Raw genomic sequence first — 72,089 nt, 5'->3', positions numbered from 1 at the left:
TAAATTAACATCAATATGAACTCTACTTGCGATTTTACAACAGCTGGAGTCAGTTGAGAACACATGCTTTATTGAGATTGCATACCACAGAGAAACGTGAAATTGTTAAGCTGATCTAAGGAAGTTGCATCATTGTAGAAAGTCAGGACAGTGAAGTAGATTCAGGAAAGGAGCTTAACCCTCCTGTTATGTTGCAGGTCAAATTGACCCTTTCAAAATTCAATTTTAGGCAATATATGCCTTCCCAACCAGCTAAATACAGCATAATTTGGTCTTTTAAAGGAACAGCTAGCTGTTAGCAATCTGACTAGGCGTGCTCGCTTGAGTGCCGTTGTGATGTGCAACAGAGAAGCTTGACAACCACTGGACTCTGGACTGTGACAGACATTGAATACCAATGCAGGTACGAAATGAAGGATCTGCCATTGAGCTCCTATCAGTGTGAGGTGTACTCTGCATCAATACACTTCATGCTATGGGGATGTGGAGGCCTTTTTTGAAACAGGTCAGTGGTAGCACTCAAAAGTAAATGAAAACAGAGTTGACTCATATTGATCAGTGACTTTCTCGTTTGTTCCATGGTGGGGCTTCCATGTAGAACTGTAGACCGACAAAGCCCTACCTTGCATGTGATATATTTTAAGCCTTGTATACTGAGGAAATAGATACAGAGTGATCACCCAAAAGCCCTGTGCTAACCAGATATAAGAGGGTCCCATGCTGGACCATAACACATTCTGTGAATTGTTTTTTTGTGAGACTATATGATTTGATCTTTTGCAAGTGCAGTATGAGTTTAAGCTAACACGTTCTTACTACATAAACAAACATTCCCTGGCCTGCACCAGCTTGATATGAGGTAACATAACAGAGATGTCTTCCCAAATCTTCAACAGCTATGATACTAAAACAGAAAAGTGCATGTATATAATTCACTGTGGGCAGCCAGTGGATTTTGGACCCTAGCTGTGTGTTTTCCAAATTTGAGATGTGACCCAAAGAGATTAATTAAACTCAATACATCTGAGTAATCTTCAGCAGATTTTGCTCTTGGTTTTCTGAGATCATCAGAGCCCTGCGTCCACTGACTCACAGTCTCCTGCCCCTGTGATAAAGAGCACACTTCCCTCCAATCTGTTCTCAAAGAATGACCTTTGAAAAAACAAGACGAAAAACTCCCCATGGCCAGAGCCTGTTTAGACCTCACTAATGCCTGAGATAGAAGCGTCAACTGTGACAAACAAACAGCAGATTCAGAACATCATTAAAAGGTCTCACAAAATGTTAATACAAGAATTTCATGCTTTAAATTGTTTGGGTTTGTTTTTTGCTTTGTTAAAACCATAGATTACTTTGGCCCTAAGCTACAATTGGTTTTGCAAAGATAAGAAACCTCAAAGGAACAATGAACAAAAAGTGAGATGGATGCAGCTTTTTGGGGATGAAACAAAAAGAATAAGTGGAAGAAAAAGAAAATCACTGGACATGAATAAATATTAACAGCTTCACGCTGATTAAATAAACATTAAATACACATAAAACATTCATCAACAAGTGAACTGTGGAGATTTTAAGCAGCTGAATGATTTTTTAGCTGCCCTCTGCCTGCTGTTTGAATAAAAAAACAGAGGATCATCAATCCTACTGACACACACACGCACACACACTATACACTTACACGAGGTCCCAGGATGGTAAAGTCATTGAAATTGTAAGGGCTTCTCTCAGTCTAAATCCATGTTGCTATGACAACCGCCAAGGAGAGTATTTGTAAAGCACTCTACTTTGATAGTGGTTATGTAACTAACATCAGTCCCTCAGCCTGACACTCTGACCAGCTTTCATTTGCCTCCATGGCTGATATAAAGCCATGAAAAGTAAAGGTCGGACACAGATCTGATCAACTTTTAGCTTCTAAAATTGGTGGGAGACAATTTGTGTCTGCTTATATTCATATTCATTCAATTAGTCACTGATTTAATCACTTCATCCTAATAGCAATACATGGTCTACGTTGTACTCTGTTAAATCATTGCACAGACCCAATCTCTATTCTGAAGGCATGTTGCGAAAGCCAGTCAGCGATCACATTTCCCATATTTCTTTTAAAAATGCATCCTGAAGTTGTTACACCTGCAAACTTGAAGCCCTTTATAGAAAGAAAATTACAAGAACATGTGTTTCTTTGCAAGCTCACATCACTGTTGTAAGCCATAATGCAGCTTCTGTAGCACTCAGTAACTGAGACTCACCAGACACGGATGAACAGGCACAACTCCATGGGGATGTAATGAACCAAGTAATGACAACTTTTATTTTGCAGACATATCTGCAGGGAAGGATATTTCATAGCTTTTGAACTGAAGATATGGTCACTTCTGAGGTTGTTAATTGAATTTTAGACAATGCAGTGTACATAAAAGTGTAAGTTGTTGCTAGCTACAATGCAAATGGAATACCCTTAAGCAGGGCCGGCCCGTGGCATAGGCAGTATAGGCAATTGCTAGGGGCGCTGCTAAATTAGTGAGGAAAAAAATTTGAAGATAATAGGAAAAACAATATTGTTTTATCTAATTTAATTTGGGATTAAATTGCAGAATGATGCCAGTAAGCATTTAAAAGCTTGTGATTCACTTTTGGTTTTGAAAAATAATGGTATGCCATTCAGTTTTTGAAGTCTGTAAGTGTTCATGATTTACTTGTTTTTGTTTTGTTGTTGTTGTTTTCCTTACACTTTGGAAGCTGTTAGCTTAATTATATAGAAAATGTAGGCTAGGCTTAAATAAGCATTTTTCTTCTACCTTCAGTCATCACTTAATACATTACTGTTGCTTTGTTGAAACTATCTACACTGTGGAAATTATTGTGAATACATTGTACTACTATTACATTATGCATTTTGAAATTGTATTATTATTTTCCTGCTAAATATCAGTGTTATTACCATTCTATTAATGCTCTTTTGGAGGTCATTTTTATTTCAAAACAAAGGAAACCTTGAAGCTGTATGTCAGTTGTCTTTCAGTGTATATCTGATATGATTGTTGGAGTTGGTTACAATACAAGGGGCACCAGTTAAAATCTTGCCTAGGGCTCCAAGTCGGTTAGGGCCGGCTCTGCCCTTAAGGATGGCCATGATTCCCCGGGGCACGTATGATCATCAGATAATAGCTGATGAGTTCAGAGAGTGACATAAATCCAATAGAAGTCCACCATGAGTAAGAATTTTGCTATATTTGGCAGCAGTGGCAAGATTTTTTTTTTTTTTTTTACAAGGCAGAAACCTTCAACAAAACCAGAATCAGTGTACAGCCATCTGCCAAGATTGGATTGGCTGAGACAGTGGGATGAAAGGAGGAGCAGAAAGCAATATGGAGACAAACAACATCAATTGATAATGCAGACCAATAGCTAAAATGCAAATAACAGTAAAAATATGTGAATATTAGCCATAGTGTAATGATAATACTTAAAATATCACTTATGATAATAACTCTAACAGTGAGGTCTGCAACTCTAATATTATCTAGCATTATCATGATAATTAATATGCTGGAATCAAGCTATTCTAAGATTAAAATGAACAACTATAATAATCAAAATCTAAGTGAAACTGATATTGATAGCTATGGCTTTTGGAGTTAAGCAGGTCCACAGCAGAAGGTACAAGGATTCTGAAAAACCTAAAATGGAGCTGAAAAACTCCAGGGGAGATATGTGATTAGTAACATGCATTAATACGGGGTGAATCCATTCAGAAGAGAGAGAGAGGGGAGGAGAGACATGAGCTCAGTGTGTCAGGTCCTCAGGCAGTCTTGGCTTCTAGTAGCATATCCAGGAGCTGGTTAAAGCCTGACCCAGCCTTTAATTACTTGACTCTCACACCATTGCTAAAGATCTGGCTCTAATCACAGACTCCAGAGGACGACTGTGATCGTATCAATCTGCAGAAAGAAGTTTGGTTATCTTAATTTGGATGAGTTATGGTGACAAAGCCAGGCAGGAGAGGTTAAAGACACACACACAGATCTATAACAGGTAAGTCTACAGTGTTGAAAGCACTGCACAAGATTTGGTGATGTTTAAGGACTGATCAGTCGGAATCAGAAATACTTTATTCAAGGTCAAATTGAGTTCATTCAGCTGCTCTCAAAACTATTACACACAATATAGATGTATGAATATAGTAATATTAATGGAAGTGGGAATGAGATAAGGAAAATAAGAAATACAAATTAGGAAAAAAGTGCAGAGTATTTTGAAAAATATAATTTCCAAAGCATAGAGTGTTTGGCAATGAGTCATGTATGAAAAAGTGCACAGAGCTGAAAAAAATAAAAATGATGTACAAAATCAGAATGCAGTATTCAGCAGTAGAGATATTATGTAGAGTACTGATTGAACAGTCAGGTTCAAAAAGACAGTGTTAGCCAGTCCAGTGCCAGTATTGCACACTTTGGTTAAGAAACATCTGTTGATCAGTTTAGAATCAGATTGCAGGGTTCATCATACATATGATTTAATGGAGGGGTTTAAAGGTTGAAATACGTCGAGCACCAAACAGAGTGTGTGACTCTCAGAAGGAGGAGTTGTACACTTTGACCGCCACAGGCAAGAATGACTTCCTGTGGAGTTCGGTGGTGCCTTTTTGAAGAAAGAGTGAACAAGAAAAGGTCACAGACCGACAGTGATAAAGCAGAAGAACTCAACTAGGTGCACGGCTGATTCATGTTGTTCTGTTCAACTTGTTTTACTTCGCCATGAGTGGAAGTGTTCAGTTTAATGTGAATAACAGCGACTAAGTTAGTTCGTTTTCAGAGGGCTGCAAAGTTCACAGTTACAAGAAACGCAGCTCAGCCTGTGAATTGATAAACAATTTTCGGAGAAGTATGATCATTTGTAAGTCAATAAAATCATTATAATCAATAATCTACTTTTCATTAAGGTCCCACTCTCCCTAACAGGCATACATGTGTGGACTAAGACTGATCCAATACGTGACATCTATGTCCCAAATCAGAGAGAGGTAAAAATGCAAAACTTAAAACAAGAAAAACTCTTAAATCAAAGCACTTAAAATGATCTTTGATATAGGATGTAATGAGTTCCTATCATACACTCGGTGCTCACCACGTCTCCACTGTCTGTATTACAGCATCAGTATTCATGCGACTCCTGCAAGTGTTATTATGTGAAATCACACCTCACTGACGTTCACAGCTCTTGTTCAGTATGAATGAGTCTACTGTTCGACTGTTTGTCTGAAGCTGCTGGTAGCAATAACACTGATCACTGATCCCCAGGTACCAATAGACTGTTCATTGGCCAGGCAACACACACACACACACACTCGTTATATAAGCTCATACACACACAAACACACAGGTAAGACGTATTCCGTCACATCCTCTGAAAACTCAACATTATAATCAAGAAACAGAGACGTATAGAAAAACAGCCTCAATCCACTGAATCCACCCTCCTTACCTACACACAAAACCACTCACACAAATACAAACACACACCGTCCACAGGTAGTGCTATAAACATCCCCCTCTGGCCTTTGTGTGACCACCTACAGAATAATAATTGCTGACACACGGAAACACTTTGAGACAAAGAGAGCATGTCTCCCCCGCTGCACACACACACAAACAGGTATTAAGACAGGGTAAACACACACAAATGTACATATGCAAACACTTTTGTCTACAAAGAGAGTCGTACTTATCTTTGTACATTCCCCAAACATAAAATATACACATGCCAGCATGCACACAAACATAACTGTAGTGCTTAATCCATGGTGCTTGCTTTCTTCTGGTGTGGCCCAGCTTAGCCTGCTTTGGTTTGGATGTATTTTTTTTGGCTACAAGCAACAAGTACATGCAACCTAGAGAGGAAAATCTTTCCCTTTTAAACCTGATCTGTTAAATAAAGTAGCATGAAAACTGATTTATGAGGTGTTATCAACCGACAGGGCATATTTTTTAATCATACCTTCCTTTAAAGATATTTATTTAACATTTTAACGTTATTAAGGAAAATTAGATTTAATTTCCCCTTTCTCATCCCCTTTGGAGAGTATTTGGACACACCCTGTGCCATGTGTTGTTGAATAAAATCTCAGTACAGATTTGTGTGTAAGTTGGACGTTGCGTCGCTCTGGAGTGACGCCTCAGCTGCTGGGACAGACGGAGCCAAATATCCGGTTCACATTAACAAGCGGGGCCGCTCCAACTCACATACATGCACCAGTGCGTCCACAAAACTGATACTTTATCCAGATTTAATTAATTTCTCTCTTTCTGCTCTCTCTATCTCTCTCCGTTGCTTTTTTCAATTTCATGAGAAAGGTTAAAGGTTCCATGCAGATTAAGTGATGTGGAAATGATTAAAGAAAAAACACTGCATGAGGGACTACTGTCTAACCCAATATCTGATCAAATGCACACTTCCTCGTCACACTTAATTCGGGGCCAGAGCAAACCGGCCAATTTATTTTCAATTATCAGATATTCTCTAGACAAAATATTGCTGAATTATGAAACCATTTAGAATTTGGAAAATTAAATCAGTTTCTCTGAGCCTCTCTTGACCTCGGCCAAGCTGTGCACATCAAAACAAATAGCTAGGAGTTCACACGCATGCACACCAACACTACTCTACAGGGAACCGATCGAGGTAGACAGTAGTCAGATTGACTGACAAAAGGTCAAAGAGTCAGACAGGATGAAGACAGACTGACAGAAAGACAGTCAGACAGATAGTCTTCACATGCAAATAAAGGCTTTCTAAAGGAATCACCTTTCACTCCTCACACCTGAACTTTGACCTGTAGCAGCCGTACACTGACATGAAGGAAGTCTGTCGCTCCTCAGAAAGAGTCCCACCCAAAAATAGTTCATACTTCCCGAGCAGAGCAGACCCCTAGAGAAAGTTTTAAATGTATTTAGGTATGGACATGAACCCTGACTTTCAAATAAAGAAAAAGTGATCAAATGAAACACAAAAAATATTAAAGAAGGGTCCTAAACATGATACTGCCACCCTGCTGGCCCATATTGTTTAATGGGAATAAAGCATGATACTCCCGAAGCTACCAGGAACAAACAATATTTATAGAACTATCTGTACATCTTGTGAAAATGAAATTGGGTTAATTCTACTGACGACTTGTTGTGGTGACTGACTGTTGAAAACAGTTGCTGTGTTTGAGAAGCATGGGAAACAAGGATGGTTCAAATTTTAGGGCAAAGGTCATATGACCAGCAGAGGCAGTTGAAAGCACTGACAGTTGCTAGCCTTGCTAGCTTGTGTACTTTTAAAGCAAAAAATGGCCAGATCCAGGACACTGATATGGAATAGTTACTATTAACAATCAGTAATACAAAAGTATTGAACAGGATTTGATCACCCTTCCCCTTCCAATCATAAAAAGAGCTAATGGTAGCCATGGAACATGCACAAAAGTTCCAAAATGCTTGCTGTGTTTGGATTGTCCATTCTGGGCTTCTGTGGGAACAAGTCATCACCACAGGACAGCTGAAGGGAACGTCAGGTCGAGATTCCTACTCTGAATTTGCAAACCTCCCTTACATAAGCACTGACTTTTTCTCTGCCTCCTAGGAGACCACTGTCCACAAAGTACCAAAAAGGTCAATAAACTAACTTTGGCCCAAACCATGATCTTAACTTGACCATATGACATTTGTGTCTTAACTTTATCCACCTCCAACTATTTTACAATGTCAAACCTGTTAGGTGAAGTAAAAGCTCTTTGGGCCTCATTCACCGACAACTATTTAAGATTGTTCTTAAATTTGTTCTTAGGAAGATTTCCAAGAGAAGTGTAAGGCAGGTTCATGCATCTGCTTTTAAACCGCAGATTTGTCTGCACCCATGTTATTAAATTGATTAATGTTATGTCCTTGTGAATCTGAAGGTTGCGTCAGTTTTTCTTATCAACCATAAACAAATGCCCCCCCCAATGCCATTATAAAGACACGAGATTGTGGCGTTTTGTGCACACACAGAAATCACACAGGTTTGAACAGAAAAGCTGAAAGACAGTGCGTATATACAAAACCGATTGAGCACCGAACTTCACACAAAAATTACTTTATTTGTTCTATAAAGGAGGTAGCGCTGCTGGAAGTAAAATACAAAAGTGCTGATTTAATATAATTAGTATTTGAAGGTATGAAATAAATACAACAAACCGATACATCAAATGATATCTCATTCAGAGAAGGCTGCCATGAGAAACGCCACACAGTAATCAGAAAAGGAATCACAGATGAAGCGAAATTAAAAAAAGTTTGATCTCAAATCAAACGGACGGAGGAGAGACACTGACCTTATCTCTGCTGTTTTGGTATCATTAATCCAGTTTGACAGTTCATTTATTGTAAATGCTGCTGCTGTAAAAGGAGTGAACATGTCACAGATGAGTCATTAAATAGCTGTTTGTAAAGGTTATTATAACTGTGAGTAGGTGTTTTCTTTTCAACACATATTATTACTATTTGAACTGTTGCTTATATATTGCTGTCTCATGTAAGCTTTTATATATTAGTTTAGTATTAAATATTTCATGCTTATAAGACCAAACCCATTCAATAAAGTTGGTTCTGATTTTTTTTTAATCATATGAAGGTGCTCAATGAAGAAAAACACATCCTCCAATCATTTTGCACAGCAGCATTCAGATGTGAATAATACTGAGTTTGAGAGTTGAAAGATTCTGTCCTTGGCAAAAAACAAGTTCTGTGAATGTCTGAATATTCTACAAAACTGTGTAGGTGGGTTTTATGAACACATTTCCTCTTAAGAAGGGTTAGTGAATGAGGCCCATTGTCACCATTGTCATCAACAAATGTCCAGCAGGGAATAATCATGTAAGCAATAACAGTATCCTAGCTGACCCACTTTGGTTATGTAACCTCTTGCTACATGCTTCTCATGTGCCTGTGCTCTGTATATGTGATTCTAGGATGGCTATTCCATCTGAGTAGAAGGTTTCCTTCATTCCTGATGGGTTAGATGTTGAAGGAAGCCATCTGGAGAAAAGCTAAGGTACACTGAAGGAGGCCAAGGTTACAGTCACAGTGATTCAGTTGATAAGAATTTGAAACGTAACCATTAGAGTACAAGCTGGCCTTTGAGCTACAGAAGAATTATCAAATTGTGATGAAGAATCACAATTTTTTCTGATTAAATTTGACATAACTTTGTAATAACTTTGACTTGATTTGCAAATTTGTTATCATGCACAATCCCCAAAGGCCTTCCCTGTTATATTGATCCTCTTTATAATTCAATACTGTTATTCTGGTGACAGTTTATGGAGGTGGGGAAGAAACCTGTCTGTAGAAATACAAACTATGATTCAGAGTGTTATCATTTTTATCTATTTTAACGTATATGTTTTTCTTTAAATGCAATTTGTCTCTCTTGAAGCTAAAATATTGCAACTTTATTTCTCCTGACAGAGCACATTGCATCTTGGGTTTAAAATTCTGCAATGCTAAAGATGAATCTCAGATGAGAAATGGTTATTCCAAGCAGGCCATTGATTCCAGTAAGAGACAAACCTTTCCCTGCTGAGAGAGTTGTTTGTCTAAGCGTTTCTGCAGCCAGCAGATATCAAACCACCCTGACTGCAGTTTTACATACAAAAAAGAGTCAACTGTTTTTTTATGAGTGGTAAAACAGTTACATGAGGCCTGTTTGGCTGCAGAAAGAGCTACATTCCCAGACTCATCGCTATTCTGATGCTGCAACGATAGCATGCACACACAGCAAAACATATTTAAAAGCTATTCTTTAAATTGGTTAAGGTGACTCTTTCCTGCAAACAAAACTGCATACACACATATATAGTTCTGTTTCACAAAACCACATGCATGCAGCAACACACAAGCTGCACAGTGCACACACACAGAAGCATGGTTAGGAGTTTATGGAGCACAAAGGTAGTAGTTTGTACTTTGAGAGGTACTTTGAGAGTCACTAATGTCAGAGCTAAAACTAAAACACAGCCTCCGGAAAAAAACGCCCCCAGAATGCCCGTGACACACCCACATACACACACACCTACACACTCATGAAGGCTACCAGAGTCACACTTTTACACACTTTCTTGCTCACACACCTGTTTGACGCCCATGGCCTCCACTCTGCCGGCCTCGACACACCTGCAGTGGGACTCCGTCAAGGTTGGCAACGTGTGTGTGTGAGAGAGAGACACAAAGAGATACAGAGTGCCAAAAATAACACACACTTAGAGCAAAAATGAGATGAAACAAGATGTGGTTTAAAGTGGATTTGACTTTGTGAGGTTATTTTAAAGAATTGGGGAATTTTTGGATTTGTTGCTAGAAAGACAGCAGATATACAGTATGGATCTTTGGCTAATTCTCACTCAAATCATCCTACAATATCTACAGAAGAAGCTGTTAACTCTATTTGATACTTCAAGACAGTCAGAAAGGCAAAGAGAGACAGAGAGGAGAAACAGACCGACATTCCTAACTCCCAATCCTGGACGAGGACAGATGCACATTCAACGCTGAAAATATTGGTTCAGTGAAACCCATCCAGTTTAAGAGTGAAGGGGCGAGGTCAAGCAATAAAGAAAGCAAGACAGAGAGAATGGAGAAGAGAGAGCAAAACAGTCACAGGGAGCGAGGAAGGCTGGGGGATTGGATTGGTGAGATGAAAAATTGCCATTCTCCCAGCGTGCTGCTGTGTCAGACGTAACAGGAGGAGGTGCAGGAGGGGGGAGGAGGAGACTGTGGGGACTAGAACATCAAAGAAGAGGGAAAATATGAGTTTGACCCCTGCAGGAGAGGACAACAGGGTTTGACCCCTGACATCTGTAAAGATACAGTTACTCCAAAACACACACACACACACTCACTCACTTGCACAGAGAGAGCAAACACTGAGAAAGTCATTTACCAGCATTTTGAAGTTTAAGGCTCTTCTCTTTTTGTTCTCTTTGACTTTTTGTAAATGTTGATCTCTTCCTGGTCCTATTCAAACAGTAAGATTCCTCTCCTGTGAATAAAATGTAAAGCTGCTTTATTTTTTAAATCTCAAAATACACACATTTTAAGTCCCACAAAAGATAAGGGTTAGTGTGTTATGTATAATTTTTGAGCTAAGAAGTTTAGAGGTACACAAGAAAACGCTTAAAACATAAATATGAGATCCCACATCTTAGCTCCACCCGAGACAACTGTCACCTTCTACTTAATTAAAAAAGTGCGGATTCACTCTGTTTGTTCACATGATTAGTATTCTAGTGCTGAGGATTTGCACTGGTTGGAAGTCATATCAGCATAAACATCAAAATCGAGGATCAGAATATTAAATTGCTTCTAACAGAGTCGAGAAAGCTGTACTCAACGACAGTGGCTGAATCTGCTGGAAATCATTTTTCTCATTTCCTGCAGCCTCCAAGAAGAAAATGTTAAACTCTGAGTTGAACAGTTTACCGACATGGTGTTTTTACAATTTCTGGATAATGAAGTTCAACAGATAAACCGTGCTGCTTTTTTGGAGCTGCCAAAAATGAAAAATAGCTTGTCCAAACACCGGCTGTGTCTTATTAGTCTAAGTGAGTTATGAGTCAATATTTAACGAGCTTAACTTTAATTGAAAACATCATGAGGTCAGGAAAACAAAGAATTTAAGTTTTAGGATGCTGAGAATGGCGATGTGAACGGAATACATCAAATACATATGCATATATCTCTTTAATATTAGGATTCTGTGAAATGTGAAATTAAATGTATCTGTTTTATGCACCATCGTATACACATTTCTTCAAAAAATCATCATGACATACCTTAGTGTCTTTGATATTTTGTGATTTACACAAGTGATGACCTTTCGGTGTTGAAAAATTAGGCTAATGCGAAGTGCAAAAAAACTGCAATTCCTTGATTGTCCAATTGAAAAATGCCAAGGAAACCACACTAAAGCCCATATTAAAATCCAATCTTTTACAGCAGATGAACAAACATGCTCATAACCTGGTCCAATACAAAGGTCTCTGGACAAACTGTCTTTATTTGAGACAACTGCACGGGGTCTCAATTTTTTATAACTCATCTCTTTCGATCATATTAAGTTTGCGACTTATGCATAATTGGCTATAAGTAGGGCCATAGCTGGTTTGACCGACAGGTGGAAGCATTAGCTGTTTGCTAGGTGCCAAAGCCATGTCCTCAAATCCACCTCTTTGCTGGTGTCTGCAAGGTTGGAGCCTTAGACTGGCCTCACACCACCCCAAATGATCAGGGTGCCGTGGCCTGATTCAGGGTTTGTCACACCAATAATTTGCCCAAATAATCAAGTGTGTGGTGTCAATAGGATTATTTTACTGGTCCCGACCGAGCCTCAGAATTCCTAGACATGGGATCATGAATATCAAATACTGATATTCTCGATCCCATGTTGGACTGCCTCCAAACGAAAGCCCACAATAACCAATAATACCTCTTTTCGACCGAGGCAGTTTCAGGGCCTGTCTAGAACCGCGAACCGCTTGCGCCAGGGGCGGGATTGCCGTGATCGAAAACACAAACATAACGTTTTTCCGCCATTGTCCTGCAGCATAAAAAAAAAAGATGAATGGATTCCAAGGCAAAGCAGTGGTCTGTCGAGGAGCTGCTGTTGCCTGCCATCGTTGTTGTTGTGAGGGAAAGTTTGCGCTAACGCTGCTGGGAAAAGCGGTCACGTAAATCTGACGTCATGAGGTGCCTCTTCCACGGGCTTGAGCGCGTGAAAAAACAAACAGGTGCTCGCGCTGGTTCGTGAGTTCAACCAGCTCCGAACCAGCCCGGATGTTGTGCAATGTGCAGCTTACAAACATGGCAGCAAACCTAAACACAACTGTGCCTCTAGCCAAGTGGAATTTTTCACCTGCAACCTTTTTCTCATTTTATGTTTTTGCTACAGAACAGAGCGCACGTTATGCTGATAATTGTCTATCATCCTCCATGTTGGGCGGCAGTAGCTCAGTCCATAGGGACTTGGGGCTTGGGAACCGAAGGGTCGCTGGTTCGAGTCCCAGTATGGATGAAATTTTGCAAGTGGACTGGTGGCTGGAGAGGTGCTGGTTCACTTGCCTGGGCACTGCCGATGTGCCCTTGAGCAAGGCACCAAACCCCCAACTGCTCGGGGTGCGCTGGTTGATGGCAGTATCCTCACTCTGACATCTCTCCCTAAGCATGTTCACTGCATGAGTGTGCATTGTATGTATATACCAAATCTGTATGTGTAGCATGTCCAAAAATAGCATGAGTGAAAAAATTGAATTCCCCCCCTTGGGATTGATAAAGTACCTTTCTTTCTTTCTTTCTTTCATGTTTGTTGGTCTTCTGAAGTCACGTTTGATTGCACAAGTTTCTGTGAGATCTCATGTCTGTGGAATCTCCACTGTGAAATCGTATCCACAAACACCAAGTGTGTGGTCTCGTGGTCTTATGGAATATTCTAGTTTGTGTGTTCAAGACATTGTAATGTTAAAACTTGGTTGGAACAGTTCTTGTGTTTTTGGTCGCCCAAAATTTTAAAATCAGTGAAGATCTAGAGGTCGTCTAGTATGTAGCTAGCCTCAGTCTCTTTTATATGAGCCTGTTATCAGACAGCTCATGATCAGGTTTACTCGGGGCCTCTAGTTAAAGCAGCTGTACTCGACTCAACTTGGTAAGTTTTCCTGAGAAAACTTTTTACCACAACAAGGTCAAATAGGGATCCTGTCCACCAACTATCAGCTTATCTAAGAACACATCCACACTGCAGAGAATATTGAGAGAATTTGCACACAGTTTTCAGCACGCACACACATCCTGGTAGTTATCTATCCCTCCCAGCTGTGAGCAAACTAACCAGAGTTACATCACAGCACCGAGAGACACCTGGGTGTACTTTACATAACACACACATACACACACACACACACACGCACACACACACTGAAACAGAGAATCACACAAGAAAGCATGCACTGACAAAGTGCACACAGCTTCATGCACTTACCATACACAATAATGTAGGTGCCTTTGTGCAGGTCTGGAGCAGGAGAGATAAAATTAGGACTACGTGGGTCTCAGTGGACTGTGTCTTAGCATCTGTCGAATGAATCAGCACTCAGACGGTACAGTACCTGGCTAGCTGTTTAAGTGATTCTGTTTGTCTCATCTGTCTGTACATGACCAGACTGGACAAGCAGAGCCATCCATCTAAAAGTCTCCTGTCACAGAAACCACTGAGGGTGAGAGCTGCGGCACATTTTGGGTAAATAATGAGCAAATGCTGTTCTGCGACAAAATCGGTTGCAGTAAGTGAGGGGTAACACTTCTGAATTGCAAATTGTTGGAATGTTGTGCTAACAGGGTTGGCAAGTAGAAGCATTTTTTTTCGAGAACACATCTGAAGGCAGATAAAACAAGACTGGGGCATCGCTTTACATTAGTAAGTTGCCCCAACACCAACTTAAGTCCATAGTTTTGTACATCTAATTTAAGTCTGATGTCATCTACATGAAAATTAAAGCACACTTTGAAATGAGTTGAACATTGATTAACTAAAGGTGTAATTTTCCCAGTAACAAAATCTTTAAATATAAAGTTTTAAATAGAGACCAGTGTAAAGTGTCTTGTTATAATTTTGCTAATGTCTGAGTTTGAGCTAACTCTGGTTTTCAGCAAAGACATAGAGCTCTGTTTGTCAAAAAAAATGTTTCTGTTTTTGTTTCTGAAGAGAGAAAAGTGGGGAAGAAGCAGTAGAAGAATAATAGTTTGTTAGGAACTGTAAGGAAATGGGAACCACTTGCTGAGTGAGAAAGGCAAATCAATTCTGTCATACGCTGGATTGGTACTGCGAGACATTCAGAGTTGAGTCAGAAAGTCAGCTATCCTAACTTTGGTGGTCGGGTATGAATCCCCACAGCTGATTTTTAGGGACTTCACTTCGAGCCTCAGCCTGGTTGTACCTCACAAGATCAGCTAACATCTATTTTGGTCTGCTGCCAACTGAAGTGAGATGCTTGTGTGTGAATAAGTGGTTGCACCAGAGCTGAAGTTTCCACCAGTCTTGGCTGGAAAAGACAGCAGTGAGTGTGTTTTACACTCCTTGTATAGTGGCACAAGAAAATCTCTCAGAAAGCCAGTAGCAAATACCCTCGCAAGGGCAAGTGCCAAAGATAATGTCAAGGCTTTCTTTGACAGACCGGAGAGGGTGTTGGGTTGACATTCAGTGGGATCAGGGGACGTCTGGAATATGGATTAAAAAAAAAACTGGTGTGACAACTGTTAAAAACAGGCCTATTAGTGTCCTGGCCCAGGTTTAAACAGGTATGACATCTGGCAGAAGGGGTACCCAAGTAAAGCTAGCATATATAGGCTTGGTAACAAGGACTGTTACAGCCCCTACTTCTTACTCCCTTGAGGAAACTAATCACTTCCTCAAGGCAAAGCCAACTCAGAGGCCAGTGAAGAGCCTTATAAACTGAATCTGATTCTGTGACAGGAATTGATCCAGGCTAGTTTACAGGTGACAAGGGTTCTATCACAAAAAAGTTGACAGTCACACAGCTTGAATGATTTTCTTTTGGACTGAGGGGAACTGAGGTGTCAGGAGACATGACATGACATGACATGACGTAAAAGAATGCCACAATAGTCTATATGCAATCTTTGCAGGATATCCAAGACTACGGGCGGAGCCAAAGCATGTCACCATAATTACATTTTTTCCCTTATTATCTGTTCTATGTTTAATTTGACGCAATAGTAACAATCAATGAGTGGAGAGGAACATGCCGGCGAACAAAAAAGAGTGCGAAGCAGCCTCACTAATTATATGAATCATGCAAGTTGTTCACCAGTTGGAGATAGAAATGTCAAATCACTTTGCCTTTTCACACAACAGGAATTTTTCTGACTTTCACTTGCTGTTATCAAACTTTAGTTCATGCCGACCTCTTGCAGAAAACTCCCTACAGGATTGTTAGGAAAATGTCCAGATGAAGTTGAGTGACAATTTGGAAAATCTTAGGAAATATTCAGGAGTTTAGTGAATGTGTGAACCCCTTACAACCCAGACCATCTTTTTGATGACTGAGCCCTCCCGGATCCTAGCACCAACCTAGTAGTTCCATGCTGCAGAACTGTAATAGTCAAGTGCATTAGCACCACCACTTCAGGCACTCCTAAAGCAAGTTCCATCCAACAATCAACTCTAGAAAACATGAGGCCATACATAGAAGTTTGTCCAAACCTAAACCCAGACTGCTAGGATAAAAAATTGTCAAAATGGTAAAAACAAAACTAAAATGTGGGGCGCCAAATCCTAAGAAAAAGCAGGAAGGTAAAAAAAAAAAAAAGAGTTAATAGTCAAAATGTTGATACAAATGCTCTGAAACAAAAGAAATCCTTTGCCCGTGAGCTATTTGAGGCTTCTGAATTATTTATATGTAGACAGGATATTCAGATCAGTGCAGCTTCGACCAAGAATGCAGAATTTGTAGAATCTGTAATGATATTTCAAAGCATTGCATGATATCAGTTCAGACTATTATGCCTTTTCAGGGTTCTTTCGGGGTGTTGGGAGGGCTTTTTGCCTTTTTATTAGATAGGACAGCTATAGAGATAGGAAATGCACATGGCGAGAGAGTGAGTTCAAGTGCAGCAAATCATGTCGGGACCAGGAATCAATCCTATGACCAGTGCTCACGCTTTAGGAATGTATTTTTTCCTTACTAATTCACCCCTTTGGGATTATGGAGATATGGATATAATTAAGGGGCATTTCATATCAGTGTAGAGGGACAAGGCTACAGAGCATATGTAGCCTTGTGTGCAGAATTTTAAGTTGAATCAAAAGATAACACAACTATTCCTGTTATATTGATTTGATTGTTGGTGGTGCACAATCACATCAAAAATGTGTTGTGTGTGTTTTAACGAGAATAAGTCCTACAATAAACAAAATGCAAAGCAAACAGTATACAATATGTTACTTTTTTTTATAATTAAAAGACCCACATAGCATAGCAAAACCATGACCAGAACACCAATAGGTGGGTTAGAGGGTTCAAAAGGCCTCTCAGGAGGAAAAAACAAAGCTAGAATCAAATCCCACGGCTGAGGTAGCAATACCTTTGAAATTAAAATAAGATGAGAAAAACCTTGGACAATCACAATGAGATGTTTTCTGCATGAATATAGTACACCCAGTTATCCCGCTCATTTAAATGTAGCCAACATGCTGAAAAAATATTAAATGAGAGCCAGAGGGAATACAGAGATCCACTGCAATATTAAAATGAACATAAGCAGCCCGACTGACTTACAGCACAGTTTGTTTCAGTGATACACAGGAGGTTGCTTTGTTAAACCACTCAGGCTAGTTTTCACGCTATTTGAAGAGAGAGAATGGCTTTAGCTGCTGCTTTATGAGGTAGTGTGTATCATGTTGCTAATTTATGATCGCGATATGGGTGTTATCATTATCATTCATATTATTCTTATCATTCATATTATTCTTATTCTTATTCTTATTCTTATTCTTATTCTTCTTATTATTATTATTATTATTACTATTATTATTATTATTAGAGCAACAGCAGAGTGAGTTGTGAGATAGTATCATCTCTATAAGTGAAGAGACACACTTCAGTTTTCTCTTCTCAAAGGATCAACCAAAGTGGCTGCAGGGTGTGAGACTGTCAAATTTTATCTTCACAGACCCACAAACAGTTCACACCCTGGTACAGTGTGTGTGTGTGTGTGTGTGTGTGTGTGTGTGTGTGTGTGTGTGTGTGTGTGTGTGTGTGTGTGTGTGTGTGTGTGTGTGTGTGTGTGTGTGTGTGTGTTGGTCAAAAGAGTTTAAGCAGTGAGGAAAGTCAATGCTGAAAAGCCAAACTTCCTTCCTGTCTGAGCGATATCACAGGCCAACGATAACACACACACACATACACACACATACAGGGACACACATGCACACAGACACAAACTCTCTGGTTACATTTGCCTATCTCACTCTACTCCCTACTTTGGAAAAGAAGGATGGTTGAAGTCATTTTGCTTCTTAGCAGAGGGACACATTTGGAGCAAAATTCTCCTGAAGCTCCATCACAGCTTGCTTAGAAAAATATGTAAATTATTAGAAGTTTTCTTTTTCATTCTTGTATTTTATTGTATTTATACAAGCACGGAGGAACTCGTGTCTCCAAACAAGCTGCTATTTAAGGCAACATTCACATGCATGAAAAACTTAACTTCCCTATTTACTATGCGCCGGTGCCTCTGTGATCCCTAAATTATCATGCTCTGAAATAAAAACTGCACATTAGGGTTATCCAAAAGTGAAACTTTGCCCTAAGATCTCTCCTTTAGGCATTATTTTCTGCTCTTAATTTATCAGGAACAATGCTGACCTCAGCTGGACCGACTGTGCTACTGCTGTTGTTTACGCTTCTTCATGGAAAGCATCAGTGAGGACTGAATTATGTAGCAATTCTCCCACAGAGAGGAGTGTGACGGAGCATACGATCGCACAGACAGAGAGGCAGAGGGAAGAGAGGTAGACAGGCGAGACAGTAGAAAGATAAACAGGTAGATTGAGTGATCCACAATGAGGTGGTGAGAGTGAGACAGATGGACAACACACAGAAAGCAAAGTGAGACAGACAAGCAATGAACAGACTAAAGCATCCCACGCTTAATTAATTAGAGAGCGAAACCACTGCAGGGCTCTAGGCTGCTTTAAAGACAGTTAAGCATGTAACATCCCCACAACAACACACCCACGCACTCAAAAACCCAGACACGTGCAACAGCAGGCATTTCCACACACGACAAAAGGAACCTTGTATCACCTCTTTGTCTCAGATCCTTAGATGGGGAAAGGGAGGGATGAAAAGAGCAAGGAGGGAAGTAAATGAGTAGGGCAAAAACAGGAGGGGAGAGACTGCAGTGAGGGAAAGAGGAGGAGGAGGAGGAGGGAACAGAGAAAGAGAGAGGAATATTGGGAAAAGAAAGGGACGCACGTAGCAGAGATGGAGCGACAGTCAGACAAGAAGAGATGAGGCCAGATGAGGTGGAGATAGATGTTACGAGAGGAGGAGAGAAATGGAGTGTGAGATGAAGAAAAGTAAAGGACGCAATGGAAGGAGAGAGTGGAGGAGGGGGAGGAAGAGGGCAAATTAGATGGCAGAAGAAAGCCAAAAAAGAATAGTGAAGTGCAGTGGAGAGAAGAGGAAGGACAGGAGGGAAGAGGAGTGGAAGGAGAGAGGCACAGGCAGATGAGAAAAGAGGAAAAGAGGGACTGGAGACGCTGTGACCTCACATGCTCGCCCGCAATGACGCTTTGAAGATCATCTCAAGGTTGTTAGATAAGAGGAAAGCCATTCAGACAGAAGAGAGGAGAGAAGAGGAGGGGTGATGAAAGGAATTGTGAGAAAGATTGTGATAGAGAGAGGACCAACAGGAGGAAAGCAAGGAGTGAGAGGGAGAAAGACAAGGGGAGGAGGGGGAGATAAGAGGAGGATAGTGTAATAGTGAGAGAGGAAGAGAGTGATGAAGGCCATGGAGAAAATGATTCAGTGACTCAAGTTGCTGAGAGGCATGCAGCAGTGTGTGTGTGTGTGTGTGTTTGTTTTTGTGTGTGGACAAATGCATCGAGTGGTTACAAGGCAGGCATGCAGGAGTATGTACACAGTGTGAATGTATTGGAATGCAAGAGTGTATGTTAAAGAATATGTGTTGTGAGCGTGTGTGTGTGTGCGTGTGTGTTTGCATCTTGGCAGGAGTGATTAAGTACAATGAGCCTGCCAGCCAATAAACAACCAGGCAGGCTGTGTTCCATTCCTTAATGAGTTCCCCTTATCTGTCACCCTCCTCTCCTCCTTCCATGCATCCTTTATTTGCTCTCCTTTACATTATCTCACTCACTCCCCCTCTCCATGTCACATTATCATTCATCAGGCATCCACCAATCCTACTCCTCTTTCAATATTTCCTTGCTCAAGTACTTTTTTTTAGCTTTATCTTCCCCCCGCCCACCCCACTCATTCAGCAGGAGGAGTTGACATTGTCACAGTTGTTCAGCAACAGGACGCAACCGAGCAGAGATAATTTGCTTGAATCGGGAGCCAGAAGTGTCTTGTTCATGAGACCGAAGTTGGCTTTTTTGATTACACTCTGTACAAGAACAATTACTCTGTAGATAATTTGTTATTTTAAGAAACAATTGCAAGCATGTATAGTGGCTTTGGGGAAAGCAGTGCTTGTCATTATAGATCTGATAGATCTGATAGATAGATATAGATTCTTCACTGCAAACAATGACTCCAACTCTTGAGCAGCCACTCAGACCCCTAAAAGGGTGACAGGTACATCTTATGTTACCCCACACACTTCATAGTGTCACATTTTTATTTTATCCAAAACGTTGTTGTTTTATCTATACCTGTGAGGCCAAGTCCATTCCCATGTGTGTCAACCGTGGAAGATTAATAATATTAGCATGCTTACCTACAAACAGCCTTTTCTTTCTACTGACGCTGAACTTACTGTTAGAGACTTACTTATAGTAGCAATCTGACAAGCTAAACAGCCATCTATATCACCATCTGCTTTAGCTGTAATTCTAGTTTAAGGCTTGTTAATGTTAGCTTGCTAACACACAAGAGTTAGCCATTTCCATCTCCTACAGCTGTTGTTTCTGTTCTGGTCTAACTTGCTAACACACTGAACGGCAAGACTGGTTTCTGTGGACTTAATGTTTAGCACTATAGGTGCATTTCGACCAAGAGTCTTTCCGGAGTCTTTTAGCCCCCAGAACTACTTTCCCCCGAACTAAAAGGTTCCTGTGCCCTCATTGTTGTCTGTGTTTCGACCGTGGGCTGAAGTCCTGGGTAGATTGTGAAAATCAGGCCAGTGACGTATGGAGGGGAAAAAATTATATGAAATAATTTTTTGAAATCTTAATAAAAAACTAAACTAGTATGCATTCCCAGGAACTCCCTCTGTGTTTCAACAACTGTGTAAGTCCCAGGACCTTTGAAAAGTACTACCCCCCAAGCAGGGGCTTTTCAGGGGGGAGATTATCTACCACTGAACTAAATTTAGACCCTGGTTCCTCTGGTCGACACACATGTAGTTCAGGGTAAAGTCCCTAGTTCTTATTTAATGTTTGCATCCCAACATGCAAAGAGTCAGCCGTCTCTGTTTCTTTAAGCTTTAGTTTCTGCGCTGGCCTAATTTGCTTGAACATGCTGACACGCTACACAGGAAACAATTACAATATGCTTTTGCTGGACTGATAACACACTAAATAGTGAACATGGCAAATGCAGTATATGATAAACATTAACATGCCAGCATTGTAGTATGCTTATGTTAGCATTTAGATAAAAAAGAATCACATTCTTTAAAAACAGCCTTGCAGAACATCTAACATGGCCGTTGACTCTTTGACTTGTTTAAAACCAGCTATTGTTAAACCGAGCGTGTAAATATCCAATTCAGATATTGACAATTTTCCTCTCTCTAGTTTCAAGATACATTTGTCTCAACTTACTGTAGTGAAGCAGACATGCAAGTTGTAACGGAGTAAGGGCCGTATTATATAATTCCAATTTTTGAGATTTCAAGTCTTGAAAAAAGTCATAAATTTAGAATAACAGAATAAAGTTGCCTCCTGAACTAGGAACATGGAGCATCTTGAGAAGTTATAGTCCAAAATAAGTTTATAAAAAAATGTAATACTGTATTTCTTTGCCCATCAGCACCACATTGTCATAAGAATCAGGATTCTGAATCAGTTTTGTAAGAAACTGAGTGTGCTATGAAGAAAGACAGGCTAATTGGCAGCCTGTGCATGCTTCTGCAACTGATGTTTTTCCTAAGCCTGAAGCCTAACATCACAGGATGATTCACATTCCTCATTTAGGTGCAGGTAGCTGGCTGCTCTTCTGATTTACCCCTATGCTTTTGTATATAGCCTCTATAAAGATTAACTAAAGCCTGTAATCTTGACTTCTTTCTCACAACATTACAAGTTTAAAATCATACATTTACATCTTTAATCATCTCATTTACATTTTTTCACTAAATTTACGACTTTGTTTTTATAAATTTACAACTTTATTCACATAAATTCACATCTTTAATCTCAAAATGTCAATTTTTTTCATTACTTGATATTGCCCTAATTCTCTGTCACATGTAACAATACAATCTTTGTCAGAACATTTTTTTGCATGGACTTCCTGATCATGATCACAGCATCTCACCTAGACTAATAACTCTTAACTCCTCAGGATCAGCATTAGGATAAAAACCTAATGTAACACTTTGGATACAAGCACTTTATATCTGGACAGGTATTAAATTAGCTAATGCTCCTCTCAAGCAATAAATGCTTGTGATTTAGCAGTCTTCACACGCAGAGGGGATATTACCTTGAAACAGCCTCCAGGTGCTTCACTTTCACTTTTTAAATATTAGTGAGGTTTCTATGAAAATGTTCCACTCCCCACCATCTGGACACATCTTAGTACACACAGCATTTAGGGGTTGCACTTAGCAGACAGACTTCTCCACCTCTATAATTTATCCTTAGGAAATAACACTAATCAAATTGCCACCATTTGAGAAAAGCTGTTCAAAAAGATGTCGAACTAAACCGTTTGAAAGTGTGTTTCTGTTTCCAAGTGCCTTTGATTAAGTAAAAAGTAATCTGCCATGTAGCCAGCACTTCTAAAAATGTTGAATCAAAGAGGCGATGGTAAAGTCATTTATCAGCTCTGAGAAACTACACTGCTGCCTTTCTGCACCAGTTGATGGCTCACAAAAAACACCTGGTCATTGTGACTTGAACTCATGCTTTCTAATGTGTTGTCGGACATAAATCAAATTAACTGCAGTTATATCTAGTTAATGGGATTAGAGTGGGGACACAATGTAGGAGACATCAATCTGTCCTGGAACTCAGCCATGAATTTGGTTCATTCACATCTCACAGGGTCTCCTTGGCCAGCTGGCAGGGGCTGCATGGTCCATGTTGATTTACAGTAATGTTTCCTGATTTTGCTGCAGTAGCTTCAGTAATTATACAACATATGCACAAGAGAGGAGGGATAACGTCAACCTATATAGACTGCTTTTCCCATTGTTTTGGGAAACTTAGAATGATTGTGTCTTACTAAGAGTTGATGATAACATTAAGGCAACTTTCATGTCTATACACCACAAATGTATCTGCCAAGTAGCATAGCTTAAAAAACAGCTAGCTCAGCTCTTTTAAAAGAAAATAAGTAGCCTTACAGCCCCTTGAAAGATTTAGAACATGTTTTATCAAAAAATACAAGACAGAGCCAGGCAACCTATGTATCCCGTGCAATATGTTTACTAAGCTAAGCTAACAGCCACCTGGATACAGCTTCAACACATCAGTATAGAAGTATTCTCCCATCTTTCAAACCACAAGAACTTCACCCTATAACCAAAAACTGATTTGCGATCTAAACAAATGAAGGAATAAAATTCATGAATACTTTGTCTGCTTGTCTGCACCAAAACTAACGATGCAGTGAACAAAGTTTTCTACACCCCCTTTAAATTTCAAACAATACTATATATATTCAAAATTAAGACATACAAGACATTTAAATTGCTCGTAAATTGTAAAATACTGATATTTTTATTTTTCAAAAATGCAGCAGAAATGTTTTATGCTTGACACAATCCAGCCATCCGCTGAGTCAATAAACCCATATGAAAAGAAATATTCAATCAAACATCCATTAAATGTTATTTTTATATCATTTTGTAAAAGTTCTTTGCTTGCCATCCACAAATTTTTCAGCTTTCATTTTTCACATATCCTGTAGACAATTAAAATAAAATCTCTCATGAAGAAGTTACTTAGGATGAGAGGAGGTTAAATAGGCCTCACTGTGACAAAGCTGCATGTAGTTGCACAGATAAGGCTGGGGGTAGGGTAGGGGTTGGGAAAGGGGGGGGTTGTTAGGATACAGAAGGGTAAACCAGGGAGGTTAAAATTAAAGGGGTAACGGCCTTTGGTTGTTATGTTGTTTTGTTGGCATAAAGTTTGTCTTTATAGTAACAACCGCATGAACAGAATTTGAGTATTTCTCATTTTTAGTGGCAGCTATTACAACACCACATCTCCATCATGTGAATTGGGTAAAATTGACTTTATGAATGTTGGAAATCCTTCAATGATGACATAGCTGTAACAACCACCCATGTGTCCTTTCTCCCAAGTTAGCTAAAGAAAACAGTACAACTTTCGTCTGAAAGAGGTCAATCATTTTTTACACAAGATGTTTGATGGAGTTTCAATAATTAATTTGTGAAGCTTTAACGGGGTAATTACAAAAAATATTGTTCCATTAAGAGCATATTAGTTCAAAAAGCAATATGTCTGAAGGTGTGTTGGCCAACAAAGCAAAGCATACAAAGCCAAGATGATCACTCCTTCTTGGGCTATAACCCAAAACTCATTAATCAAATTTGGCCCAAAGTAATTGACAAATTCTTGATTGGTAGAGCACCGAATTGAGGGCTTTCGAAAAAAAATTGTTCATTTCTGTGTGTGTGTGGGGGGTGGGTTGTTTGCTTTACAGTCTCCAGGACAGAGAACTTACATTTTCATTATATATATATTATATAAATTTATTTTGACGCCTTTTCAAGGTTTGAAGTTTCATTCAGCATTAGGTAGTTCAAGCTTAAATAATGGAGCCTGTGTACGGTGTGAAACTTAAAGGTCACACAAATACAAAAAGGCAATCTTGACCTTTTTTTTGTAGCACATTGTGACTAAAGAGCGCCTAAATGTTCTCTCTGTGGTGACATTAATTACACTATCTCTTCAAGAGATTTAGGGTAAGGCCTTCAAGAAAAATGTAAGAGACAAGAAGAAAAGGTGAACAGGAACGGTTTAGGGTTAAAGGGTTAAGGGTCATGGTTTTTTGGCTGGTGCTCAATCATCAAACCATTATTGCATTATCTACACAGTACTAGCTCATCATCCCCCATGGTCAAACAAATAGACAGGGTGGTGTGAAAATGTCTTATACTTTAACTACTAAACAAGTATCTAGATGTTTACATAGTTAAGAATTATTGAAATGACTGTGCATAGCAAATATAGCCTTTAAATAAAGGTACTGTGTACATACTACAGTGGGTGAGATAGAAAGACAACCAGCCTTGCTTCAGGACATCTATACAATTATATAGTAAATATCTGAAATGAAAGCAATAATGTGGTTAAATAAGTCATGTTTTAATGCAAGAGCAGGTAAATGCTATAAATCATAATATATCATCTGTATCTTTCCATTCTATTTACAAGAGTTGAACACATAGCTGGTTAGAGTGATTCTTCAGTAAGTCTGATGACACCTCAGAGGCCCTTTCTTCTTCTGAAGCTAATTCCCGACTCTTGGCACACTTTGCTTTCCTGTGTTTGCCATATCACTCAATCTCACTCCGTCTCTCTAGCTCTCACAGCTGATTAATCCCCCCTCAATATAATCCTAATCTCTTTCCCACCATCTGACAAACTTTTTCTTCAGCTTCTGTTGTTTTTTTAATCTCTCTCTCTTCCTGTCTGTTTATTTTTACACCCTCCTCCCACTTTAAATTTGTTATTTTCACCTCAGCTTAGTTTGATCCTTGGCAGATAGGGCCTTTGATCTTTTAATGGAAAAAAATGCTACATTCACATTTCACAGGTTGTTCAAGTTGACATCGGCAGTCTGTGTGTGGTACTTCTTAGCTCAGTTCTGCATCTGCGTCTGCTCTGCTCTGTCCCAGCACTGCTTTAGCTCTGCAGCACAGGTACAGTAGGAGATGTAAACTGATCCATAACTGACCCTTTGCGGCACAGAACTCCTCCTCTTCTTCCTCAGGTGTAGAAAAAGCAGAAGATTTAATATCCAAAGCAGGAATCGAGACACTTGATGGATGTCTCGACTCGTCTTGTTCCAGGTTAAGAGCAAATGATGCATAGAACTGCATCTCCCAGGATCCCGCTTGTCTTCAGTTCCCCCCGACATGCAACACACAGCTGTCTGTCTCTTCATCCTGTTACTGAAAACGTCTCTCTCTCACTCCATCTGTAACAATCCTGCAGGGTAATTAGTAGAGGTATTTAAGTCCTTTGTTTTATGTGTGTGCGTGTGTGAGTGTGTGTATGTACGTGTGTATGTATGTGTGTATGTAAGTGTTTTAATTATGTCTCTGTATCTTGCTGCGGTTATACACGCGTGGTGGAGTGTGTGTGCGTTGAGATGTGTGTGTGTGGCAAGTGTGTATTACTATATGGGCTATGATGTGTGTATCCCTGGTGCGGATGCCCCATCCTCATCCCGACCACTGATCCAGGCGTCATGGGAGTCATGGGCGTCGCTGGGGTAACAGGATGCGACCCAGGGGTCACAGGCAGTGACCCGGGGGTAAGAGAGGTCATGAGGGGAACATCGTCGGGTGAGCGGCGCAAGGTGAGCGTGTAATCAGGCGGGCAGGTTAGGCGCACGGTGTCCAGTGTGCTGTAGATGTCCTGGGTGTCCAAACCGTCCAGAGCGTCCAGTGTGTCTAGGGTGTGATGGTGATGAGCGTTGTTCCTCTCATCTGCTGAGGCAGCGTCACATTCCAGCTGCTTCACCTAAAGGTTGGATGAGTAGATGGGAAGAAAAACGAAGTAGATTTGGACTTGTAAAGTAATTTCTGAGAAGTTATATGAAATAATACAATCACATTACACTATGAATTTCATCTTAAAAGTGCTTTCAGTGGTCAGTAGGCTAGAAAAGTGCTTTACGCAGTAAGAATAGTTCATAAACCATTGACTGGAAAACTGCCAGTATAAACTCTGACAGTGTGTTTGCATCATTGGAATTTGCTATTGAAGCAAACCCAGCTGCAAACATACATTTGAGAGCCTACATTTCACCTAAAGAAAAACCTTCATTACATATAGTCAGGAAAACTATCTGTAATGAACCACTACTTATTCTCCAATGTTGCTTGTGGTAATGACTTTCTTGAAAAAAAATAAAATAAAATTGACTACGACACACTGCCCCCATTTGAACACACGACCTTTTGCAATATTGACAATTACGGTTCCTTTGTTCATTTCAGTGTTGATTTATGAAAAACAACTCATGTATTACATATCTGCTTGCTGCTTCCATAAAGATTCTTTACTATAGGCTACTTATCCTCACCGTCAGGCACTGATGGAGAGTAACAAAGTACATTTACTTGAGTACTTTACTTAAGTATCTTTTTTTGAGTATATGTACTTTACTTGAGTATTATTTTTGGGGGATACTTACTACTTCTACTCCACTACATTCAGAAGACAATTATTGTACTTTTTACTCCAATACATTTCTATCAGTGCTCTAGTTACTCACTACTTTATCTTTAAAGTCAGTTCATGAATTTCCTTCTCTTTTCTGAAATCTGATCCCTAAGACAGTAAAATGTGTTTGTGTAGTTCTGTTTGTATCTGTGGTTTAGTCGTACCTGTATATCGTGCGTCTCCACGGTTTAACGTGGAGCAAACACAGAGCGTTCATTTAGAGGTGGTAATGATGGCTATAATTCTCCACCTGAGCACCCATGGTCATATCTTCAGCTCGTGTTAGAGGTTTTTGAAATGAAGAATGATACGTATCGTTTGAAATGTTCTCCCTGTTTCCCACTCTGCAAAAACATACAAACATTCACTGTCCAACCTGAGAAAGTGTGTTGAGCTACGTAACATTTGTTTCATTCCAGATGAACATTTCAAACTAAGTTGTCTGTGCTTGGAGTAACTTAGTTGCTGTTTTTATTCCATGATATAGTTTTAGAGATTTCAAGTAATGGTTTTTAGATAAGCATATTGTAACAGAATGAACTCCTATGTATTCTTGACTGCACCTATGTATTGTGAAAATATAATGTTTTGAGATTTTTTAAGAAGTACTTTGAATACTTAAGTATTTTTAAAAGCAAGTACTTCAGTACTTTAACTCAAGTAATAATTTGACAGAGCAACTTTCACTTGTATTGGAGTAATATTAGACCTGGGGTATCTATACTTTGACTTAAGTAATGAAACTGTGTACTTAGTCCACCACTGCCGTCAGGTAGAAACCCTGTATCTCTACAATCAGTACTTTCCAGAAGTACAAGTAAACCTAATTTTCATCACATAACAAAACCCAGTATGAGCTTCAACCAAAAGCTTTTTCCAATCAATCCATCCATTATATATTATAAAGCCTCCTACCAAACATAATGGAAGATCAATACCATTGATTAATGGAGAAAAAAAAGAAGAAATATGGAGATACAAGGGTTCTGCCGGACCGCAACATTATTTTATATTCAGCCAAGTGTTCAAAAATGAAGAAAACTTAACAATTCATTTCAAACGATGTGGTTTAGGGGAAAATTCTCTTTAAAACCTGCAATGAATACTGACCAGCAATAAAGTTTGATATGATATGTGACATATGAGGGTTTATTATGGTCAGTTTTGTGTTCTAGACGGCAACTTGAAGTCAAGTCAGTCTTCTAACAAAATGCAGAGTATAAAGCATATTCATCCCTACTAAGTTTTGCTTGTCACTTCAGATCTACCATTGGAGCAGGAAAAGCACATAGCACCACATGAGAAGATGTGACATTTAAAATAAATAAAACACAATTACAAAAGCAGCTGCACTGTTGAGCTACATTACGGTAGTTCAGTTTCCAATTAAGAGGATTTGTCAGCTACAAAAGAGATGTGACATTTAGCACTCACTGTGGGAGATTTCAGAGCAACTAAAAGAGCTCAAAAGAGGCCAAATAGTCAGAGGATGAATTGAAGGCAATTGGAAGCAATTCAGGCAATTGGACACGGCTCGCACTGCACATGCATCACAACACACTTGCAGACACACGCACACACACACACACACACACACACACACACACACACACACACACACACACACACACACACACACACACACACACACATTCTGACTCTGATAATGTCTGCTGATGACAGACTGTGTTTCATAGAAAGGTTCTGGCAGCTTCTACACAGTTCATTCAGAATTGTTACCACATGCTCACTGGTTGGGTGTTTTTAAACATATTAGGATGTTGGCAACTCTCAATAATTATCCTGATAGTTTATCACTGTGGCTTCAGACGCACACACATGCATAATTAAGATACCAAAACACACCTGTAATGACATTAGTCCCTCTCCCTGCAGGTGGGCAGCAACATCCGCAGCTGTAATGTCTCGCCTCGGGGGAGGAAGTGGGCGTGGCCGACGGTGCTCCAGACGCCTTTTGTCCTTCTTGTACAACAGAGCCGCAAAAGCAAGGATGTTAAGAAACAGCAGTGATGCTCCCACAGCAATCGTTACAGAGAGTTCAGTGGAGTAGTCCTCATTCGGTACACGGACCCCCTCTTCCCCTCCACCTTGGCCTAAAGCAGACTCCGGTGGCTGTGGAGTACCTCCTTGCGAACCTGGATGGCGTGTGCTGCTGGGCGGCCAACCTTTAGCTAGACGCTTGGTGTACGAGTAAGGAGTGTCATCCTGCGGAGAGGGACTATGCGTGAAGGAGGACACTGATTGGAGGAGCTCGTTGACATGATGCAGATGAGGGACCAGCTGGAGCCAGAAGGAGATCTTGGTGGCACGGTAGTGGTCTCTGACGCGCGGCTTCAGGCCGATGTGGAGGTACAGCTGCTCTTTGGGGGTGTACTTAGACCAGGCTACTTCTTCAAAACGATTGGGCTTGGTGTGGATGAACTTGGTATCTTGAGGAACAGGCTGGTTTGGGTCACTGTAAAGAGTGAAACACAGCAAGTTATTTATTCACATTGAAGTGGGTTGTGTGTGGTTTTGGTGGTTATGTAAGATTTGAGATTTTTTATAATTTATAGGATGCTAAAAGGAGGGATTAATTATTTGTGTTAGGCAAGGCATTCCTTTTTATCCCCCCAGAACCTGTTGTTCTACAAAGAGCTATAATCATATGAAAAATGAAAGAAAGGGGAAACGAACATAAACATGTATTTTAAAAAGAAAATGTTGAAGTAAATCAAAGCATCTCAGAACATCTTGATACTTCATGGTCTTTTATGTTTCACATACTTGTGAGCACCTAAAACGCTTCAATTGTGCCTAGATCAAACAATAAATAAATACATTTTTAGTTGTTTAGCACCAAATCACATTAAAAGAAGTCTTATCACACCTGTCATTTTTATTATGGCTGTGAGTACAATTATTGCCTGACTGTGTTAAATACTTGATTTTGATTGGTCAAAACTTTATAACATCAGTAATTAATTCCCAACAGCAAACACAACACCTGCAACAATCTCATCACACATGTCATATAAAATCAGTCCACAGAAGGGAGTTCAGGACATTTCGTTGCTGCCTGTTGACTCTGTGACAAGAATGTAGGCAGAGAGAGAGAGAGAGAGAGAGAGAGAGAGAGAGAGAGAGAGAGAGAGAGAGAGAGAGAGATTTTGGAAATAATGATTGTTATATTTGAAGTAATATTTGAAGTAATCTGTGGATCTTTATGGATATAATCTTTTACTTGACTTGGATCATAGAGACCCTTTCAGATGCAGCAGGAGGAGGGGCAACCATGTGACTTTCAACAGGTTTTATCGGTATCGTTAATGTTCACTTCCGCTCATTTTTAAATAGTTTTTCCTAGCAGCCTGTACTGCTTTTGAAAATCTTGAAGCATTGACTTGGACACTGGACTGGTTTCTCCACCATGGAAAACAGCAACATTCCCTTAACCCGTTACTGTGTAGCAGCACCCGTAAGGTGTTTATGCCTGTTACTTTCAATATTGTATTTGGCAACTTAAAGGCTTCACCAACTCCAGGCTGTTGGCTGGCACCAGCATGAGCTGCTCCACTACTCTAAATAGATTTTACAAAAAGCTTTATCTACAGTTGCTGGTTCTCCTTTTGCATTTGGCTCGAAGTTGAAATGTTCCCAAAAGGGGGAAGCTACATGCGGCTCAAGTACCACCACAGTTTCCATTGTTTCTGTCTGAACATGAGGTGGGGTGAAGTGAGGATGTGTGTGGTTGTGATGATGGCCTGCCATACACTGCTGTTGGCTTGTTAATATTGCAGTAAGCCATTTTTACACTGACTGGGATGGTCTTATGTGGGCCAATAATTTGTATTGATAGAAATTTGATGAACTTGACAAATGGAGGATCACAGGGGTGATTTTAGGATCGGATGTTTAGGGGTGCTGAGCCAGGCAAGATAAATTTAATTGTATTTTACATTTTAATGCCATTTCATTCCCACTTTTGTGAAAGGAAAGTATAACACTTTTGGGGAAAGTCTGTGACTAAACCATCAAATTTGATGAAAGTTATTTAAATGCTGAGCCACAGCAAAATAGAAATGGATTGGAATCAGAAAAGAAACATATGGTAACCCTAATCACTGGGGAAAGACATGCATTTTGATACAGCAGCTCCTCAACATACACATAAACAGTATGTATGTTTCTGGAGTAAACCAGCCCCCTGTAGTGAGTACCAAAAATGACAAAAAAAATTGACATTGGAGTAATTTTTGGGACTTTCATTTGAAATGCAATGCACGACATGTAAAACACGGTGGAGCTGCTGTATTTTTGTTGTTATAATATTACGTTTCAACCCAGTACTGTGGCTTTGAAACTTTTCTAGCTTGTTAAAAAGAACATTCAGTAAAAATAAATAAATAATTAAATCTCTCAAATTTTAGGGGTCCTGGGATTCAATTTAGATGTGCTTCAGCAACCCCAAAAATGGGCTAGAAACGCCTATGGAGGATCATACTCATTAACCATCACAGGAGCTTCTTGTCCAGAGGCCACCATTATTTTATCAACAGGAGAGGTGAGCAAGGAAGTGTTTCAGTCCAGACTGACTGTTAGATAGCTAAATATGCACATTTCTACACATCGAATCTTTAAAATGTCATGTAAGTAGCTAATTAAAAAAACAGATCATGGAAGTTTAAGGACAAAAAGACAGTTTTATGAGAACTGCTGCTGTGCTCGTTCGTCAAACACCTCTGATGACAAAAGCTTATTACAGCCCACCGGCACAGACTTTTCCATCACAGTGGAAACATTTGTACAGCAGAGAAAGGTCACAGGGCCTTTCATTCAATCCATTATTTGTTGAGGAACTCAACACTTGCCCTAGCAATATGTTTCCCAAAATGGACCTTGTTCAGTTAGCCTGCCTTGATCCACCCATAACTACTGCGGCTAACAGACTCTTTTTAAATGTCAATCTGATAAAATATCATTAGCCCGAATCATTAGACTAAAATAAGATAATTCCATAGATCAACACTGAGTCTGTTATCTCCTGCTGTAATAAACAAAAAAAAGCATGTCCATTGCACATCCACACTGCTCTCTCTGCCTACAATACTTTGAGCTGCTGAAGCCTTTTCTCAGCTGCCTACCATCCTAGAAAGAGTGAGCTCTCTCTCATGCAGGCCAAGAGTTTCACCAGTGCTGGCACCCATCTTACTAATCAATATCCAGGAAGAAAAGAAAATCCAGTGGCAAAAAATGTTAAGGACAAACAAGTATTATTTTCCTGTAAACATAGCTCAAAGGGGATTTTGTTGCAGATCATTGATTTGTGTCCAGTTTATATGCCTCAGTAAATGCACCCCAACTCCTACAGATTGAACAAGGTGTGGATATTTGCCTCCCTGTTAAACATAAAACTGTCAGGTATCATTGAAGACAAATGTGGGTTGTGTTGTAGTGAAAATCCCCTGAAAGATCACTTCTCTGACACACACGGACATGCATCTATTTGTTGATTTATCCATTTATTTTTGCCGGCAGCAAAAATGACGTAAATGAAAAAGTAGCTTATCTAAACAGACTTGCCAGTTACACGTTATATGCTCACTTGTCAATCAGCACCTTATGAAGTGCATCAAAAAGCAGCTAGCGTAAAGACCTACCGGCACGCAAACAGACACAGAGCAGCTGAGGATTTACTCGCCCACACGGAGGCTTACAAAACATACATCTGGGAGAATCATATCCTCCCCGTTAAATTGAGCTGTCGCAGAGTTCCATCACCATCTGAGGCACACTCAACTGAAATCTTCTTTCAGAAAAAGTTCCCTGCTGATAATCGAAGTGAAATCTTTTCATCCCTTTTGGTGAAGTTCCTCTGCAGACTAGAAACCACTAACATGATGCAATGAGGTTCTTTAATTTAGCTGAGATTTTTATTTTTGAATCATAATTATCATTCACGACAAGATGATCATGTTTCAGTAACGGTCAGTTGGGGATGATGTTAAGTGACCTTTGCTGTGTGAATAGATGATATCAATCATTATAAACGTGATGGAAGTGTTAAATAAATAAACATCAAATGGTATATCATTTTCTAGTCCAGAAGTTACAACAAAGGACAATGTGATTTATTGAAATAGAAAACGTTAAGCTGAGAATGGGCAGCTTTGATTATGTTATAGGGAAAAAAGAAGAGCAGTGGATAATGTCGGGGGCAATTATCATAGACTGCTAATTTTAGCAACAAGGACGCTAATTGCTATAGTGGGGGGGACAACACCTGTGTTTGGGACAGCTGGTCCACAGAGGATTTCCTGTTTGCTTTACCAGCTGTACCCAGCCCTATTGCATAGCAACAGGTAGCTAGCTGGCTAACTAACTTAAATAGCCAGCGTCACATAACCTAACCATCAATCAATTAATCTTTATTTGTATAGCCCCAAATCACAACAAACGTCATCTCAAGACGCTTTTACAAACATAGGAGGTCTAGACCAGGGGTTCCCAAAGTGTGGGTCAGGACCCAATGGGGGGTCGCAAGACACAAATGGGGGGTCATGAGATGTCTTTCATAATGTTCTTTTCTCTTCTGTTCAATGTTCAATTTTTCGTCATCTAAAAATTGTAAATTTTACCCAATATAGTAACAAATATCAACAAAAATAGTAGCTAAATTTGAAATAAAGCCTTGAAAATATAAAATGTAATGAGTTTTCTGCCTTTCTTTGTTGCCAGATGACTCCTAAGTTTAGGGTTGGTAACAGTTAGTTACCAAAAGCATCAGTAGCAGTAGGTTAATTCATAACAGCACATTAAACACAGCCACATGCTCATACAGGTAGGGTCATTTTCTGCAGACCAGCTAAATGTAGTCACATTAAATCATTTTGTGGGACAGTGGGGGTCGCACCTATATGGCACCTATATTTTAGGGTTCACGGGCTGAAAAGTTTGGGAACCCCTGGTCTAGACCACTCTATGTCAAATTATGAACAGAGACCCAACACCAAGACAGGGTAAGACTCAGTCTTACCCCCACCTTAATCCATCATGAGCATTGCACCCCACAATATTTAGCTAGTTACAGCGGCAAGGAAAAATAGGACACATTTGAGCGCTGCATTTTAAGAAGCTTATGAAATGGGACAACCTTTGAAGCGCAACTGGTCTTCAAATGTGCCTTTGGAAGAATGCAGTCCCTGAACTGTGAAACCGCTATTGTGATGCCAAACCTGGAGGCTAATGAGGAAGATTAGGACTGTCTCTACGAACTGCATTCATACTGTAAGTTAGTGTTGTGAGCTGAAAGATAGTGCTGTCATGTGCTGTGTTCCCTTGAGGGCTAATGCTAGCTAAGGTTGGCAGGTAGCTACTAGCTTGCAAGAGTTTTGCTGTGTTAAAGAACACTACAGAAGTCATTATAAAGTATTCAATGCTACAAGTGCTGTAATTGATTTTGCTTGCAGGTGTTTTTTTTTAAATCCACAGATCCTTGGTGGGTAGCTCTGTGATTGTTGTTGAATAGGTTTTGACTGCCTTTAATTTGTTCTTTCTTACTCTATGGAAGTAATTCTGCTTATGTTGTAAATGTAGTAATGTGTTTCAACTGTATACCTAGGATAATTAAATCTTGTTTTTCTGCAGCAACATTATTTTTGAGTTTTTCTCTAAAAATCATTAGTACCTGCTAAAAACAATCAAGCCCCACAATAGCTTCCCCAATCACAATTCCTTGGCGCTGCTTCTGCTGAAAGGCAGTCTTTTTTTACTGCCTCGCTCTAAACATGTGAGAGCAGCGTCCTAATTCTGGATGTTGTGAGATAGTGAGGCTCTGTGGTGATTTAGATCAAGGTCTAGACTACAGATGTCTGTGTAAATCTGAAGAGGTCTCAGCGGAGTGAGCCTCGATTGGATTAATTACGGGTAATTACTCTCTTCGAGCACTGCAAACAGAGGGTCCATCCTCAACAATTACTTTTATCTTGTATATCATGTCACAGTGGACAGATAAAGGGTACTCTTATCAGCGCGCACTGTCGGCTTTTTAAAGTTTTAATGTGGATCCTCTCTACAACAACTGTAGTTTTCTTTGCTCCTGGCACATCATTTCACTTTCAATTAATAAATTGGATCTCTAAAAGCTTTTTGAGCTGCTGGCAGATCATTTTAATTTTGATTTAACATATTGAATAAGCTCTCTATCTCATTGCACCAGTTCTGACCAAATGAGGGTGCAGAAAAGAGAGAAGAGAAGAGAATTCATCATACAGTGACCAATCCTTCATTCTTCTTTTAGGACATTACCTTGGCTTTCTTCAAGGACTTGTTCAAGAGCAAGGCTCTTTATCGTTCCCTGCCAAGGTCCGAAGAAGAACAGCCTTGTCAAGATATTGTCATGACAGAGAACCTGTGTGCACACTTTGCCAAAATCACTCTACAGTGCTTCTTTTATGATCGCTTCAAAAGCACTGTCTTTCTGCCAGACACAAGAGTCTCTTTGAAGAAAATACATAATGAATACATATCTTTTGGCTGTGAGCTCAATATTTTTGTTGCTCTAAAACTCCACTATCCTATTCTTATAAATCAATAAATCTGAGCCGCAGCTGGTTTTAAACTAATTTCTCTAATTAGACCTCTCATTTTGGGAGAACATTTTTTTCTCTGCTACTGAGATGTCACTTTAATCAATAGAAAATCTTGACAGAGAGAGATATATATTTAGGATGAACTGTACTGAACTCCAGCAGGCTTTCCCTTTAAATTCAGGCATTTGCATTTATTTACCATAAAGAAAATGTAAAGCAGCTTTATGAACATCTTATTATATATCATATGATTATTATTAATTATCATTATTTTGACTGATTCTGCTGAATATCCGAACCTGTTACGTTTTCTTCTCTTTTATTTTGAGCTGCTTTTTTTCAACATGCTTCATTTAAATATCCTCAATCCAGTATATTTAACATGCAGAAAATATGATTATTAAATAGTTGAAAGTGCAAAGGTATGATCCATTTTGTCTTTTGTGGCATTTTAGCACCATACACTTGAGTCTTGGTTGCCCTATTCCGAGCTTGCATCAGTTGCAAGCTGTCCACCAAAAGAATAACAACACACCATGTTGCTAAAAATGTTTCTGTGTCAAAGAAGAACTATTGAAACTGACAGCTGTGCCACTTTTTAAATGTGATTAAATGTCCTGAGTATCATTTATCAACAGCAGTTCCCTCCTGGGGGTGAGGGATTAGATATTAATAGCAGAAATTAGAAATTGATATCCGTGTCTAAAAGGTAGAAATAACAGAGCCAAACACGCTGAAGCTGTGCCTTTGTGTTGTCTTCTTTTCTTGATTTTTCTTTACATAGTGTAGTCAGGAAAAAGGAAAAACCTCTTCCTAGTGGGTTACACCAGCTGAAATCAATACCTAGCATGGGTACAGATTTTAATAGCTCACCCAGTCTTGGCAAAGTTGGTCCAGTAAGTCATGACGACAGCGCTCAGCATCACGTCGTTCTTGGAGAAATTACAGTTGAACAGATCAGTGGGTCCCACCATGGGCACGCCAAACACGTAGGGCACCTACACACGCACATGGACAGAAGCCACACACAGACAGACAAACTTTAGGATAGCTTACTGTCAGAGCAAACAGATTACATTCATTCTCCTGACAGTAACCGGAACCATAACTGAATTATGTCAAACTCTAACCTCATCCCAGCAAAGACAGAAATCACCTCATGTGTCACTGCAGTGAACCTAAACTCGGGTCACTAAATTCATCTTCATTCTGACAGCTCAACCCCCAATAACCTGGACTGAAATCCACCCCCATAAACAGCAGCTACAAATGCATGCACACACACTCTCACATAAACCAAGCTGAACACAGAGCAGGAAGGTCTTTGCCTTTCCCCAAAATGAAAGTAAGACAAAATGATTCAGCTTACTGAGCAATTTGAAGAAATTGATATGAAGCAGTTCTACAAGGGTAATCCACACCCAGAGCTCCTGATTCATTAGATAAATATTTTGAAATCTTTGAGTTATCAGTTACCTTCATTTCTACCTCAGTCTTTACAGTTCAAAACAAGAAAAAATGATTCACTATATTTCACTCCTTATTAAATACGTTGTCTTCTGCAACAATTATCAAACATACATTTGACTATGTGTGTAAAACAGTATATCATGTCAGCATCTTACCTCGTCACCATGAGCGGAGTCAGCCCAGGGCGGTGTGGCGTCGCTCTGGCAGTGGTGGTAAAAGGAGTAGAAGTAGGTGGGGGATCCATACTGAGCATGGAGGTCAGCGGTGGCAATGGCTGGGGCCACCCATTGGTGGTCTGTGAATAACGCTACCAGGGTCTTTCGCCGCGTTTCAGCATTGTCTCGGTCAGCCCAGTCCGTGTACATAAACCTTTAAGGAAAACATTATGAATACGCGGGCCGGTTAAGAGCCTGTTTATCAGACAATGAGAACATTTTCATTGCTATTAGAGTAAGTAAAAACACATTTTGAATTAAGGAATCATTTCAACACAGTCCATGAGGATTCAATTTAGGACATAAGCTTGTTAGTGTCTTGTTGGTACTTGGTTGAAAAGACTGATACCACTCTCATATCTATAAACTGAAACTCCCAGCAGCAAAGGCAGGATACAACAACCACATGCAAAAGATAGCAGAAGCAACAAATTTGTATTCACTGTCGACCTTTGTCTGAGTTGTGCATTTGGGTCCAGTTCTAGTTACAAACCATAACAAAATTATGCTTTTTCAGGGTGTGTTTTGCCATGACTATTTCTTGGCGAGTCTCTGCTGCTGCTCATCGCGATGACAAGAATTGAGCATGTCACAGCCCAAGGCCAAGAAATAGTCCAGCACATAATCCCCCTATGCAACCACAACAGGTCAATTTCACACTTTAATTTTGCTACTAAAAACAAGGTATAATGTCGAAATAAGCTTTAGAAGTGCTGGGAGGCTGGTTTTGTTTTAAACATCAGCTATTACTGCTAGGCTAAATTAAGCAAATTGGCTCCTGGCTGAGGCTTCTTATTTAACAGACATGAGAGTGGTTCATGTATTTTCAAGTTAATTCAGAATTTCTGGATTAGGGAGGAAATTTTGGTGTTGGAAGTTTAATGGGTCTGTTTTTAGTCTGTGCAGTAGCAGTAATCCAATCCAATAATCCAGGCTTTGGCTGTAGACTTTTGTTTCAGAGTATGATCAGTTTGAAGAGGAAAAAAAGGATCAACTCAAAATCTTGAAACACATCAACTGAATTACATGACAACTTAATCTTTCATAACATCGGCACATAAGGGCAGATATGAATTTGTGTTTCAAGTTGCAAGTCAGACTTTAAACAATGAACCAGCCAACTAAAGAGGAAGTCCTCTAGTCCCAGTATCCAATACTTGTTATCCTATAAAACAGCAGCTATTGGCCATTGCCCAAAGAGGTGAAATCATCATGAAACATCAGATTCAGAGATGGATCATTCTCAGACTCACTCACCTTATGCTCTCTCTCAGTGTGTCTCGGCCCTCAGGGTATCCATACAAGCTATCCACAAAGTCTGACACAGCAAAGTCAAAGTCCTCAGCCGTGACACCATCCTCTGAGTCCACGATGCCCTCCACAAACTTCACGCCCTCGCCCTGATTAACCCCCAGCATCACGTCATAATTCAGAAACTCTCCCTGCTCCATCAGAATCTGGGGGTCATCTGGTATGACATCTCCATCAATCACCGGGGCGAAAGCCGTGTGATATTTGGCCGGTGTTACGTTCTGCTCGACGAGCTCCCGGTAACTCCGGCCCTGGAGGCAGGCAACAAGTTGGGTGCTGTCGTCAATGCCGCAACCCACCCTCTCGCCGAGCTGCCGGGCGTACTTGCTGGGCTGGTAGTTGACAGCCCAACTTGCTAAAGCGCTGCCGCTTTGGATGATGGCTCTGTGGAACAGGTCTGAGACACACATAAAAACCACAAGAATTCAAATAAGGCTGTATGATAAACACTCCAAGGCACCAAGATGTATACATACATTTATGGATGTTCATGCACCCACACACTGACGAATGAATGCATAACCATGTGACTGCACACTTAGAGGGGACCAAAAAACATGTGCAAACATAAACAGATGCAGAGCTTTTCAACAGAAGCAAAACATCAACTCCCTGACATGCATTATTCAACAGGAAGCTGGGTCATGGTGAGAGCACAGGGCGCAAGTAGGTATGGGTTCAAAGTTTTTAATAATGTAGCTCATAGCTATGTGAGTCAGAGTCAGGCTGTATTATTCAGATGATTCAAAGGTTTATTCAGGGAATTTTTATCATAAATAAAGGCTGTAGCTATCGGTCCACTGGATACTTTAAAAGTTTCATGACCCTAAATAACGCAACACCCACCTATACCAGCCCCCAAAGGTGCCCTCCTGCTTACCTGCCTATACTAACTGAATATACACACTTTGTGAAATTATAATGTGCCAAAAATGTAAATGGTTAATAGTCTTGTACTTATATAGTGCTTTTTCTAGTCTGTCTGACCACTCAAAGTGCTTTTACACTGCTTGTCACATTCACCCATTCATACCTATTCACTCACTGATGGTAGAGGCTGCTAACGTAAGGAACCATCAGTATTAGCTGATCTCTCATTTGTACACATTCACACACCGCTGAACAACAGCGGGAGCAATTTGGGGTACAGTGTCTTGCTCAAGGACACTTCGACATGTGACTGCCGGAGCTGGGATCGAACCACCAACCTTCCGATTGATAGAAGACCAACTCTACCCACTGAGCCACAGCCGCCCTGTAAATGTAATTATTTCTCAAAGCCTCTGCTTATAGCCTCGTCTTATCTTACTTTCATGACAAATCTAGGCATATCATTACACCTAGCCAAGAAAGTCATTTTCCACCTTTGTATGAGCTTAAGAGGTTCTAGTAGGAATGCAATGATGTAAATCAGCATGAATCAAAAATTTGACATTTCTTAACAGTTGCAGAATCTGCTTGCCATGGACATGATCTTTAGGGTCCTGTTTGGTTTTTGTTTATCATTAACACAGAGTTGACAAATCCAACTGAGAGTTGGCTGTCTTCTGTGAAATGGCCAGTATGAAGACATAAAGAGGCTGAACACAAAACAGTCATGAGACCGATGGGCCTTGTATCTAAATATATACCAGGCTACAATCTCAGGTAACGACAACTGAAGCCGATGTGGAAGGCTGGCATGTACGCATACATTTGCATAATCAGGGGCCTGTGAGTTAACTGACAGGTGAGTGCTTAAAGCCTGCCTTAGCTCCCCCACTTTGCATGTGGTTAGTTTGATTTGTGAAAGTATAATTAGGTCAGCCTATCCCATATGGCAATAATACCTCTTCAGGAATGAATGGGTGCTGTCACTAACACTGCATCCATGTTTTATCCAGTCTCTGATTTATACTGGTAAATGTAAAGGAAACAAATATCTTGAAAAGCTTCATAACTAAAAAAAATCTCAGCTGTAAAAGAGAACAAAGGTGCCAAGCTGCCTTCCTGCCTGTACTCACACCCCATTTCAAAGCACAAAATTCTTTATGTTACATAATTTAGACCGAACAAAAACCACCAAGGTGAGCAGAGTTTTGTCCGTGATTCTTCCTTACCCTCTGAGTAATGAGACAAAGTGAGCAGGCTGACGCAGGACGCTCCGGCCCCAGACCCAAACACCGTGACCCTGTTTGGGTCTCCTCCGAAGGCTGCGATGTTCTCCTTCACCCAGCGCAGAGCCTGAATCTGATCCAGCAGGCCGTAGTTCCCTTTCGCTGCCTGATCGCCTGTACTAAGAAATCCTACAGAGAGAAAGATGGAGGGAGAGAGAGGTTATAACATACCGCAGAATGTGGAATACTTCGGTATAAAGACTTGATCAGAGCTTGATTGCTTTGTTGAGAGGTGAGCAAACAATCAAAAAGACTTTTAGCAAACAAAACCTCTTCATTTTACATCACAGGGAGGTGGCTGCCTCATTCCCCAACATGATATCTACTCTGTTAAACCAATTATGCATGAGTGGATGAGAAAATTAATGGAAAGCCTTCCTTTAAACCCAGAAAAATGGGATCAAATCAACAAACTATGTCTATATTCATGTAGGTTGGTGGTACAGTAAAAGAACATACATACACACACACACACACACACACACTCAAGTGCAGGTATAAAGGCAGCTTTCCCTTATTCCATTTTCTGCTGACATAGTAAAGTAAACACAAAGGATCCTAATGGCTCACTCCACCACTGTATATCTCATTACTGCAGACGCTAATTTCTCTGAAACTCGTGCTGGCCCCAAGCACATAAGAGTATAATGAGCAACAAAAGAAAGGCTGTGAAAATAATACATTTCATCACTTATGTGCAATTTACCAGAAATTTCTCTCATGCAAAAAGGACATATTAAGAATGTTTCATTAATTCGATGGTTATTATAGTATAACGATGCCTCCATAAATCCTGTATGGTGAGCTTTTTTAGGGAAGATTTCTTCATAAAGCTTCAATTTATCTTTTTTATTTCATTTATTTAAAAACGCCACAGTTTGCTTAAAGTCAAATCAGCCACAAATGTGCAAAGTTGCACGTTGCTTCGCCATTATGGACTCACCTCATGCATCCAATTTAAGATGACAATGATGGTGAGGAGGAGGAAGATGAAGGGGATGACACAGATACTCATAGTGATGGATCAATGGCACTGGATGATGATGATGATGATGATGATGGTGGGGGTGATGATCACGGTGGAGTTGGTGTTAACACAGAGGATGGAAATGACAAAGAGAAACATGTTGAATTGGTTTTGTGTATCTTCATATCTTCATTATACCTAGCAACTTCAACTTCAAGATTATTCAAGATATTACCCTCCAAGCAGATGCATTTTAATGCCACCTTGTACATTTAATAACAAAAGTAACAACTAAGTGCTGCTAGAATGCAGAAAAGACTGCATAGGTGCTGATAAACTCAAATCAGTGTTTTTTGTTGCAATCTTTTGAAAAGACTTCAAATCTACCTCCCTGCAGTTCAAAAATACTTTTTGTCTAATTAAAGCAGGACCTTGCAGTGGCCTTCCCTCTGGAAGAGAAACATCTTTTACAGTATTAACAGGCTTTGTGTGTACACATGTTTGACAAAATGTGCTAAAACTGCAGGAAGATAAGAAAACAACCAGGCTGAATAATTCAAAGTGGAGTCGCAGCCAAAGGTTGGAAAAATGCTTCATTTACCCAGATCTCTTGATAATAATTCTACTTTCATGATAAATCAACACATATTTGATAAAATGTAATTCAATCTTCACAAAATAACTTTCTGCAACATAACCCCATAAAATAGAGCAAATTAAAGTGATGTTAGAACACTGATCAAATCATTTCTCAAACTGAAAATAAGACAAGACAAATAACAAAAAATGTATAAGACTGATGTACAAATGTCATGCATAAGTTTACATTACTAATGCATGATTCAAAATGACTGAATGAATGATTAAAGGCTGGATGTATCGTCAATTCACAATGTATGAAGTCAAAAGGTAAGAACATAAGAAATAGCACTTCAAAATTAACATCAACATGTTTATGGCAATGTGATCAAGGTCCAAAGTTAGCGAGGTTTTTTTTTTGATAGCGTCCTTTTTGTCCCTTTAGGCACTCTATATGTAGTTAAACTGCTCTGGTGGCTTCCTACTTCTGGCTTCCACCATGACAGAATGGTGGAACGACTCTGCTGCACTTTTCAAGGGCGCATTTCACTTTAAAATCTCCCAGACAGCTCAATCAACAAGTCAAAAGTGATGTGCACTTTGTGTCAAACAGAATTAAAATATCACCCAGGTATTTCATGTTTGAAAGCCTACCTACGAGCTAAGCATACAGGTGCAGCAGGCAACTTGTATGCATCACAAAAGCCAGCAGAGCACAATTTTTGAGCGTGAAAATCGCCACATACCTGAAACTCATATTTCAATTCAATATGCAATATTCATTCCAGTGCATTATAAGCTAGGCATTGAATCTGAAGGGAACATATTGGTGTGACAGTAGTGTGGCCGTTTCTGAACTTCTTTGTTTATTGTTAAATTGTGCTTCACTATGCTTCTTTGTTTATGAGTGTGGTGGATGTATAGATTGCAGCCTTATGTTGTACCGAGGTCCAAGACATATTTCCCTCAGGGGACAATAAAGTTTATCGCTTTTCAGGTGAGAGATTTCCTTCTTTTAGATCAATTTTTGATGCAAGCATTTGTACAAGGATGACAAACTCATTCCTTGTTTTTCTTTCATTAACCTCACATTCCATCGTTTTCAGCAAAGTTAATTTAGTTTTGGTGTGCTCTTCTTTGTTGTGCATTTTATCAAAATGTGCTGCAAATTTTGTTCATGCACTCCTGCATATTTTTCAATGTGTAACAGTATTATCCTTTATAAGAAAAATCAATCACTGTATTTCATAGAGTAAGCACTTTGCTTCCTACCTCTCAGTCATGGCTACAGACCACACTGGTGGAGCAGTGCAGCATTTATTTTAATAATACATCTCAAAGTCAAGATCATAAAGTACATCTCACTGCAATCGTTTCATCCCAAAATAAAGACACAGATAAGAATTCCTTTACACTGACAAATTATGGACCTTTGTTTTAGATGCAAAAAAAGTGACGATTTAAAAATATGCAATTAGATATGTGAATGATTGTGTTTCACTATTCAGTAGTTAAACAGGATTCAAATGAATTACTGGACAGGCTGAGGAGTAGCCCTGGAGAACAGGTACCGGTGTGTTTTCAGAGAGGCTGAGCATAAAACTGGGTCTGAAATTACAAACATCTGAACACCTTTGTTTTATACAAAGAGAACCTGAGTTCAGATGCCATTTATGGCTGCATTTTCTTCGTTTTGATACAAAAACTTAAGGTTTTGGATGAGCTCCTGACTTTTGCAGGTTCACTTATTGATGTAGCACATTTCAGCTGTTTTGGGGAAATGCATCTTTATTGCTAACATCTTTCTAATGTTTGAGAAATGTACCAAAGCCTTTGAGAATAAACAGTAAATCCTGCTTTGAGTCATCATGAGTCACATATCGGGTAAGCATTACTTATGTATATTATTTGAACTCTTATGTAAAGTATTACCATTAATTATGGAAACTATATGCGCATTTTATTACCCTGCTGGCACATTTTTAAATCATTTTACATAATATTGGGAAACTCCTAATAGAATTCAATGTATGATTCAAGCCACTAGTGACATTGTTGCATCAGACTTAGCAATCAATATGTAATCATAAACACAGTACTCTGCACTTGTGCCCTCACTGTTTTACTGTAAATGACGCCTTTAAAGTATCTTTTTAACCCTCCTGTCCCAGCTCAATTTTGGTACTGTTTATAATTACAGCCACACAAATCTTCAATGCATTGACCCTGAGATTTTTTTATTTAATCCGCCTGTGAGCTTTGAATGACGGTCTAAAATTAGAAAAACCTCTGGGAATCAGATTCTCCCCGTTCAGAGAGCAATGAGTCAGAGAGTCATGGAGGTAAAAAGGATCAGATTTGAGTCAGTGCTAGTAGTGGAAAAAATTGGCTTCAGGGGGTTTATTTCCACTAGGGACACCCATACTGAACATGTTCTCACTCTACAAAAAAAAAAAGCAAAAAGGCACTCTGAGTAAAAACATAAACAGTTTACTGCATTTTATAGCTGTTTGAAATGTTAAAGCAGATGGTGAATGTGAAGGAACAAGGATATGTAAATGTAAACTGAAATAAAAGCATTTCTATTCAAAGCTTTTTTTTTTAACATGAATAGACTCAAAAAGAAGTTCTTTTGAAATTTCTTCAGATAATTACTGAGGCGCTGACTCACAAAAAAGTGATGAATGGTGAATAAGGCTAACAAACAAGCAAGTATATACTCCAAGTTTTGACACAGCAGATGTGGCCTACAGAGTGCTACAAATCTCCTCCTTGTGAAATGTCTGACAACAAGCTGTGCTAAAATGTTATTTCAATCTGAGAATTAGATGTTGGTATGTTCTTGTGTGATGATTCATTGTTGTTTTGCATTACATGATAAAATGTCAAGTGTGTGAAATATTCAAAAGCAGATTTTTTATAACTTGCTTAGGCTCATGATGGTTGAACTCTAAATATGAAGGTTGCAACCACAGTTTTGTTAAAATGCATAACAGCAAGGACATGTTTCATTCTTCATTACCATGCAAATGTTTGAGCTAATTGAAGCAAATGACTGAGCACACTTGTCTAAAATATGACAGTTAATGGTCCTAAAAGTCTCTGTGATGAAAAAATATTGCGTTTCTTCTCGGTTGAAAAGTTCTGCTTGCCAAAATGTTACAATTTTTCATTGTTTAGGCTACCACATGCAGAAAATGTAATTCATTTTCAAAGTTGCCAAGAGCGAAGATCTGCATGGATATGGAGTCTGTCAGAATCTGCTAAATGGTTAACTCCAAGCAGTGTAACTTTATTTTGTAACTTCATAGCACTAATTTGTCAGCTTACATTTTCTAACTTCAGCAGTTTATTTGATCTTGATAGACTACATTTTAACACAACAGTCTAGACTGGCTTTGTGCTTCGTAAAGTGTGATGAAATAACTTGTGTAGTAATTTGGCATTAAAATTGACTTTACTCTTGTTTTACAAATTGGAACGTGAAACCCGCGCCTCTTTACATCAGCATCTGAAGAGTGTTATCTTTGATTCACAGAAGCCTTCAGTGAGCTTCAGACAAACAACAGTCTGGTACATTCGGCATGCAGTGACAGAAAAAACATTAATGACACGACTGTGAAGAAATTAAAAGATGAAATACACGCTCACGTTGTCATCCTGACAAGATGTCTAAACCTTTTTTGGCAGCAGGGTTTTACCCAGGCTCAGAACAGCATGTCCTATTGGTTCATGATGACTTACTCATTCATACTACAGTTACATTTTAGAGAATGAATTAAAGATTCTGGCTAATTGAAAGTCCACTGAGGTAACATATATTGTCTCATTACATGTATAAGCTGCTTTTAGTAATACATCTGCAGTGATGAGAACATTCCTCAAAAGATTTCTGAGAAGAGTGACAAAGCAATTGAGGAAAAACTATGAGAGGCACATAATAAATCCACAGCCAAGATGAGGAAACTTCAGCTTGGCACAACCATATCGCTTATAGTTTGGGAAATAATTTCATATGTAAAACTTGCACATTTGCAAAACATAAAAGACTGGACTGAGATCTGCGCTCCTTGCTTACTTTCTGACTGCTCTTAGTTACAAGTGTTTGGATGTCTTAAATAAAGAGCTATGCATACCTAACAGGCATCGACCCAAGAGGTATCAAACACATGCATGCAGGATGAAAAATGATATTTGATGAAATATAGGCAGATACTTTAATGGGTAAAGGACACAGGGGTTTAGTTAAAATGCAGCTACACCGATAATAAAAGCCACATACACTCATATTATTACCATAAAGCACTTCCATGTGCAGCAAATGAGATATAGATATAGGAGATATATTATTTTACCCAGCACTCCGAGGCGATAGTTGAGCGTTATGACAATGACGTTGCCGTAGCTTGCCAGCACGCTGCCATCCATCATGTTTCCTGTGCCTTCTGTGTACGAGCCCCCATGGACGTAGACCATCACTGGCCGCTGCCCCCCCTCCTCATGGATGTCTGCAGAAAGGGAGGAAAAAAGAGTGATTAGATAGATAGATAGATAGATAGATAGATAGATAGATAGATAGATAGATAGATAGATATATAGATAGATAGATAGATAGATAGATAGATAGATAGATAGATAGATAGATAGATAGATAGATAGATAGATAGATAATGCATTTGTTGCCATAACTATGCAAAATTATACCATCAATTTTAATTTAGTCTGATTATACTTGAAGGCATAATTTGAGGCCAGTTCTATGCATATTTCTAATATCACTTTATTATTCACTATTACTTCATTTCACCCACCTTCCTTTTGACCCTGTATTCTTGTTGGAAAGGGTCCACAACAATCATATGTGTGCTGTGTGTGTGTTAGACGGATGGTTCTTTGGGTGTGTGCGTATCACAGCCTTTAATCTCTCTTCAAGTTTGTTAGTACTAAAGCAGAAACAATTTTCTGCGGCCTTGCTCACATTGTCTTTGTCTAATGCTGCCTTCATTTCACAGCAGGTGGATATAAATTGGGGCATAGGAGTGTGCATGCTTGCCATTTTGTGTGCATGTGTGAATATGTGAGTAAACGGCCACATGCATGTGCATGAACCAATATGTATGCATGAGCGAGCGTTTGTCCTTCCCACTTTCCTCCACAAGTAAAGGAGTTACCCCCTCGGCGACTGACGCAGGTGTCTGCATATTAAGTTTTGTTTTGACCATGGGCGTGCAAAAGAAGGGGGGGTTGAGGTTGTTGGTCCGGGGGGTCCACCTTTGAAACCAAACTCTGTTTATTTATTAAACAAGCGTATGTGTGTGTGACCTGACAGGATGCATCTGTGTTTTAATTAAATTTGACAGCCAAATTGCCCTCAAAATCACATTGCAGTCAGCCGAAATACCACTTTGCTACCACTCTGATTTGACTTCACGCAATAAGGAACATGCAACTCTAATTCTCACCCTGCATGCACATTTATGCACCTCAGGGAGTGTGCAGACTCACTCACCTTCCTCAGTGGGCACGTAGATATTGAGGTAGAGACAATCCTCGCTCTGGTGAGTGAGGTACGTGGCCGCTATATCCAGGTTCGCTGTGAGCCAGGAGGGCATCATATCTCCCAGCATGCTCCTCTCATCCAGTGACTGTGGGCACACTGGAGCAAACTGCGTCACGTTTCGTATTCCTGGCCAGGGTAGAGGAGGCTCTGGCGGCTGGAAGCGCCGGTCTCCCGTGGGAGGCCTTGCGTAAGGTACTCCCAGGTACTGAATAACAGGCCCCAGGAGGTCCGAGGGCAGTGGGGTCAACATGCCTCGGATGCGGCCCTGTGCTGTAGAGATGACAGGCACGGTCTGCTGTGCCCAGGAGGGGATGGGAAGGAGGGAAAAGGAGAGGCAGAGGGAGAGGAGAAGGGATGGAAACCCCAGAGAGGGAGTTCTCCTGGTCCTCAGCTTGGACATAATGGTGCGTCCAGGGGTGGCTGGGAGATTAGGAATGCGAGGAGAGGAAAAGGGGAGTGGGGAAGGGTGAGGGTTACGGCTGTGTTGACCCTTCAGAGGTATCCAACAGTCACACACAGCTGCTGCTCAGTTTGGCCCATAGCACACACAAACAACACACAACCCTAGCTTTTCCAAAAACAACCTTTTCCCTCTTGTGTATGTTTGTGTTTGTGCGAGTGTGTGCGTGTTTGGTCCTGCGTGTGAGTCAGTGGTTCTGTGCCTCTGAGTGTGTGGTGACTCAGTCAGCGAGTCCCTTGAATGTGTGTCTGTGTGTGTATATGCATGTGTGGAAGTGTTTAAAGCCAGTGTGTATGTCCTGTACTGGCGATTTGAGCACGTGTGCGTGTATGTGTATGTGTGTGTGAGTGTAGTGTGTGTGTGTTAGTCTCTCGTTATGTAAACAGTAGCATCACTGTTCCTCTGTCACTCTCTCCTTCCGGTCACCCCCATAACAAGCCCAAAGTGCCTCCTGGAAAAGAGAAAAAAGAGCGGCAGAAAGGAAGAGATGGAAAGAGAAGCAGAGGGAAAGGATTTAATTAGTCTTCATTAGAATAATCGCAGTGTAAGATAAATAAAATGTCACACACACAGTTACACATCACATCAGGAGAATAGGCTGTGCCACCTCGCTGCTGTTCACGTTAAAAATAGATATGAGAGCGATAGATAGGGCAAACGAGATGTTGTCCGCTCAGCTTAACTCTGTGTCAGACTGTCAGGGCTGCTGTGTCAGACACACACAAATGGCTTGTGCGTGTGTGTGCGTGTGTGAGTGTGTGTACCCAGTACGAGCTGCAGACATATGTCACATCCTCACTACACACTGTTTCACAGATCACAGAACCTGGTGAGGATGGGTGGGTGGATGGGTGGGTGGGGGTGGGGGTGTTTGAGAGTCATGTCACATGCTTAATTAAACCCTGGATACACCGTGAGGCTGCTGACCTGCATGTAGCATAAGGTGGAGAGCCTGTGACACACACACACAAACACACACAAACACACAAAAAACACACACTTTATTCTTTATTATCATAAACTCATTTAGCCTTCATTTTCTTTGATAAAATACACACGCGCACACACACGCGCACAGAGACTTTAAAATGACTTTCTTGATTTCTCTACATGCTCACACACACTCTGAATCGCTCTCTCCTCCACACACACACACACACACACACACACACACACACACACACACACACACACAGCTGCTCCCCAGCCGACACCGCTATCTTTCTCTAAGGGCCTTAGGGCAGAATATTAACACATACACACACGCGCGCGCAAAGAGAGCAACATTAATTTCCGTGTTTGCACGCGCACACATCCAACAACACACATCTAGCCCACAGTGAGATATTATTAAAAGTGTAAAATTGATCAGTACTATCGCTCCTCCCATGTTAGACTGTAGTGGTGTTCGCTGTCCAAGGTGCTAGTTAACATTCCAGTGGTGATCACACACACGCTGATGAATAACGCTCCATTTATCAAGGCAAACCCGCCTGCCAGCCCTCCCCTTTTGTGTTTTCATATAGAAAGAACAAGATAAAAGCTGCTCTGTGTGCTTATTAAAAGACAAAAAGAAAGAAAACAAAAAATTAAACAGCAAGTGTGGGGGAAAAAACGCTTGCTTGTGAGTTAGAATACCCAGTCTGAAGCTGACTACGGCAAAAAAAAAAAAAAAAAAAAAAAACACACACACACACACACACATACACACACTCAAATGCAAAGCCCCAACCTGCAACCCCGCTGCAGTGGAAAAAAAAATCTTCAAATGACAAATTGCTGGATGTGTGTTCTTTAGCCTACCGTACCCAGCCAGGACGAAAGGTATGAAATCCCGCGGACCATGTTCTCGTTCCCGTTCCACCGCAATATTCGCCTCGTGTTTTCGCTGCTGCAGCTTATCCGACGTGCCCGGGATGGGATATTGGGAGATATTCCTCTCCTGCTGCTGCTGCTGCTGCTGCTGCCTCTGCTGCTGCTGCTGCTGCTGCTCCGGCTGCTGGTGGCGTTGGTACGTCTCCTGGGTGAGAATAACCCAAAAAAAGAAACAAGAGAAAAACAAACAAAGCCTCAAGCCTTCAGTCTGAGAAAAGGTGGAAGTGTAAAGGAGAGAGAAAAAATGACGTTTTAGATGAAGTAGAAATGTGTTCCTCCAAGGAATGCAAGGCCCAGGACGTTCAAATAATCAATCTCCCTCTCTCCCTCTCTTCCTTTCTTTCTCCTCCCTCCCCCATCTCTCTCTCTCTCACTCTCTCGCAGCCTCTCTCTCCCTCTCTCTCTCCCTTTCCCTGTGTCTCTTTCTCTCCCTAGATTCGATTGGACAGTGTGGCAGGCAGCAGCTACTGATCCAATGATACGCACCTAGCTCCTGAGAGGAAGTGCAGACTGGAGGGAAGAAAAGATGGGGAATGGAGGAGAGGAAAGGCGAGGAGCGACCTGTGCAGGGGGAACACACACATTCACACAGAAGAACACGCTGTCTTCCAAAGCACAATAGAGTACAAACATGCACAGCTCAAGACATTTTCACACACCTGTAAAAGCTTCCAGTGCACATACAAAAAATGTATGCACAATTTGATTAGACACATGAAAAAACACTCACACAAACCTGTAGCAAATGCACACCCCACACACACTCACCCATACATCCCCGCACACACATTAACTAATGGTGCTGGAGTAGCAGTGACCTCTTCAGGACCAGAACAGGAGATTTGTTGCCATTCTTCAGCTCCACTTGCAAGCAGCCTTACTCCCTAAGGGCCAGCACGTGCGTGTGTGTGCGTGTGCGTGTGTGTGTGTGTGTGTGTGTGTGTGTGTGTGTGTGTGTGTGTGTGTGTGTGTGTATGGTAATGCAGTGGGTCTGCAGTCGCTACTAACTGTGTTTGGGAACACTCCTCACGTCAGCACAGCCTGCCGCAGCAGCATTCAGAACTTTCTATTCATCTCCTCAACAATCTTCGTCCCCCTCTCCATCCATCTCTTTGTCCACTGGTCTGACTCTCTGTCTGCTGGTGCACTGGTCTGCCCTCTACTACTGGTACACAGGGCAGGACATCCAGTTATCAACCCGCCCAATTGCATATTAGACCCAAAACATTCAAAAGTGCCCTCTTGGATTCCCCCGATGCCATCCCATACACCTGTACAGTGGAGAAAATGCTAATGCTCATCTTTGTGATATTATTTACAGACCCAACAGTAGCTCAAAGTGAGTAAGCACTTGACAGCTGTGGTAGGAAAATGTCCTATTTAAGAGGCAGAAACCTTGCCAGAACTGGACTTGTCAGTGGAAAGCCATCTGCCATGACTGGCTGTGCCGAGAAAGTGTGATTGAGAAAAAGATGGATGGAGACAAAGCCTTTTTTTTACATAGCCTGTTTAAGACTATGTCGCTACACCTCGCTGCCTGTATAAAAGTTGCGCAAAGGGAATAGTTTGTTGGAATCTTACCGCTGCTGAGCAGGCATCAGAAGTTAACAGAGGTAAAATGGAGAAGCCAGCAGGACAGAGCGGTGCCTTGTTGTTTGCACGAGAAGCTTACGCTGCTTTTCCTTTTTGCTTCAGGAACACTGTGCTAAATCACACTCTCTAACCTCTTCCACATGAGTTCCTAAAATATCCTAGATCATTTCAGGACCTAGTATCTCCAGGAACTTGCTGTTTGTACATGCACCTCACGGCAGGAGATTTTTTTTGTCAGATGTACTCTCAACTCGTTCACTCTTTGGTACAGAGAGGGGGTGGCGGGGTAGTGCATGCAGGAGAAGGAGGAGTTGTTATGTGTAATGGTGACTGTTTCAGTGTTAGAATATAACATGTAGAAGGATGTTCCTTCAACACAGATACAACATAAGAACACATACAGAGCCAGCCCTAACCGACTTGGTGCCCTAGGCAAGCTTTTAACTGGTGCCCCTTGTATTATAACCAACTCCAAAAATCACATCACATATACACTTAAAGACAACTGACATCCAGCTTTATGTTTTACAGGTTTCCTTTGTTTTGAAATAAAAATGACCTCTAAAAGAACATTAATAAAATGGTAATAACATTGATATTTAGCAGGAAACTAATAATACAATTTCAAAATGCATAAAGTAATAGTAGTAGAATTTATTCAGTCATTATATAACACAATGGTTTTCACAGTGCAGACACTTTAAACAAAGCAACAGTCATCTATTAAGTGATGACTGAAAAGGCAGAAGCAAAATGCTTATTTCAGCCTAGCCTCCACTTTCTATCTAATTAAGCTAACAGCTTCCAAAGTGTAAGGAAAACAACAAAAACAAAACAAAAACAGGTAAATCATGAACACTTATAGACTTCAAAAACTGATTTGCAAACCATTATTTTTAAAACCAAAATTGAATCACAATCTTTTAAATGTTTACTGGCATCATTCCGCAATTTAATCCAAAATTAAATTAGATAAAACAATATTATTTTTCCTATTGTCTTCAAAAAATCTTCCTCACTCATTAAGCGGCGCCCCCTATGGATGGCCGGCGCCCCTAGCATTTGCCTATACTGCCTATGTCACGGCCGGCCCTGAACACATAATACAGACAACTGGAGCAAACAGTTAGGAGAACTGAGCAGAGAATAAACTTCATACCTGCAATTTTACCAGCTGCGTTCACACATCAGCTCATTCCAACTTCTTGGGGAAATTTTACTAGAGGGCTATGAGGTAAAAGTGCGGACTACGTGCAGCTGTTTGGGTTCACACATTCATTCAACTCAGATAAAGTCTGGACATTTTCAAGAGTGCAGTGCATACAATATGGGAAAGAGGCTTTAGGCACCTATATGGTAATATTTTATGGTCCACCATAAGTATAAAGATGGTGCAATATCAGAGCCTTGTTACGGTGCTGTTGGAGAACCTCTATGTTAACCCTCCTGTTATGTTCCGGGTCAGATTGACCCATTTCAAAGTTCAAAAATAAAATAAAAAATTGTTAAAAGTATTTTTTCGGTATGAAACTTCTTCGGCTTGGCTTAATTAGCGTAATGAACATATAAAATAAAATGGTACATTTAACATATTTGCAACCCCCCTGCATGTTTATATTCCATAGATACTGTTCGGTCAACTTGACCCAGCAGTCAAAGTGGAGGCTAAAAGGGGTCAGAAGTGTCAAATACTAATTGTTTCTTTGCAACTGTGTGACATATTTCACCCCAATCACAAACACACACATGAAAAACTATAGAGTTATCCTCATTGAACCATGATCTGTGAGAATTAAAGAACACCATTGGTAAGTAATGGAGTTAATAATGAGATTAAAAACATGTTTATTGGGATTTATTGGGTTCTGACACTTTTGGATAATTAAATATGCCCCGGGTCAAATTGACCCAGGAACATTATTGCTGTTCCTGAGAAACGAACATAACAGGAGGGTTAAAAGGATTAAAGAAAAACATGGAGATTGATGAAAATCAACAAAAATGGTGATGAACGATTATCAATGCAAATATTAATGTTAGAAATAGAATGACAGGTGTTGACAAAAGTGATTATGATAATGATAATAATGCTGTGCTGTGATGCCACACTGCATGTAATGGTTACCTTTTTTTTTGGCCTCTACCTGGTCCGCCACTGTCCTCCACTTGTCTCCTCTAGCCCTCTCCATCCCTCTCACTCTCTTTCCCCCTTCAAACAGGTTGTCCAAATATCTTTTTTCACATGCCAAAGTGAAGGTGAGAGGTGATTTAGAGGGATGACACTGACTTATAGCTTACAAAGCCACAGGGCCCCCTACAGCAAAGGCCCTGTCACTCTTTCTTTTTAACCCAGGCTGCCAAAAACAAGCCCTGCATGAGTATCTAAGGTTCTGCTCGAGCTCATACAGGATTAAAACATAAGAGTTGTAGCTGGAGGTGAGGCCTGTATACCGCAAAGAAGTTATCCAAAAAAATCCAAGGAATGACTTTAAAACCACCAAGCTGTGGGTGTGAGGGTAAAACAAAAATGAGCTCAGCTGTTTGAGCTATCTAGAAACGTATCACATCTTCTTAGATTGGAAAGATAAATAAAGCTTCAAAAGATCTGAGACAAACAACTCAGAGAGCATGCTTCATCCCCTATGTGAATGTTGTTGTTTTACCCAGCTGAAGTAAACATGGCCATTTGGGAGGGTTTCTCAAAGGTCGAGCTCAGATGAAAGATGACACCAAAAGTCTGTTATCAAGGTAGAGGACTAAAACAGACCTCAGAGTTTGATTTGAAATGAATTTGGGGGGAAGAAAAAAGGTGCTTGCATCAAAAAATACTTCTATTTTTGTATGAGTTTAGAATAGAGAGTTTTGTCTGTTGCTGTGTTTGCTAATGAGAGCAGCTGACAGAACTTGAACTTGGATCCAAGTTGTTTACTCACTTAAGATTACACCTTCATCTGCAAGGATATGAGCCCCCCATACTTAAACATAGGAGCTGTAGTGTCCCCTGCTATCTCTCAAGAAAGAATAAACTAACATAAATCAGAAATAACAGAGAGTAAACATCCCTCCAGAGTAATGTACTACTGGCTCTGGTCATTTTGGCTCCCCAGGCGAGGTAAGGATTCAGTGCCCTCCTGTCTCATCAACAAACACAGATATAAGCTACAATAAAACTCTTAGTGGTAGGTAAACATGCCTCCATTGAGAGTATATAGTGGGGCAAAAAAGTATTTAGTCAGCCACTGATTTTGCAAGTTCTCCCACTTAGAAAGATGAGAGAGGTCTGTAATTTCATCAGAGGTACACTTCAACTATGAGAAACAAAATGAGAAAAACAAATGCATGAAATCACAATTTAGGATTTTTAAAGAATTTATTTGTGAATTATGGTGGAAAATAAGTATTTGGTCACCCACAAACAAGCAAGATTTCTGTCTCTCAAAGACCTGTAACTTCCTCTGTAACTGTCCTCCACTCGTTACCTGTATTAATGGCACCTGTTTGAACTTGTTATCTGTATAAAAGACACCTGTCCACAGCCTCAAACAGTCAGACTCCAAACTCAACCATGGCCAAGACCAAAGAGCTGTCGAAGGACACCAGGAAGAAAATTGTGGACCTGCACCAGGCTGGGAAGAGTGAATCTACAATAGGCAAGCAGGTTGGTGTGAATAAATCAACTGTGGGAGCAATTGTAAGAAAATGGAAGACATACAAGATTTGAATTGATAATCTCTCCCTCGATCTGGGGCCCCACGCAAGATCTCATCCCGTGGGGTCAAAATGATCATGAGAACGTTGAGCAAAAATCCCAGAACTACACGGAGGGACCTGATGAATGACCTGCAGAGAGCTGGGACCAAAGTAACAAAGGCTACCATCAGTAACACACTACGCCGAGAGGGACTCAAATCCTGCAGCGCCAGGTGTGTCCCCCTGCTTAAGCCAGTACATGTCCAGGCCTGTCTGAAGTTTGCCAGAGAGCATATGGATGATCCAGAAGAGGATTGGGAGAATATCATGTGGTCAGATAAAACCAAAATAGAACCTTTTGGTAAAAACTCAACTCGTCATGTTTGGAGGAAGAAGAATGCTGAGTTGCATCCCAAGAACACCATACCTAATGTGAAGCATGGGGCTGGAAACCTCATGCTTTGGGGCTGTTTTTCTGCAAAGGGGACAGGACGACTGATCCGTGTTAAGGGAAGAATGAACGGGGCCATGTATCGTGAGATTTTAAGCCAAAACCTCCTTCCATCAGTGAGAGCATTGAAGATGGAACGTGGCTGGGTCTTCCAGCATGACAATGATCCCAAACACACCGCTCGGGCAACGAAGGAGTGGCTCCGTAAAAAGCATTTCAAGGTCCTGGAGAAGCCTAGCCAGTCTCCAGAACTCAACCCCATAGAAAATTTGTTGAGTGAGTTGAAAGTCAGTGTTGCCCAGCGACAGCCCCAAAACATCACTGCTCTAGAGGAGATCTGCATGGAGGAATGGGCCAAAATACCAGCTACAGTGTGTGCAAACCTGGTGAAGACTTACAGGAAGCGTTTGACCTCTGTCATTGCCAACAAAGGTTATGTTACAAAGTATTGAGTTGAACTTTTGTTATTGACCAAATATTTATTTTCCACCATAATTTACAAATAAATTCTTTAAAAATCCTACAATGTGATTTCCTGGATTTTTTTTCTCATTTTGTCTCTCATTGTTGAAGTGTACCTCTGATGAAAATTACAGACCTCTTTCATCATTCTAAGTGGGAGAACTTGCAAAATCAGTGGCTGACTAAATACTTTTTTGCCCCACTGTATATCATAAAATGTCACAAACTGTAGCCTAAATTAGTAGTTTCTGTCACTCAGTGTTGCATAATGCATACCATTTTGCAAAATAATAACCCATTGCATGTCTGGTTTATTCATCTGGTTTGGCAGATATTGTCTTACAGTGTTTGAAGATTTGAGGGAAGCTGTTTTGAGGGACACAACCCAGAACTTGGTAGGAGGTACTGGGGTTGTCTTCAGTTTAAATAAATCACCTCTATTTTGATGCCATTGTATCTGCTCTGAACACAAAATTACATCCAAAGTATAAAACAGATGTTTACTTCATATTTAATGTGTAGAGTTGGAAATCAATACTTTCAGGTATTCAGTGTGGTGCCTGCTCTCTTTATCTACCACCATTTGTTACAGTTTCTCTCTTAACCCTCTCTTTTTCCATTATCTGCTGCTCTCTCTCTTTTGCTGTTGCTCCTCCTGTTGTTGGGATCAGACGGGTTCCCTGGCATAACTCCATCACACCTCTGTCCCCCCAACACACACACAGCCTACACACTTCAGACTGTGAAACACCCACACACATTACAGTGTGGGGGTTCACATAAAGACAGACTCAAACCGCTACTACCTCATCCTCAGTATTGCACTATTGTACAATTTCCCTCTGCTTCACAACTTTCATATACTGAAAGTATTGCACTGTTTGCACTGTTCTGGCAATTTTTAGATTTATATTTGTACCTCTCTCTCTCTCTCTCTCTCTCTCTCTCTCTCTCTCTCTCTCTCTCTCTCTATATATATATATATATATATATATATATATATGTCTTCAATTTTACTCTGTTTTATTTTATTTAAACGGAGAGAAGTCAGACGAAATTTCATTGTACTTGTACAACAACAATAAAGCTGATTCATTCATTCAGCACTTTCTATCATTTAAATGCATGGTAAGGATTAGGGATGACCACAAGTAATCGATTATCGATTAATTGATTGTTAAGAAATTACTCGAAACACACATTTTTGTTATCAATTTTCCGTCACGTGGAACAAACATCATGTGGTCTCATATTACACTCATCTATCAGGGAGGTGTATCAGGGAAGTTTAAAGTATGTTTTGATGTGAATCAGCTGTTAAAGGTGTTGCGCACAGCGGAGACGCTCAGCTGGCGGCTGCGGCTGCGCATCAGGTCTCCACGTGCGCTTTTTTAAAGAGGATCAATACAAAACTGCTGCCAACAACGACACGGACACAAAGGTTCACAACTTTAAACAGGATATTTCCACCTTTGGATACAAAGGTAACAGACAGGTGGGAAATTCAGGTACACTATGTTTGCAGAGCAGCAACATCAGAGCCGTCTGGGCTTTTCTGCAGCAGGACTGATTATGACCCGGTTGCGCTCCCGGCTGACACCTGACCGAATACACATGTTTATTTTTCTCAATAAGAACGAGTAGACAGAAAACTGGACACTGTGAGTCTGAAGTACTTTTCTGTTTGTAGTCTCAGCCTTCACTTTATAAGATTATGTCCGCTGAGAATATTTCTATGAGCCTGATCGTTGATATTCTGCGTGTCAAACGTGTGCCCATATTCAATCCCGTCAGTTATTTGCATTTTGTTGCTGTAGAAAATACAATATGGGGGGAAAACAACCTACTTGGCATTGTTTTTGACGTAAGAATAATAATGTTTTTTTTTATCAATTAATCGATAATTGATCGTTAACATTTCCAAAAATCGATCACGGAAAATACTTAAAATGTACATCCCTAATGAGGATATTTTAACTGATTTCAGAAGCATCTTGCTCTCAAAATATGTTATTCATATTCAAGTTAGATTCAGCATTCACTCGGAAGTGTCTATGTTTAGAACTCTGCTGGTAATGTTTGGCGGTGAGAAGTTAGCTAGCTGGAGAAGTTTTGTTCTCTTTGAATAATTTTCTTTTGACATAATGTTTTGTTCTCATAGCTGATACTGGAGGCTGGATTAGCAAAAGGACATTTGTTCTTTGTTGAAGTATTGAGACAGAAAAAACAGGGCTTTGCTGTGTTAAAAAGAAAATTGTCTCATTTATTTATTTTTTTTATTTAACCTTTATTTAACCAGGTTGTCCCATTGATATCAAAGATCTCTTTTCCAAGGGAGACCTGGCCAAGACTGTCAGCAGCAAAAAACCACAAAGTTACAGACATAGACACACAGAGAACCGAAGTACACTTTGCAAGCATGTTTGTCACAGAAAGAGCCGTTACCTAGGAGGCAGTTGTAACAAGATACACTAAAAACAACGACATTCTAAAGATTCAGCTTCAAGGTCTTTCATTTTACATTTAAAAACATTCAGTGACACCAGCTCCTTGAGTTTCAAGCCATTTTGCAATAAATTCCAGGCTGAGGGTGCAGAATACCTAAAAGCCCTTTCCCAATTTCTGTATGAGCTTTTGGGGCAGAAAGCATTAAAATGTCCTGGGAATGCAGTGAGTACTGTCCAGCACTTTTCTGTGTGATAAAGACACAGAGGTAGTGTGGCAGCAGACCAAGTATAGCCTTATAAATGAAAATATACCAATGTACCAATCTACCAATGTTCATACTGCACTTTGAGAACAAAAGAGTTCAACTGTGCACATTTACATTTTTCTGTCATTTATTTGGACACCGGAGCTCACATCATGACGCCAGGCTGGGACGATTAATGTTAAACTGGTATGTCTGGTCACCTTTGTTAAGCTAACTAACAGTAATAAATCAGATTCTTTGAATGAATGAACATTCCCCACAGCACCTTTAAGATCAACAACTATTGAGAAGTTATAGCAGACACTATCTCCTTACCCTTACTTCTCTTTTGGAAGAACAGGTTGAGTTCTGTTGTTTTCAATGCTCACCTGAATGCAAAGCTGTAACTTGTTGAGTGTGTGGTTGCATTTGGAAGAGTGAGCAGTGAATGAGAACAGAACAGAGCAAGACCTAAACAAGGTGCAAAGTTGACCCCAGGTCCATTTTTAAGGGTCCATTTTTAATATCCCTTTTAATGCCACACCAACTGTTGAGGCTCCAACAGTCTCTAGAAACTTAATGCCCTATGTGAATGACTATATTGCCGACTTAACCTCACATGCTTCAAATAGCCCTGCATTAACTATATTGTCTTATATAATGCTTTGATAACATAGAGTCAATACATAGAACATAAATTGTGAGATTCAGTTGCGTGTCTTTGTGTGAGATCACCTTTCAACACAACATATATAACATTGGACAGTGTTTGCAGAGCTTAAGGTTTTGATCAACTGAACACTCATTTGTTTTTGTAATAAGAGACTGTCCACCCAGTCAAACAACTGTCTTTGAGAACAAAATCTTTTCAGGACATGCCTGAAAATGACATATGCTCCCAAGCATACGGAGAACACAATTTCTATGTGTCTCTGAAATCAGAAAGATAACGATATATTCAGTAACCTTTATGCTACAACCAAACTACACTGCTCAAAAAAATAAAGGGAACACTTAAAAATTACAATGTAACTCCAAATCAATCACACTTCTGGGATATCAACCTGTCCAGTTAGGAAGCAACACTGATTGTGAATCAATTCCACCTGCTGTTGTGCAAATTGAACAGACAACAGGTGGAAATGAGAGGCAATTAGCATGACAACCCCCATAAAGGAATGGTTCTGCAGGTGGAAGCCACAGACCATTTCCTTGTCCTCATCCTTTCTGCCTGATTTTTGGTCAATTTTGCATTTTACCAGTGCCCTCACCACTAGAGGTAGCACATGGCGGTGTCTGCATCCCACAGAAGTTGCTCAGGTAGTGCAGCTCATCCAGGGTGGCACATCAATGCGCGCTGTGGCAAGGTTTGTTGTGTCTCCCAGCACAGTGTCAAGAGCATGGAGGAGATACCAGGATACTATGGAGGGGGCCGTAGGAGGACAACAACACAGCAGCAGGACAGCTATCTGCTCGTTTGTGCAAGGAGGACCAGGAGGAGCACTGCCAGAGCCCTACAAAATTACCTCCAGCAGGCCACTAATGTGCATGTTTCTGCTCAAACTTTGAGAAACAGACTCCATGAGGGTGGTATGAGTGCCAGACGTCCACAAGTGGGGCCTGTGCTCACAGCCCAGCACTGTGCATGCCGATTGGCATTTGCCAAAGAACACCAGGATTGGCAAGTTCGCCATTGGCGCCATGTGCTCTTCCCAGATGAGAGCAGGATCACACTGAGCACATGTGACAGACGTGACAGAGTCTGGAGACGCCGTGGAGAACGTTCTGCTGCCTGCAACATCCTCCAGCATGACCGGTTTGGCAGTGGGTCAGTGAGGGTTTGGGGAGGCATATCCTTGGATGGCCACACAGACCTCCATGGGCTAGCCAGACGTACCCTGACTGCCATTAGGTACCGGGATGAGATCCTCAGACCCATTGTAAGACCATAATGCTGGTGCAGTGGGTCCTGGGTTCCTTCTGATCCATGAAAATGCCCAACCTCATGTGGTTGGAGTGTGTCAGCAGCTCCTGCATAATGAAGGCATTGATGTTATGGACTGCCCTGCCCGTTCCCCAGACCTGAATCCAATAGAGCATCTTTGGGACATCATCTCGTTCCATCCACCGACGCCATGTCGCACCACAGACTGTCCAGGAGTTGATTGATGCTGATCCAGGTCTGGGAGGAGATCCCTCAGGAGAACATCCGTCGTCTCATCAGGAGCATGCCAAGACATTGTAGGGAGTGTATACAGGCACTTGGAGGCCACACACACTACTGAGCCTCATTTTGAATTGTCTTGAGGCATTTCCACAGAAGTTGGATCAGCCTGTGATCTGATTTTCCACTTTGATTTTGAGTATGATTCTGAATCCAGACCTCCATGGGTTAATGATTTTGGTTTCCATTGATCATTTTTATGTTATTTGGTTCTCAACGCATTCCACTTTGTACTGAATAAAGATTTTCAACAGGAATATTTCATTAATCGTGATCTAGGATGGGTTGTTTAAGTGTTCCCTTTATTTCTTTTTTTGTTTTTTTATAACTTTGTTTATTGGAAGCAGTTTCAGTGGTAACAAAGGAAAAGTACAATGCGGTACAGAGAACTTCCATCCTTCCCATTTTTTCCCCTTTTTTCCCTCCCACAAACCCATCCCACTTGTACTTCAACAAATAATATGTAAACAATACAGAATACATAACAATTACACAAATAAGGAAAATAATAAAATCCAACCCAAATGTAAAAATGTATAAATAAAAATAAAATAAAATGAAAGGGGGGGAGGGCTCAGTCATCACAATCAGGCAGGGAAGTCAAAGATTCAATATGATTCAAGAGAGGGCTCCAAGTTTTATCAAATGTGCTCGAGGAACCATTAAGGGAAAACCTGAGCTTTTCAAGTCTAATAAACAGTAGCAACTCTTTCACCCATCTGTTATGAGACGGAGGTTGAGGTTGTTTCCATTTGAGAAGTATAAGTCGCCTGGCCAAGAGGGTGGCAAAGGCGAGAACAGTCTGCATGACTTTAGATGTAACAGGCTGCAGGGGGCGCCAAACAAGGCCAACAGAGGATCAGGAGTGATAGTTATAGAATATGCTGTGCTAAGCGTTTGAAATATTTCAGACCAGAATGTGGCAAGCCTGGGACAGAACCAGAACATATGAGAATGGTCGGCCGGGGATTGTTTGCACCTATTACATGAGTCAGTTACATTGGGATAAATCCTAGATAGTCTCAAATTAGTGTAGTGTATTATTTCTTTTAGCAGTGTATAATAGTCCTTAATGTGTAGCTGTCAGCAGACTGTTGTTTAGTGATTTCATCCTCGACACACATTTTTGGTGACGAAAGAATTGTATCTCCTTTTCTCCTTAAATGCCACACTAATGCACAAGCAGCCGAGTCACTTAAGGTTTGTTTTAAACCTATTTACTGATATCTTTCTCGTTGGAACACCATACTCAGTCTTTGACTGAAGCTTCTGCCGTCAATGTCCAAACAATGAAGCAGGCTTTAAATGTCTATACATGCAACTGATAATTCTAGAAGGTTAATGGCATAATTGTATTTTTCTGCTGGTCTGTACTTCAGAGGAATTATCTGCAGTAGGTGTATTACTCAAATTTTGATTCTCTCTTTTTTTTATATAATTTAATCAGTTACAGCAGATATAACAATGAGCCTCTGTGGCAGTGTGATCATCAGAAGAAAATGTGACAAAGAACCTTGGATAGGCTTACTATAAAAATAAAACTGTACTTTCCATGCAATTAGCAGCCACTCCCCAACATTATGTAGTGCTTACGTGCAGTGTTGGACAACTGGTTCAGCATTTCTTGCTGTTTCACTCAAGGCCACATGCCAATCATGCATGACTCATTATGAGACCCTCGACATGGACATTACTATTCTAAGTAGGAGAAGAAAGTGGAGAAAGACATTAAATTGCATGTCTGGGAAGCAATCCATTGGCATCTCTGGTTTTTAAATCATTGCCGGTTTCTGTCAGTCTCAAAAGGCTAGGAAAAACAAGAGCTATATCTAAATGAGAGTGGATAATCATCTGCATAGAAGTTGAGCTCATTGTTATTCTTGCAGATAAAGAAACCACATAGGAGGATGGGGATAACACTTTATCTAAAACTATACCCTTGGGTACAAAACATACACCTTGAATTATGGAGGTACTGCAATCACTAAATGAAAGAGAAGCGTTTTTATTCGACAGACAAGTCAAATTATCCCAGAGGTTCAACTGTGTCAACAAAGCCTCTGGCATGCACAGGCTTTGGTACTTGTGCTCCACAGGGACCATGCCTTATGTTGGTCTGAATGCATGTTATGGAGCTATTGATGCATCACTGGTCTACATAAGTGCCCTCATTTGCCCCCAGGTCGGGCCAGAGGTCACGATGCTTAGCCAAAGGACTGGTCTTATGTGAACCTAACCCTTAACTTGCACCCTGGAGACGTGACCTCTGCTCATTTTTAACCATTGCCTCGTAGAATTCAAAGTCTGAAGATTGAGCTTGTCTGTGCTGGATTTTTCTAAAATAAAACTGCCTATTTGTTTTCCATCCCAGTAGTCTTATTTCTCTTTTTACCTTTCCAGACCTCATCAGTCCAAAACTTGTTTTAGTCTGACTCCTTTATAATGCATTTTCCTAACCATTTAATTCCATCTGTGAAAATACACACACCCACTTACACACAAATAAATGCACTCACTTAATGTTTTTTACAAGCCTGTCCAGGTTCAGGGATTTTTTGAAAATTGCACAATGCATCTATTTGTCCATTCATCTATCTTATTAAATTAGTGTCACTTCTTCTCTCCCTCGCTTAGTGCAGATTAGTCCACCATTCATTCATCTCCCATCCCTCCAGCTTCTCTGTCTCTCCTCAAACACATTTGCTCGGCTCGTCTATTGAATTATCTCTCCGTCTCTCAGCAGCCCAACTCTCTTTTACTTCAACCATTCCTCCTACACCTCCCACTCGGCCTTAAAATATTCATTGAAGTCTTAAACACTTTTTCTGCTCTTTGAAACACACTATACCTGTCCTTAACTCTTTCGTTTCTCTGTTTAACTAACACATATGTTAGGATTACACATGTTTAGGACATACAAGGGAGTCCATATTTTTATTTATTTATTCCTTTGGATGTAATTAATTTCCCATTTAATTTGAATTCCTGAAAACACTTTTCCAATTTGGTGTTTTGGCATAATGAAGCCTATGTAATAAACTCCGTCATATACCCAACATGTCCATCAAATGTCTGGGTATTTCAGGATTTCTGCAACACTGTGGTCCCTCTCTACAGAGACAGGTGCTGGCTGGTGTTTCATATAAAATCCATAAAGCAATATCATATATACAAGTGGATGTTTACTGTGCTGTAATCCCAATAGAAACCTCATCAAAAGTGTGCAACGGGGGAGAGCTGAAAAATGCTGTAAATTGAGTTTTTCGTTCTGCATCTGAAAAATAATGAAAAATAAATCCCTGGTTGAGCTTAAGAATTCACTGTTACACAAAAGCAGTCTTCCTGATTTGATTAACTTGTTGCTTATCACAAAATTGTCACTCCTGAACCACATTTTCATTGAGTTTTTGATGTATGTGACTTTTTACCAGATACAACTCCTGTCTCTGCTGTCTACTGTACAGAAGAACAAATCAACACAATTTACACGAGGCGGTCTTCATTAGTCTTCATCTCCTTATTAGACAACATAGTTACAATAAAAATAAGCGCTGCACCACTAGTCTCTGCATTTTCTGCGTACCCTCTTGACATGAGATCTAATTTACGTCCAGAATATTCCAATTAAAATTTTCAGTCGACCTGCATAATGCAGTCTGAGAGCCTCTCTCCTCCCCCATGTCTCCCTGACCATGGTTAACGGGTGTAGCCGTGCTTTAAGAATTATTTTTATCCCTTCCTTCATATTACATGGCTGGGCAGTCAAATCAAGTCAGATTTATTTATAAAGCACTTGTCACAAAGTGCTTTGTCACAAAGAACTTTGCTTCAAAGAAAACAAAGGACACCAAAACAGAAATCAAGGGTCAATAAAGGACAAAACCAGAACAGGGACATACTCCACAGTTTGTATGTTCATAACTGTGCCTGTCAGCTTGTGCATGAGGACATATTAAAACAAAGAGTCTCCAGAACACATACCAAGCTTACAAAGATTACAGGGAAGCAGCCACAGAGAAAATTACGGCTTGTCTTCAAGTAGAAAGCTTTTATCACATAATGGGTGTGCAGTTTGGGGCAAAGTCTGACACATCGTCTGAAAGGATGAAATGGGTGGAATAACATGCAGACCTGAATATTGTCAGTGGATATTACAGCACAGTATTGGATTATAACACCTTAAAGTTTCAGCAGAAGAGAGAACAGAGATTGTTGCACAGTGGGAGGAAATATCTTCCTACTCTTAGATCAGACACCCACGAACATGTTTAGGGAAAAGTGCTGGATTTCAACAAACTGCTCAAAAGTGATGTAACATTGAACCAACGATGCACTAAAAGAGTGTTTCACATTAAGTATTTAAAGTGAGTAAACCGGGGCATTTGCTGTGATACATTATGAAATCTCCATTTGAGTAAACATAAATCTTTCCTAAGCGACTGTAACATTAACATGATCTGATTGAAAAGTGTGTAAGTAAGGGATAAAGTTAGGGGTGAGCCCGACTAAGGATTTGCTTAGTCGAATCTGATTCATCAGATTTTGCCCATAGTCGACGAATAGTCGAATGTTTGTTGTTTTTCCTTATTGACCCAAAGTCTGCATGATGGTGACCGAATGACAATATAACGCATAACCCTTTACAATTAAGAGACTCGTAGCTTAAAGTAAAAGAGACAACGGAATATTATGAGTATAAAACTTAGATTTTTTAAATCTATATTCCACGCAAAAACAACGAGGTGATGGAGAGAAAACTCAAATAACCACCCTCCGTTAAACATTGAACAACGCGCCGTTATAGAATAAGGAATCAGGAGATATTTAAACAGTGTTCACACGGCGGAGAGCAGCACTGCGGAAGGTAGTTTGTCCAACTTAAGGCTAAACATTTGCATTATGTTCAAAATCAAACCTGAACCAGCTAAAGGGTTTTTAAATCTCTTAACAGTACCTTTTAAGACAGTCTTTTATCGTGTCTTTGTCCGCGTGAGTCTTTTCAAATTGTACGCGAGAAAAACCATCGTGTTTACAGGCAGAAGTGCGCTCCTTGCTTTGTTGACTGTAAATCCTGTCTTTGAGAATATCCTCTCTGATGGCGTGGAGGTGGATGGGATGCTGTGGATTGCTTTTGAGGTTTCCCACAGCTTTGGGTATTCCTCCTCGTTCGTTTGGCCCCGTACAGTTTTTGTGTGGTCCGGTAATCCTTGATCTCACAGCCCTCTTCATGAAGCTGCTCCTCATCTTCATCACTATTTTTTAGGATCAACTGAAGTTTTATTTCCTGACATTTTGAGCTGCTATGGACGTAGAAAGATTTAAAGGCCAGCTGAGGTACGTCTGCTCCACAGGTCCCGCTAAATGGTCCACCTTTAATTACCAGGGGAGATTTAATTACCACCTTAAGGAGATTTAACACTTCAAGAGCTGTTCTCAGAATTACATTAAATAAGTTTATATTTATATAAAAATAGGCTAAATGAGGCACTATTTTTATGGGAAACAGGAAAATAATGTAAAATAAGACATTGAGCACCCCCATGGTTTGAATGGAATGATCCACGTTTCATATGCAAATGTTCGACTATGAGATTGGCAGTCGACTAAGGCTCGTTAGAACGAATCGTCGAATATTCGATAAATTGGGGTCACCCCTAGATAAAGTATAAATGGACTGTTTTCTATAACACTTTCTTTCACTGGCACAGCATGGGGGGCAGTTTGGTGTCTTGCCCCAAGGACACTTCAGCATGTGGTACGCACACTTCAGCATGTGGACACTTCAGCATGTGGTACGCAGAACCTGGTATCAAACTTCCAACCTTCAAATTGAGAGACTACAACTGAGCCACAGCTGTAGACAGCAGAGGTTATGTGAAATATAGTCCCAACAGGGTGAGACAAGATGCTGATGTGAAACAAGGAGCCCTGCTTATGACCTGGCTACCAACTAAAGATACAAACAAGTTGACACTAATGGCTCGTTTCCACTAAGCGGTCTGGTATGGATCAGTACAGTTTGGTACGGGTCGGACCGGTAACGCCTGGTCCTGTTTGCGTTTCCACAGCCAACCGTGCCCTACTTGGTGGACCGCGTGTAAGCCGAATGCCTATAGCCACATCAGCTACGTAATAGCATGACATCATGGCAGCGTGACACAGTGTACCCCACTAATAAATGCAACGAAGAAGAAACCTCCGTGGTCGACCATGGAACGCTGTTTCTTGACGCCATTTTCCAAACAAAAAAAGTTATCTTCCCGAGGTCCACTGGAGATTTAAACATGGCGGGGTTATGTGTTGTTCTTTATTACCGCTGTTGCACGGGAAGTGACGATTCTTTCGACCAATCAACGGACCTCAGTGTTTCTAGCTCCACCTTCTGGGGTCAGATCGGTATGTCTGGCACCCCATCAGAAGGGTACCAAAAAGTGGGACGGTACGGCTCGGTAATTTGGGGACCTGTCTCGGTTTTATTTAATGGAAACGCCACAAATGCGTGCCGTAACGAGACGAACCGAACTGAACCGCTTGGTGGAAATGGGGCTTAAGTATTGATTTATATAGGATTTTACTGATTTAAAATTGATTCATTTGGTACCTGAAAAAATAGTTCCTCAGATTCTGTGATTGGGTAGCACTTCTGCGTGTGGTAACAACGTGTCATTTTACTTTATTTCATTTCTAACTTTTTTAAACATATCAACAAGGCAAGACAAAGACAATCAAACGAGGGCTCAGACATCCATCCATCCATTATCTTGACCGCTTATCCCGTTAGGGGTCACGGGGGGCTGGAGCCTATCCCAGCTGGCTTCGAGCAGAAGGCAGGGTACACCCTGGACAGGTCGCCAACCTATCCAGGCTCAGACATATGTAATATAAATAATGAAGTTTATAAAAATAAAAATAATAAAAATAAAATCCATAGAATAAACAAATAAATACATTCAAAACATAAGGGAAAACAACCACAAGACAAAATAGGGATATACAGAGAGTGTATCATACAAGGTTTTTGGACATTGTCCATATTTTATATCACATGCACCATAATTTTCTTACAACAGGCACTTACATACACCCACATCTTACTATCCAACTATCCTGTTTCCTGTAAGAAATCGATGTTTGGCTTCGATTGGCAGGCTTTCATTTGCCAAATTTGATTTATTCTGGATACCGATTGATGTTGCCTACACACACCAACACTTGTGTATCGCACATGTAGGCCTGGGTCAGCTGTGGAGTATGAAGTCACTGACTCTCTGTTCAGGGCAGTCCAGTTCAGTGGTGTTGCCGCATTCCTTCAGGTTGTAGGTTGTGTGATGTAACGATACGAGTAGGCGTTTGGGAGGAGGGGAGGGGGACGAGCATATTTGGGTTGTACAATGATATCAGGTGGAGACTGGAGGGGTAGCATGAGATGAAAGTGAAGAATAAGGAGGAAAGAACAAAGATACCAAAGACCATACCAGAGATAAAGCAGGAGGAGGAAGAATATTGGGATATGAGGAGAGAGGAGGCAAGGTGGGATTCAGAGGGAGGATTGGTGTAGGTGAGAGACAGAAGAGAAAGAGGAGAGAAGTGGGAGGTAAGGGGGTGAGGATTTGTAAAACATGTGAAAAGCAAATAGCAAAAATGAGAGCAGTGCAGGGATATAAAAAACAATAAGGTGTTTTGCAGAGTGAGCGTTGCAGCAGCTTCTTAAATTAAAAGTAAGGTGATACTACTGTGATCACAGTTCAGAGGATATGGATATTACACAGGTGAGGATGAGTATTGATCGGCTCACAGCACCAGTGTGAACGTATATCCAGAGGCTGTGAGGAAATCGACATGTCTGGAGCATGCTTGTGTGGTGTGAAAATAAAACCCTGATAATTGGTTGTTCTCGGAGGGCTGGTTTAGGCAGGGGTAAGAACCAATAAAGACATTCCTGGCCACAATGTGAAAATAGATTTTTCTTGGGGGAAACAGCAAAGAAAGTCCTTTAACTGTTACCATGAGATGAGAAGAGACTCATTGTAATGTTTCAAATCAGCAACATACTCTGGTAATCAGATTTAATTTATGTTTGCTTTTACTTAAACAAATCAGACATGCGTGCAGAGATTCATCAAGAGCGGTTCAAGAATCCTAATGAAATAATCCATTTATTGATTGATTACTGATCATGCTTCTGCTGTGCTGATTAAGTGACTGGACTAATTACAGCGTGTGATAGCCACAGCTTCAAATGAAAGCCATCCCCTTCACTCACTCACACATTCATATTGGCAGTCAGACACACATACAGTGAACTCATTCTATTCTCATTATTTTTACTTTTAATTGAATCTTACATCATTTAATTTAACCTCCAGGTTTTTACATTGTAAGATTAGCCACTAATGTGCCACATTAATAATTAATTATTTGCTTTGAGTTACCTTGCTGTTGGGGAAGGCACCTCCTGGTTGCAGCAAAAGGCAGGGTCTTCGACAGCGAGTTCACCAGCATCTGAATAATGTTAGATCAACTGTGCAAAATATTTTCAATGTTTACTTAAAGTAACCCATGTCTTTCCTGTTCTACCCATACTCAATTGTCAGGGTTTGCATTGGTTCTTCCCCATACTTACCTTCCTTCCTTACCTGCCTGGTCAACAAATGTGAACACTCTCATGCTGGAAGCCAGATCATCAGAAGGGACCATATGCTCTGATGTCATGGGAAAGCATTATATCCTTTTTTATCCCTTGTGTTTTCAATTCAATTCAATTCAAAACCTTTATTTATTCTCGAAAAGACATTGAGATTTCCCTCATTTCCAATGTTGTCGAGATCACAGGTACATTAGAAACAGCAAACAAACACACACAATCATTCACAAAATAATATATTATTTAAAACAGAAACAATTTGAGACACAGTGGTCTGAGATCAAAGTCTTAAAGGTGACATATCATGCAAAATTGACTTTTTAATGGTTCTCTACCTGAAATATGTTTCCCTGGCATGTCTACAAACCCCCCGAGAATGAAAAAAAATCCATTCTACCCCTGTTTTGATGTCTTCACCTTTCTGTAAATGTGTGTTGAAACGAGCCGTTTCAGACTTTTGTGTTTTTGTTACGTAACAACAATATCCGGTCTGTCACGGAGTCAGAGCTCGGAGCTTGTTCAGCCCACAGACTGTATAAAATAATACTGAATCCCCCCTCCGTTTTTCATTACCTGCACAAATGTGTGCTAACAAGGAGCTTAGGAGGGAGGCATGCTAGTTGTAGGCTGTCTTAATAAACACAAAGGTCAGTTTTACTCCCCACGTCTGCAGATTTGAAGATCTAGTGGATGATTTTTATTTATCATGGATAAGTGCTAGCGCTAGTTAGCATAGCCACATAGTTCGTAGCTGTGTACCAAGACACACGTCAACATACTGATAAATAAAACAACAAGAAACACTAAATCTATGACCAATCCTTCAGAAAGGTCCTGCTACAGGCGCCTCTCCATCAGGATCAGATTCTGGATCAGATTCAGAGGGTTGAAGTAACAGCAGCCGTGTATATTCAGCCAACATGTAAACATTAGATCAACGTGCCGGAGAGCCGAGGCACATCCACTTCCTGAGGGGGCGTGGTCAGAGGGAAAACAGAGTGTTCTGAGGAGGACTGAAGAAGAGGGTTTTTCAGGCATGCCAAAATCGGATTTCAAAGTGTTTTTTTGAGCATAAACTTTAAAGACATGTTTTGGGGACCTCTTAGACCAATATATATTGATGAAAAAAGTGTGATATGTCACCTTTAAATTCTACTAAAGAGGGAATGGATGTCAGCTTTAAAGTCTGTTGGAGGGTATTCCATGATTTAGGGGCATCAATGGAAAATGCTGATCGGACCAATTCGTTGTTAACTCGAGGGAATTTCAAAATGAGCCAATCAAAATAAAATGTAATTTAGTTTGGTCGAACCATTATATATGTTCCTTTTATGTCTCATTGCTTTGGGTCTGTTTAATATTTTTCAGACTCGTTAACTTTAATAACATGCAGTTGACCTCTTTTAATGACCCTGTTCTCTACAAGTGTTTTTCATCCTTTTTTTTGTGCCTCTTAACCAAATGAGAGTTATATTCCTTTTCCCAGAGTGCTGCAGAAAAGAACTGGCACCATAAATCCACAGTACCTGAAATGGATTCCCATGTTTGCAGCCTTAAGGAGCTTGCTGCTGTCATCTCATATAGAATAGAAGCTCTCAAAGCTGAAGGACTGGAGCCTCTCTATTGGAATATATATTTATTTCATTTAGTATCCCCACGTGTGTGTTAGGTTCACACAACAAGAACAGTGGGTAGAGCAGTGAGAGCAAGGTGAGAGCAT

General features: G+C 40.3%; 1 protein-coding gene across 4 annotated transcripts; it reads right to left on the bottom strand.

Moving 5' to 3' along the window:
• Positions 1-23,691: 23,691 nt before the first annotated feature.
• LOC117819754 (neuroligin-4, X-linked-like) lies at positions 23,692-51,125 on the bottom strand. Of its 4 annotated transcripts, XM_034693204.1 has the most exons (10): positions 50,542-50,830; positions 49,666-49,690; positions 48,228-49,189; positions 47,074-47,226; positions 41,116-41,301; positions 38,963-39,413; positions 37,646-37,859; positions 36,894-37,018; positions 29,296-29,905; positions 23,692-26,724 (listed from the first exon to the last, which is right to left on the bottom strand). In XM_034693204.1, the coding sequence occupies exons 3-10, from the start codon at positions 48,676-48,678 to the stop codon at positions 26,317-26,319; spliced, it is 2,598 nt and encodes an 865-aa protein (XP_034549095.1). In that variant the 5' UTR covers positions 48,679-49,189; positions 49,666-49,690; positions 50,542-50,830; the 3' UTR covers positions 23,692-26,316. The 4 variants fall into 4 exon arrangements, with proteins under 4 accessions (XP_034549095.1, XP_034549093.1, XP_034549094.1 ...); XM_034693202.1 differs by lacking the exon at positions 49,666-49,690 and having other exon boundaries at positions 50,547-51,125; XM_034693203.1 differs by lacking the exon at positions 49,666-49,690 and having other exon boundaries at positions 50,542-50,928.
• Positions 51,126-72,089: the final 20,964 nt, after the last annotated feature.

Source organism: Notolabrus celidotus, chromosome 10 (genome assembly GCF_009762535.1).
Source record: "Notolabrus celidotus isolate fNotCel1 chromosome 10, fNotCel1.pri, whole genome shotgun sequence".
Lineage (NCBI taxonomy): Eukaryota > Metazoa > Chordata > Actinopteri > Labriformes > Labridae > Notolabrus > Notolabrus celidotus.
The sequence above is the reverse complement of the archived record's forward strand: the minus strand, read 5'-3'. Positions and strand labels throughout refer to the sequence as shown.

Coding starts and splice junctions, on each gene's coding strand:
- LOC117819754 (XM_034693202.1), bottom strand. CDS start 48,678: ATGTCCAAGCTGAGGACCAGGAGAACTCCCTCTCTGGGGTTTCCATCC. Junction 39,414..41,115: donor TTTGTCTCATTACTCAGAGG/GTAAGGAAGAAT, acceptor TGTGTGTCTCAG/ACCTGTTCCACAGAGCCATC. Junction 37,860..38,962: donor ACACTGAGAGAGAGCATAAG/GTGAGTGAGTCT, acceptor TTTTCCTTAAAG/GTTTATGTACACGGACTGGG.